Source organism: Schistocerca cancellata, chromosome 2 (assembly GCF_023864275.1).
Source record: "Schistocerca cancellata isolate TAMUIC-IGC-003103 chromosome 2, iqSchCanc2.1, whole genome shotgun sequence".
In the NCBI taxonomy this organism is placed as follows: Eukaryota; Metazoa; Arthropoda; class Insecta; order Orthoptera; family Acrididae; genus Schistocerca; species Schistocerca cancellata.
Genome location: NC_064627.1, coordinates 726,639,349 through 726,693,673, shown reverse-complemented (window position 1 = coordinate 726,693,673; position 54,325 = coordinate 726,639,349). Strand labels below are relative to the sequence as shown.

At 42.8% G+C, this 54,325-nt stretch overlaps 1 protein-coding gene across 1 annotated transcript; it reads left to right on the top strand.

Annotated features, from left to right (window-relative positions):
* The first annotated feature begins 13,074 nt into the window (after window positions 1–13,074).
* On the top strand, window positions 13,075–52,095 carry LOC126158106 (uncharacterized). Its single transcript, XM_049916421.1, has 5 exons — window positions 13,075–13,203; window positions 27,142–27,214; window positions 31,539–31,790; window positions 40,330–40,734; window positions 51,938–52,095. The coding sequence occupies exons 1-5, from the start codon at window positions 13,075–13,077 to the stop codon at window positions 52,093–52,095; spliced, it is 1,017 nt and encodes a 338-aa protein (XP_049772378.1).
* Window positions 52,096–54,325: the final 2,230 nt, after the last annotated feature.

Sequence of the window (54,325 nt, the reverse complement as noted above, 5' to 3'; positions counted from 1 at the left end):
TGGCACGTAAGATCCGAATGAAGCAAGATTTTTGAAATCTAGTTTTTAATTTTATCGTAATAATAATGCATTATTTATTTGTTTGACTCACCGTTACCGCGCATTCAATTCACGGAAGAACTAATCTTTCGTGCTACATTTAGCTAGACTTTAAACCGTCGTATCTCAACAACGGGTAAAGATTATTCGATGACAGACAGGTCACTATGACTTTACACATTTATCTACCTCCGTGCAAAGTTTGAGTCAATTTGTACAAATTTAAAGAATAGAAACTGTGCGCTTCAGAAAACTCCCATAAAAAAGTGTTTTGCAGGGAAAAAGTGAAATATAGCTCTAATTTCAGGCCTATGGCTGCAGTACATTAGGACTTTGGTTTTATGAAACAGATCTGATGATGGTCATTAAAGACCAAAACCGAAACCGGTAATCTGTTAACAAAAAGTTTGTGATCATAGACGTAAATTAAAGGAAACTTATTATATGTACGGTTCACAGCTTTTTCGCGACTATATCGCAGCTTGTGATATTAAATCTTTTGTAGAAGGAATTAATCGATTTGCACAATTTGCCTGGTCGTCAGCTCCGGTTCGTCGTACAAACATTGCTTTATATACTGTAACATAGCTACAGTAAGACGAATTGTCGAGTGGCTATACAAATGGCCGCTGGTCCGGGGTAAACAAGAAACATAGCATCCCACACTCGTAGGTCAAATAGGAACCGAGTACCAATAACCTCCTACACGTGTCCTTTTCAGACATATTTGATGCAGCACTTCCGCGCTGTAACCATAAATCTGTAAAACCTTCGTGTCTGTCTGTCTGTTTGATAACGCCAATCTCTTAAACTACCAGACGAATTTTCAAGAGGCTTTCACTGGTAAACTAAGCGTAGCTTGGGACAGCATATAGGCTTTATTTCGTCGAAATTGTTTTATCTGACAAAGTTATGGAGCAAGATGGGTGTACAACTATCCAGGCGAATGTTTAAACTCTTTTAGTGCACCTGGTCTTTCATCACACAAAATTAATTTGAGAAATGGTGTCCTCATTATTCTGTTGTGAAATCTGTATGATCGAACGAGGCTTTAATTTATTTCTCTTCCACGTAACATCACAGAAGCGAAAATTTTGACAGGAAGTGGTGCAGGCGAGCGAGGTTTAGAGTTATACCCCGTATCACTTTTATTCCTGACAGTTTACCATGTCGTTTTAATTGTATACAGTTACCGGTGAAGGAGACTTATGTCATGACTCTAAAGAAAGCACAAGAGCTGACGCTGGTTGTTGGGAGTTGGTTTTTCACGGCTAGATCAACATGACTCTCTCCCATGTTAGTGAAGCAAAAAAGATCTTTGTTCATGCTGCCAGTTGTACTAGATCAAACGTTGTATATAATGAGGCTTTAAAAGTCAAAAATTCAAGGCGAGCACAGCTATAAATAAATAACCGGCCGCGCTGGGTTTCTCAGATAGTTAAAAAATAAACCGATGTCTGGTTGCCCTGCAATCCTAATGCAATTACGTCCACGTATAAAGTTTCTTGATACAAAGCAGTCAGTCCGCTTTCGTAGATGAGCTGTTAGTGCGTCTGCCATGTAGAAAAAAAAATGGCTCTGAGCACTATGGGACTTAACATCTATGGTCATCAGTCCCCTAGAACTTAGAACTACCTAAACCTAACTAACCTAAGGACAGCACACAACACCCAGCCATCACGAGGCAGAGAAAATCCCTGACCCCGCCGGGAATCGAACCCGGGAACCCGGGCGTGGGAAGCGAGAACGCTACCGCACGACCACGAGATGTGGGCCTGCCATGTAGAGGCCGAAGTTTCAGATCATCGTAGTTCCAGACATTTTCCCTCAGTAAGATAACTGGCATAGTGTGAACTCAGTATCGTGATGCCACCTGAGGACCTACTTGAACGAGAAGCAGTGGCTCCAAACCAATAACGGCTGAGACAGTGGTATCCTGAGTCCACGCCTGCCCATGCCACGTGTTAACGAATCCGTATGCTAGAGGACAGCACGGCGGTCGGTTGGCAACACGTGGTCATGTGGGCCTCATCGCAGAGTTTAGCTTGTAATATTAAAGTCATGTTATTATCACTAACGATGCAGCCTTTCATCTATAAAGCGTTTTGCCGCGGTTCGTGTACCATTTTTGCTTTTCAATTTGACAGACTCTGCAATAAATGGTTTTAGAAATATATTTTGCGCCGCCTCTCCCCACCTCCCCCCCCCCACCCCCTCGGCATGAAGCATGACGATGAAGGGGCTTAACCTACCACAGTCCGATCCGGAGACTGTCAGTTTTTTCTTTCTCTTGATTACGACATACTCCTGAGTAGCCTCGTCCTGAGATCCGAATGGGAGATTATTTCATCTCCGGAACGTTTTACCAAAGAGGATGCCATCATCATTTAACTGCACAGCAGAGCAGCACGCCCTCGGTAAAAATTACGGCTGTAGTTTCCCCTTGCTTTCAGTCGTTCGCAGTAGCAGCACAGCAAGACTGTTTTAGTGCGGTGGCTTGATGGCTTGCGTGCCTCAGTGATACAGATAGCCGAAATGTAGGTTCAACCACATCGGGGAGGTGTATGCCGAGATGATAGACAAACGTCCGTTTGTTGAAGAACTAGTCTTTTCAGTAGTTGCAGGGGCGCAGGGACAACCGTAAAGGTGTACTGTTTGAAAGGCAGAGTCAGGTACTGGAATTCGGTCTGAGTCACACTCTGAAAATGGCCCGCAGCGTCCCTGCGTGAGGGGTTGTACAGTTAGCACCTAGCGGCAGTAGCGCAGTCAGTTCTGGGCAAGGCGACATACGCAACGGGAAGCAGAGCAGCGGACAAAGATCTTTACGCTCGCTGTCCCTATCGTCCGCTCTCACCTCCTATACGTAAGTGCCTGCATCTTTTGTACTTGTATGTAACGGTCATTATTACGTCAGTTGAATTATTTTTCTTCACTACTGTAATAGACAACCGAATTGGATCTGAGCACTATGGGACTCAATTTCTGAGGTCATCAGTCCCCTAGAACTTAGAACTACTTAAGCATAACTAACCTAAGGACATCACACACATCCACGCCCGAGGCAGGATTCGAACCTGCGAACGTAGCGGTCTCGCGGGTCCAGACTGTACCGCCTAGAACCTCACGGCCACTCCGGCCGGCTCAACCGAACTGAATTTGGACTATCATCCTTTGAATTTTCATAGGGACTGGGACCATCTCTTCGTTATACACTGCAGACAGTTCTCCAGAGGCAGGTTTTTTTTAATCACTATGTTACCCGACGCCGGGTATAGTGACATCGAAGGGCGCAGTAACAGTCGCAAATAGTTTATTAAAAATATTGACCTAATATCGCTTCAACACTTCAAGCTGTTCACGTGATTAAATATATAATTCATATTGGTTCAAAATAACCTTACGTAAATAAGAAATGATTATAACTGCAGTTGTGCAGTTGGTGGTTATTGCCAAATTAGTAGATTCTTTTTCACAGAAAAACTAAACATCGAAAGACGTTCGCTTGCAATAGGATGAAAAGATTACTAGTAGTACCTGTAGAAAGACAGCTAATGAATGTGTGGAGTTCTAGAGTTAGGTATGAAGATTAAACAAGAAGGTGCAATTCGTTAGTTATTTCTTTTTTTTAGTGACTTGGTGAATATACAGTGATCTGTCCGTATTGATATTGGCAGGAATGTATAGACGATAGATTAACCGGCAAGACAGAATGTAGAATTATACACGGGTTATACTGTTGTCACTTTTCGATCTCTGGATTTTCTTTTTTTTTAGCTTAAGGTTGTGAAAAATAAGAGTGGAAGAGTTAAAATCACCATAAATTAAAGCTTTGTTGGTTTTCAGTTAAGAGACTGTAGAACAAATTTCAACAACTGCAGGCAGAGTATTACAAAAAGGAACACATTTCAGGTGGCGAATCAGCACATAGGACCCCTTGCAGACAGAAGACGTAGCAGAAACTGAACATGGGTTTGTGACAATATCGGATGATTCAGAACTAACAGAAGTGAAAAATCATTTATTCTGAAAGTATTGGTAGTACCACGACACAGTTTCCTAGGAACGATACAAAACCAAGAGCAATTTATTTTAGAAATGAAATAACCTGTGGTGTAACGGTTATAGTGACGTGGAGCGCTATAGTACTCTTAATTATTGTATACACAGATCACGTAGTTGCCGTTATCCATACCGTGTGTGACAGCGACTATCGGTTACGTTCTAGTAACAGGGATTTAAGCTTCGGTTATGGTGTACAGTGATGCTAAAGTTTGCCTCTCAACATTTTTCACGCAAGTTATATGCTTGTATGCTATTTTTGCCGAATAAAATTCTTTTAATGAAAGTCTAATCAACTGCAATCAATTAGTCCGCAATCATATCAAATAACATACCTCTCTCGAACACTTTTTTAAGTTTTTATGTATCGATTAATCAGCAAATCTGTAGAAAAATGGTTTCTTATACTGGAAACTTTTTCCTTGTTCACAGTATCTCTTCTTATAAATTTGGTGGAATGATGAGCTAAACTGACCCTTGTTGCGGAAAGTGACACAACAATTGCACTGGAAAAGTAAACGAGTTTACAGTCTATCGGAAACAACAATAATTATACTGGAACTTAGGATCATTATTGTATTTTCTGGATATAAGTATTGTAAAAGTCCCATGTTTTAATGAACTGTGAATTTTCGAAACTGACTTACGGCAAGTGGCATACAAAATTATCAGAAGAGAGAGATGCAGTTTATGCCACTAATAACTAACTATATAGTAATGTAGGATATCGTGTACATCCCTTCCGCAACCTATAAGGAGCATAAACAAACACAGAAGTTAGCATATACGTTGAGTCAAATTCCAGATACCCCTGATGTGTTCCTATAGAAATAACTCTCAGGCTTCTCCGATTCATCTCTTATTCCATTTAGTAAGTGACACTAAACAATCAAATCACATGTATATCTAGATATTCAGTCAATGTACGAAACATAGTGATGAACCTGTGCCTCTCACTGTGTGCTCTAAATACAGCTCCAGATACGCTCCTGTAGAGAACTTTAAAACAACGGCGCTCGGCAAAACTAATGGTGTTAACTGTCCTGTATGACACAAGATACAGGCTGCAATATTACCATGACCAGTCAACGATTCACAATAAAATGGGAACTCTAATTCAGTCTTACGCGAAAGGAGTCATCAGATGATTCATATCCAGATAATTCATACTCTTACTGCGACTTTTAAGTGGTTCAATGTGCCATATACATTTACAATGCATACTTGTTTCTTTGCCTGAATACAAACTGACGTTTTCTTTTTTTAAGTTATGTGGTGAATGCGAATGGTGAAAATTTGTTTCTGACGCTATCGCTTGTTTGTGTTTCCAGTCATTTAGTGTCAATAATTTTATGAAACAGGACTGGATCTTTTCACCTATTTTCGCACAATAAGTCACATTTGTTTACGTTCAGGGTCAACCTCCAATTCCTGCACCAGTCATCGATCCCTACAGGTCTTTTTTTTTCCTCTGCAGTCTTCTGTCGTTGAATCTTCCCTACAGAAAACAGTACTGTCCGCAACAGATTCACGGAGCTGTCAATGTGATATCCCAGATCATTTATGTACATCGTTTGTCCAGAAAATCTGAATTAGTAATTAAAGTATAAAGGCCTATACTATCTTTATACGTAAATCCTACTATTTTATAAACTTTTGTAATAGCGCCACATATAATTACAAACTATGTAGGAAAACTAATCCAACGGCAATAGAGAGTTTCTTAAACCTCGTTAAGGAACAAGAGTGGTAGGATGTTTATAGTGCCGATAACGTAGATGACAATTATAATGCTTTCCTTAGCACATTTTTTTTTTTTTGCTCTTTGAGAGTTGATTTCCATTAGAACGTTCTAAACGTGGTACTAGCAGTAAAAGGCAGCCTGGGTGGCTTACTAATGGGATTAGTAAGCGGGAATCATATCAACATGTTAGAAGAAGTCATAATAAAACTACAGTACCCCATTACAAAGAGTATTGTAAGCTACTTAAAAATGTTATTTGGAAGGCAAAGAGTATGTGGTACACAAACAGAATAGGTAATTCACAGGACAGAATTAAAACCTTATGGTCAGTTGTGAATGAAGTGTCTGGTCAGCAGCACAATATATATTTCTGTTACTGATAAGTCAGATATAGTCAGAAATATGTACAGTGTTTAGCAATCATTATCACAGCATTACTGGTGAATTAAATAAAAATTTAGTTTCTTCAGGGAATCATACAACTCTCTTGGCAAATCGAAATCGATGTCTGAAATACTCCACTATGATACTGACAAGAGGGAGATTGAGACAGTAATTAAATCACTGAAGGCTAAGGACTCTCATTGATATGGTGGAGTGCCTAGCAGAATATTGTAGTACTGTACTGCACATTTTAGCCCTGTACTTAGCCATATTTGTAATTTTTCCATTAAGAATGGTAAGTTCCCTGAACGGTTAAAATAGCAGTAAAGCCGCTTTATAAAAAGCGAGAAAATGTAGACAATTTTAGACCTATTTCTATGCCATCAATGTTTGCTAAAGTTATTGAAAAAGCTGTGTATACAAGGACAAGTGATCATTTTAAAACACATAACTTGCTATTAAATATATAGTTTGGATATAGAAATCGTTTAACAATTGAAAATGCTATATTCTCTTTTCTCTGTGCGGTACTGGATGGGTTAAACAAAAAGTTTCGAAAGATAGGCATAGTTTTCGATTTAACTAAGGCTTTGATTGTGTTGATCACAAAATATTGCTCCAGAAGGACCACTACGGAATACGAGGAGTAGCTCACAACTGGTTCATCTGTTTCTTTTGCAACAGATAGCATAAGGCCGTTATTCACAGTGTTGAGAATGGCTGTGATGTGGGCTCTGAGTGTGGTATGATCAAATTAGGGGTGCCCAAGGGATCAGTGTTGGAGCCACCCTGTTCCTTATTTATATAAATGATACGCCCTCTAGTATTAAGGGTAATTATAAAATATTTTTGTTTGCTGATGACACTAGCTTGGTAGTAAAGGATGTTGTGTGCAGCATTGGCTAGGTGTCAAATAGTGCAGTTCATGAGATAAGTTCATAGCTTGTAGAAAATAAACTAACGCTAAATCACAGTAAGACCCAGTTTTTCCATTTTGTAACACACAATTCAACAAAACCCGACGTTTTAATTTCACAGAATGGGTATATGATTAGTGAAACTGAACAGTTAAAATTTCTAACTGTCCAGGTAGTAAATGTGTGCAGTATACTGCTGCAACCATTTTCGATTAGCTACCACAAGATTTCAAAATCTTAGCAATAGTGCACGTGCTTTCAAATCGGTCACTCCTATTCTGTTGAGTTCCTTGAAAAATTAAGCGGATTCTTCTGTTATATTGTTCATTGCATTTATTTAAACTTATGGCTTGGTTTTTTGGGTTCATAAACATTTTAATTTTATCTCTGATTACTTTTTATGTTGTAATTTCATTTACTGACACGTTCCATAACCTTGGAGATTTGCTCCTCAATTTGGACCCATGGAACTAGACGTGTAAATAAATAAAAGTAAAACAATTAAAACGTTTTTGTACGCTTTACTCACAAAACGCCACCGCCTGCGTTGTAAATCATGTGGTAACATGTTCTTCGAGTTCGTCATCGATTTATGTTGAAGGCAGGTTTTCAGGTGCAAAAAGAAAAGATGTCGCTATAGGTGAGGTCAGGGTTGTATTGAATGTCGTCATGTTGGCTCCAGCCAAAGTCATGTAAAAATTATCATATCGTGTTCACAGTGGGTGGTCGGGTATTGACCTGTATCAACGCTGTACCCTATGTAGGTTTGTCGGCAATGCTTATTCTGTATTGTGCGACGCAGTTCCATAAGCCTATCAAATGTTTGAGTTGACTGTTTCACACCACGGTAGAAATTGCACCAGAAGAATGAGATGTATGTGCTAAACTATTGCGCACATGGCTCTTTGCGGTGCCAAGAGATGCTTGTCGATAGTCTGAAGGTGACGTAGTGTGTCTTTACTCCACTGATTGTCTTTTCGAGTGAGGCGTTTCATTATCATATCAAATTTCACCCCCAGATCAGTATCTTGCACCTTTGTTGTAATATGTCAAAAAGTCCAGTGCACTGCCAGGCGCTGTTTTTGCGTTGCTCTATAAGCCTTTCTTCCACACAATAGGCACACATTTCTTGACAATTCAGCAGATGTCAACATGAAAATCTCAGAAATTTCTTAGAAAGATCGGATACTATAAGTTTAAAGTTTATCTCTGCGAGTTGTTTGACTGCATGAACCTATTCTCATTAAAGAACCATGAACACCAACTTCGGTCACAATTGCGCGCTTGATCACGGACCTCATTAAATTGCTGGACACATCTCCTTAACACAGAATCACTCACTGAACTTTCTCCGTACATCTTGCAAAATTGTCGATTAATGCAGATTACATTAGTGTTCTTCACATTCAGAAAACGAATTACAGGTCAAATGTCACAAGCAGTGGCATTTTCAGTCATCTTCGCCATTCTAAACAAGCGCTATACAGAATAAACAGGACACAGAGTACTCAAAATGTTAGCTACTCCTTCTCTTTGACTAAAAGAGACAAACTGCAATTTTGGCGCATCTGTGGGAACAAATACGTATGAAATTTACATTAAGAACGTACCTAGTATATTGTAAACACAAAGGATCCAATAACGCTCTCCTTGGGTGCCACTGAAATTACTGAAACAAGTTCGGATTGAGTCCTATTAAGGGCGAGATTTTGAGTTTTATTTGCTAGCAGGTACTGAATCCAATCACAAACAGTATTCAATTGTTTCTTTTATTATATTCACTACCAGCCCCTAGGAAACATACCCTAATAGTTTTGTTGAAATCACGAATCTGTATCAAATATTTGTGATAGTTCCCTTGAAACCCATGGTTTCCAATTAACATCTTCCACTTGGGAATTTTTCTTTTGGCCTCTACGTACCAATAACATCTTTTCTTGTTTGACAAATACTTTCCTTAAATAAAACGTATACCTGATTTTCTTATTTGCGCTACAGCTCCCAATTTACTTTCGTCATTGGTTTCCCTGCTCTTTTCACAGAAATCCATTATATTCTATCTGATGTCCTTAATTCCTTTTCCATGTACTCTTATCTATCTTCAGAACCGATACTCTTCAATGTATTGTCCTCGAATAAAATATGTGGCATGCACTTAGGTTCCTGAGGCCCATATTATTATTTTTGCACAGTTTGTACAGCAAGGTGTTTGTGCAGAAGTAGGTAGTCTTTCTTCGCAGCTTTAAGACACTGACTGAGTTTTAGGGCACTCAAGCAACTCCATTTCTCTCACAGTTTTTCTCTCGATCCGGAATAATTACGCTCCAGACATTTTCAGGTGCTAGTCCCTACCTATGGTAAACTAGACTGTCAAGACCTCATGACTGTCAACGGTACGTGAACAGCGCTGAATCCTAACTGAACAAGCCTTACAGAACTCGCTGCTCGCATCTGGGTGCTTCAGAAACACGACCAGCGACCTGCATCCTGATCACGTGACTGCTCAGCCCTCCAGTCACCAGTGAGAATCGTCATTTAACAGTTGCTCAGTATTTCTGTCCCAAGTAACGCGTTTCGTGAAGATTGTATTGAACTTAGTTAACACCTCGCTTCTTCGATACAGGTGGAAGTGCAACTAATTCATATCTCCTCCACGTAAACTGATCCAGTAGCATTGTTACTTAATGGATTCTAAGAACTGCATGGAGTGGAAGTCTAACCTGAGTGGCTCCATTAATCATCATCAAGAGTAATTAAGGAATTATTACCCCCTCCCCAACCACCAACCCCCACTCCTGAACACATCTCCCCAAGCTTTTAGTGGAATAAGCGAAAATCTCACTTTGTTTAGCACCATTTAACTTCTGTGTTCTTGATTTCACTTTTGAGCGTGCTGTCATATAAATGACAATTGTGATATGCTGTCCATTTAAAGTCGTAGTTAGTATAGAGTGAAATTAATTGTGGGTATTCTACAATGCAATGATCTGCCTTAGACTTCATACAAAAAATGAGAAACTTTCGGTTCAGTATTCTTCTTCAAATACTGGTTCGTAACTAATAAAACCACTATCAAACGGATTGGGTCAGGTTCATTAATACATATTTTTACTGTCTTTGGTAGCTGTAGTCTAATGGTGAGACGACTGCTGAAGCAGAAGACAGATTCTGAGACTGAAAATCAGATGGGAAGATTATATGGAGGTCACATATTCATGATCAGTTTCGAAAGTAAGATGTCGGCCCCTACACGAGTTGAATATTGTCCTCATTGAATCACTGATGCTACATTTGACATGGTTTACTTCAAATACTTTTACACACGATGGTCGCTTGTGTTCACTACTGTTTTGACGAGCCATCTGGGCCGCAGATGGCTTTAGTTCCCTAACCTGATATAGTTTCTTACCCGAACGCTGGCGTTTCTTATAGTAACGGTGTAACACAACTGCTCGTTCGTGGGGGACAAGAAATACTTGTTTAATAGTAACTGTAACTTCTATTCAGCGTGCAATAGGTGAAGCACTAGTTGATAAAATGTTCAATGAAATATGTTGCACTTAGCGACATACATTTTCGATGTGTTCCCCATAAAGTTAATCGCCGTCAGTGTCAAACACGACTACTTCAAACACATTTAAAAGGCATCTAACCGGGAAATTTATTGTGTTCCCTGCAAGAATATTTAGTTATTTTACGGTAATGTGGTAAATAGAAGAGTAGACTATACTGTTGATGTATTAGTATTTTGAGTTCGTTTAGTGCTTCCATAGTCATTTTGCTCATTAAGATTAATCAAAAAGTAAATGTAAAAAGGGTTATTGTTTTCCGTCCCATTCAGCTAGATGTGGGATTTTCGTGGTTTTCCCAGATACTTCATAAGTAGTACTGTAATGGTTCTTTGTACGAGTCCCTGACGATCACCTTTCACCTTAGCTTCCAATTATTTAGATTTATAAAATAACTAACTATTTGGACGCTCATTAGTATTACTGTAGTGATCGTTGTTGTTCTGTTGTTATTCTTATTTCTTTACCTGTTCTGAAGTTCATAGTTAAACGACTTAGCCCTTTTTTATCGAATATTTTATCACTCGTTCTTGTTACATGTAAGTACAATCCAGTAAAGATAAAATGCACGATTCAAAGCTATTATTTGTACCCAATAACGCTGAAGGTCTCTGTTCTATCCTAGGTGTCTGACATACCATAACCAATGCGTCAAAATGTTGATGAGCTAAATAAAATTATCCAGAAAATTCTAGTAACAGTGGGTGGCGTACCCGAATTTAAAGACTGTGACAGGCAGTAACTCAGAAAAATGTCACGTTTCTCTATGGTACCATGACAGAAAACAAATAGTACAGAAGCTCCAATAGACAGGAATGTAACTACACTCCTGGAAATTGAAATAAGAACACCGTGAATTCATTGTCCCAGGAAGGGGAAACTTTATTGACACATTCCTGGGGTCAGATACATCACATGATCACACTGACAGAACCACAGGCACATAGACACAGGCAACAGAGCATGCACAATGTCGGCACTAGTACAGTGTATATCCACCTTTCGCAGCAATGCAGGCTGCTGTTCTCCCATGGAGACGATCGTAGAGATGCTGGATGTAGTCCTGTGGAACGGCTTGCCATGCCATTTCCACCTGGCGCCTCAGTTGGACCAGCGTTCGTGCTGGACGTGCAGACCGCGTGAGACGACGCTTCATCCAGTCCCAAACATGCTCAATGGGGGACAGATCCGGAGATCTTGCTGGCCAGGGTAGTTGACTTACACCTTCTACAGCACGTTGGGTGGCACGGGATACATGCGGACGTACATTGTCCTGTTGGAACAGCAAGTTCCCTTGCCGGTCTAGGAATGGTAGAACGATGGGTTCGATGACGGTTTGGATGTACCGTGAACTATTCGGTGTCCCCTCGACGATCACCAGTGGTGTACGGCCAGTGTAGGAGATCGCTCCCTACACCATGATGCCGGGTGTTGGCCCTGTGTGCCTCGGTCGTATGCAGTTCTGATTGTAGCGCTCACCTGCACGGCGCCAAACACGCATACGACCATCATTGGCACCAAGGCAGAAGCGACTCTCATCGCTGAAGACGACACGTCTCCATTCGTCCCTCCATTCGCGACACCACTGGAGGCGGGCTGCACGATGTTGGGGCGTGAGCGGAAGACGGCCTAACGGTGTGCGGGACCGTAGCCCAGCTTCATGGAGACGGTTGCGAATGGTCCTCGCCGATACCCCAGGAGCAACAGTGTCCCTAATTTGCTGGGAAGTGGCGGTGCGGTCCCCTACGGCACTGCGTAGGATCCTACGGTCTTGGCGTGCATCCGTGCGTCGCTGCGGTCCGGTCCCAGGTCGACGGGCACGTGCACCTTCCGCCGACCACTGGCGACAACATCGATGTACTGTGGAGACCTCACGCCCCACGTGTTGAGCAATTCGGCGGTACGTCCACCCGGCCTCCCGCATGCCCACTATACGCCCTCGCTCAAAGTCCGTCAACTGCACATACGGTTCACGTCCACGCTGTCGCGGCATGCTACCAGTGTTAAAGACTGCGATGGAGCTCCGTATGCCACGGCAAACTGGCTGACACTGACGGCGGCGGTGCACAAATGCTGCGCAGCTAGCGCCATTCGACGGCCAACACCGCGGTTCCTGGTGTGTCCGCTGTGCCGTGCGTGTGATCATTGCTTGTACAGCCCTCTCGCAGTGTCCGGAGCAAGTATGGTGGGTCTGACACCCCGGTGTCAATGTGTTCTTTTTTCCATTTCCAGGAGTGTATATTAAAGTGAAACTGTAATCGTTCATTTGTGTCACGTTTAGAGCTGTGAAGCCTTAGCTTGCGCTTTCTGGCTGCTAAAGAGTGTAAATGTTATAAAGAGTTGCAGAAGCGGATAGGTGGAGATGTGGACGTGGTCGCTGCTGCTGTTGACGGTGGCTGTCTGGGGTGCGGCTGGGGAGGTGCTGCTACACTGCGACTGCGCGCTGCGCGGCACCAACAACCAGCACGTCAGCATACAGTGCCTCTCACAGGTATGCCACAGCACGCACTCCCTCTCACTGGTGCACTGCATCACACCACAGCAAACCACACAGCGCCTCTCACAGGTGAATCACGATAGAGCACAGCACACAGTGCCTCTCACAGATACACTGCATAGTGCCTCACTGGCACATCACATAATAGCACCAAGTTCCTCTCGTAAATACCCACATCACACCATAGCCCACGATGCCTCTCACAGGTACACCACGGCATACAGTGCCCTTCACAGGTACAACGCATGACACCATAGCAAAAATCACAGTACCATGTCACAGGGAAAATCACGAAACTGCACAGTACACAATTCCTCTCACAAATACACCACAGCACAGTGTCTCTGACAGGTAGACAGAATCATGGCACAGACAATCACATAGCGCCTCTCACAAGTGAACAACAGCACAGCACACAGTGCCTGTCACACAAAATGAATTGATCGTGTGGCACTGTTGGCCGGGAGGCCCGATCTGGGAAAGTTCGGCCGCCGAGTGCAGGTCTCATTTCAGTCGACTCCACATTGCCCGACTTGCTTTCTAGTGATGAGGATGAAATGATGATAAGGACAACACAACACCCAGTCCACGAGCGGGGAAAACCTGCAGCTCGGCCGGGAATCGGCCCTGGGGCGTTGCATGGTAGGCAAGCACGTTACCACTCAGCTAAGGTGGCGGACATATAGCACACAGCTAGGATGTATGTAGTGCCTGAGAAAACAAAAATAAGGGGGTGAAAAGCCACAGCCAGATTTAGAGTGCAGCACATAAATCACATTCAACACACAATTTCTTAGGATTACACTGGTAAGACATAGAAGAGGAATTATTACTCGAAGTATTATACAAAAACTGTCCTGCCTGTAATGTAGACCTATTCCAAGGAGAATTGTGAATTGTGAATTGTGGTTTATTAGTCTCATAACGTACATAATCTAGATCATTTCATTCAGGTTCAGGAGACAAGTCAAAATTTTGGTACAGTTTTACCATATACATACAACACCTGATTTTAAAAAATGGTAACATAACTATAATACAATATAAATATACACATACAATAAAAAACAAACAATTAATTACAACAACTGATTTTAACAAATGGTATCATAATAATAATACAATTTTGTTACACATACAATGAAAGACTAACAATTAATTACCCCTTGCTCAGATTATCATGTCATCCTCTATGAATTCTTCTACTGAATAGTACCATTTCTCCAACAGAATCTGCTATAGCCTTATTTTTAGACTCTCTGGCTTCATATTAAATATATTTTTGCCCATTAGCTTGTTATATATTGTCATCCCCATATATTCTGGAGTTCGTGTATATAATTTCAAATGGTGTGTGGATAACATAAAATTATTTTTATTTCGTGTGTTGTATGTGTGGTTAAAATGATTTTCCTCAAATAATTTTTTTATGCTGTGTACAAAGATTATGATTTCATAAATGTATATGGAGGGAACTGTTAGGATTTGCAGGTTCCGAAATAATGGGCGACAAGATTCTGTTAGTTGTGCACTACACATGTATCTCATAATTTTCGTTTGCAGTTGCAGTATTCGAGATACACTACTTGAATTTCCCCAGAAAATGATACCATACCTACTGACAGATTCAAAATAACTATGATATGATATTTTTCGTGTACTCATGTCAGTAGAGTTTGCTAGTATTTGCATTACAAATGCAAAGCTGCACGAGGCCTTTCATGCAAATAAAATACGCTGTTATTCATTATACATAGAAAGGATACACCCGTAACTGGAGAGATATTACTCTCACTTAGTTGAATGGTCAGTCAATACGCTTTCTATATAAGGGGTCAGATGTTCGATTTCGTGTTAAGTTGCAACAGTTTTTTTTCCCTTATTTTTTGTGTGCAAATCTTGAGGGTCAATTGAGGTGCAACTGGCGGTAATATTTGCTGTAAGCTGATCCATATGGGATGACTCTCACATCTGCGCAAAGTTATGATAAAATAAAGTAATAATAAAGTGTGTGTGTTGGGGTGTATGGGCGCTCAACATCGAGGTCATCAGCGCCCGTAATAATAAATTAATACTAGGACAGCTGAGCATAGGAACAGTCACAATGAGCAGTACTAATATATTATGTAGAACAGTCTTTTCAGAAATGGCGTGAGGTTTATATCCAATGTGGATTATCGTCAGTACCATACTCCACTGACGACGTGTGGAGACGATAGCATGGAGCATGAACTTTTGATACCGCTTGCTTATGTAACTTCACCGGAGTATGGTCCGAAGATGATCAACATCAGATCGAAACCAATCACCGCTCATGAATAAAAGTGTTTCCATGCAGTGCAGACAGTTTTGTATAATATTTACTAACACCATGACAGTACACCAGAAGGGTGTAGACTGTCTAAATGCGGTAGCGTGAGTACTGACATTACTTATGATTACGCGAGTATTACTGAATTCTAGCAAGATATGACTACAACGAACGATTCGCCTATTTCGCAGACCGGTGTGGCCGAGCGGTTCTAGGCGCGTCAGTCTGGAAGCGCGCGACTGCCTCGGGCAAGGATGTGTGTGATGTTCTTAGGTTAGTTAGGTTTCAGTAGTTTTAGGTTCTAGGGGACTGATGACCTCAGATGTTAAGTCCCATAGTGCTCAGAGCCATTTGAACCATTTGATTCGCCTATTTCGATATACTTTAATATGTAATTGCTCACTAACTACATTTTCTTTGGTTCAAAGGGCTCTGAGCATTATGGGACTAAACATCTGAGGTCATGAGTCCCATAGAACACAGAACTACTTAAACCTAACTAACCTATGGACATCACACACATCCATGCCCGAGTCAGGATTCGAACCTGCGACCGTAGCGGTCGCGTGTCTCCAGACTGAAGCGCCTAGAACCGCTTGGTCACAATGGCTGCCCACATTTTCTTTTTGGATTCTTTCCCACATGCAGATGATATGTTAAAGACTAGATTAAAAATTGTACACAGCTCGAATGTGTATAGTATTAATTTGTCAGTTTCGTGTTCACGTATGTGTAGTAGCAGTCACAAAACGCACTAAACACAACGAGAAACAGCCTCAGTCGCTGATTATTAATGGTACTGCATATATGACTCAATAACAGGACTACTCCAAACGAACACTGTACACAATCTTCCAGAACAACGCCTATCATCCTAAAAACTAACAGAATAATCGTTTCCATTTTGAATACCGCGCCTAGGTCATTACGATGCCATTTTTCAAATGCTATGCTTTCTTCTGAACGTGCAAGTCCATTGAGGTATGCAGTAGATAACACATCTCCATCTCTACTCACTTTAAATTAAATTACAACCACGTCATTCCCCCCCTTTTTTTCCAAGGATGAATGTTTATCCTGTGCGAGAACGTAAATAACCAGGCAAAAAAATGTTCAAATGTGTGTGAAATCTTATGGGACTTAACAGCTAAGGTCATCAGTCCCTAAGCTTACACACTAATTAACCTTAATTATCCTAAGGTCAAACACACACACACCCATGCCCGAGGGAGGACTCGAACCTCCGCCGGGACCAGCCGCACAGTCCATGACTTCAGCGCCTCAGACCGCTCGGCAAATTCCGCGCGACCGTCATTCCCTCTCTTTTTTTTAAGGTTCTTTCCATTATCAAGTACAAAGAGACTTTTCTGTAGGCACGTTTACCTTTTAAGAAATGAAGCTCATCTTCCTCCATTATCTCTCCACTTATTCTTTCTGACGTTATATATAGCGTTTAGACTTTAGAGGCATCATGTGAATCTTGTACTTTTCATATTAATCCACTTGTGCTCTCTTCAGTAGCGAGATACTGAAACCTTCCTTTCACTGGTTTTTTGCTCTAGTAGAGTCACTTTATAATTCCTCTGTCTCCCACAAGTTCCGCTGCCTCTTGGGTGTATCATCGACTTCTGCTGGTTTGTATGAACACATATCACTCAGCACTCTACCAAATTGTGTTCATGTCAGTGTTTCACTTACGTTATCACATCCTGTATTTCTCTCGCATCACCCTCATTCTTGTCTTTCGTTACAGTTCCGAATGTACTGATGTACTCAGACGATTTACATGTCCTAATTCGTACAGTTAACAGAGCTCTCTTATCCTTGCCTCGTGGATTGATACCTTAAGTTTATACTTGTTCGAGGTTATGTTTAACGTTCCTGTATGGCCCATCGAGTTTTGCTATTGTCATCTCTATACGATTCTTACTTGTTATGGCCTTGGCTCGATGCTCAGCAGGATAATCTGGTCACTAACCTCGTAACGTTCTCCTCATGGCAAGCCCAACATCTGTAATACCATTCGCTGATGCTGGTACTGCCCAGTTACCAGCTTACCGGAAATCTCTCGCTCTCTTGTTTGCATTTCACTTAACTAATTTAACCACAGCCTGCCCACCTCTTTTTTTTTCCTGTTTGCACACAACAATCAGATTTATAACACTCCACACTCTGATCATAGAACGTTAGTGATATCTTTTCTTGAAGAAGTAATGTACATTAAAATAACAGAAAAGCCTCTTCTCTGGTGGATAAACTTTTGTGTCTTTAATTCCCTAGTGTCAATTGCTTTCTGTTTCTTACCATATATTACTGATGACTCATTTGCCTTCAGAGGCAGGTTATGTAGCACTGCATTTGTCGATTATGACAACGATACAGAGTAAGTATACATCGAGTGAATGAATCACCAACGATAGAGTTACGACTTCTTACTCCCTGACAGTTAACTTCATCACTTCCTACCATTACCAATCATTTGAAAATATTGTCTAATCTAGTCTGTCATTACTATTATTATTAAATTAATTTAACGGGATATTCCAAGACCCAGTCACAATATCACTTGGAATTAAGTGTATTTAACAAGGGATGTAAAAAGGAAGTAGGTAGCAGTTTCTCCCTGAACATGAGAAACCTATCTCACTGCAAGGCTATGTACGAGTGTGTGGGCGCCTACAAAACAAAGGAAAAATTAATTCATGAGCTGCAAGTTGCAGTTGAGCAAAACTTTCATTTTTGAAATCCGGAATTCACATCCCTAACTGAGAAGTTACATATGTATTATTTATGTGAATAACAAGAAATTCTCGTCAGGAATTATTTACTGTATGACTGGCATTAAGTTTCGAAGAAAATATGGAACTTGTCTTTAACTTAGTTGCCTTTCGTGAATTATATTTTAGCTCACAGACTACACAAAGTAAGTTTCTATTACGAATACCAAAGAATTCGACATTATCTGGATATATTTTTCCATTCACTTTATCACGGAATTTTGCATAGCTGTTTAAACACGAGTCACGCTACATGAAAGATGTAAAACAGGTTCCACTCCATGTTCCTACAATGAGGGTGCGAGGTCGCTAAATTATATTGTCTCGTTAAGACAGCGACATTTTGAGACGAATAAGGTTTATGACTGGATTACTAGACGGATAGTCGTGAAAATTCTTTACTTTATTGCCTTCAGTTCTCGTGACATATTCGAGAGAAGGAAACAGCACATGAGAACAGAATCCAGACGCGGCTATAAATTTTGTTATACCTTTATGGTGTCACAAAAGAGAAGGTAATTGACACAGGTAGTAAAAACTGGAATGTTGTATTTTCAGAAGTCGTGAAAAGTAATAGCTCAGTCTGATAACTCATCTCACCGAGTACACTGCTATGTCCTTGAGACCCAAGTTTCGCCCAGCAAATAGAGATCAGTTGGGCTATTGCTGAATATCTTGTCTGGATTAGGAACATCCAGTGATTAAGTCAAATATAAGTGATCTTTTAAGATTCCAAGTATGCTTTCTCTCTCTCTCTCTCTCTCTCTCTCTCTCTCTCTCTCTCTTTCTGTCTCCCTCTCTCGCATTGTACATACGTGTATTTTTGCGTCTTACGATGCGTAATGAGATGAATCTCCCATTTGCTTTTAGACAGTAAGCCTTATACACTTTTCTTCAGCTCATTAGAAGCGACAAAATAATCAATTCATTTTATGTGCCATTATTTTATTTTGTAAATATTAGATAACGGTTTAGTTATTCGACTGAAGCACATAAGTAGCTTGCTTTATTGAAATCAACTACCTATCGTCACAACTATAACAACCAGTTACTTCATAATGTTATTAAAAAAAGTCAGAGCTCTACTTTGCTACTAGTAGGATATGTGTAATTAGCTAAAAAATTTTCTTTAGTGATAACATTTTTAAGGGCAGAGATATTGTCTAAGAGAATTAAAATTTCTGTTTACGAAGAAGAACTGATTATTTACTACAGCGACAACTGGCGCTTAATTAAGACGGACAGTATCACATCTGGGACCTGTATCCTGACGCGTACTTCATGGTTACAACTTATATAAAATCTAAAACTTCAATAATTACGATCCACAATACTGTAAACTCTCTTTCGCAAAAACAAAATACTTTAACGAACAGCGCTGTGGGTTTTCTTCCTTTTCCACCGTTCGGAAAATTTCACCTAGTTACTGATGCCCTGCTGTCATAAAACTCTTCTGTTGTCTATCGCTCTGGAACACCATTAAAAGTTTCCTTTGCGTCAGGCAGTATGCGTTCCAAGTAACTGTTTATGATAAAATAAATGAACCAATGGAACAACATTGTTTACAGAAGACGAACTCGTATTGTCTCTTGTGAGATAGTCACTTGAATAGTACAGCAACAGGTAACACAATTTTAATACTTTCTACATTAATTTTCCTTTTAGTGATCACGAACGGAGAAACAGGACTAATTCAAAAATAACTACGACGAGGAAGAAAACAGTAGCAGCTATCCGTGAATTTGAATAGACTTTCACGATTGCGAGCCAAGCGTGCATTCTTTCGGTATATTTCTGGTCTTGACTTATACAGTAAATCAAGTTCTCCGTAATTTCACTTTAGTGGTGTCTATAAACTACTCTTTGTTGTTCTACTTTTTTCCATCGTTATAGGAGTTCACCTTGGTTCACCCTCCCCAATTCTTATCTGATGGTCTGGTTATCAGCTAGACACTTACGTGACCTACTCTGTTTACAGCTGTGGGTATGTCATGCAAACTCTGTATTGTGTACTATAGCATGACCTTCTGCACTGTAATATACACACATCAAGCTGCAGCGGAGCAGTACAGCTATTTACTTGTGGGCACAGAAGAAAGAAGATCCCCACTGCTCCTACAACTTTATGATACAATATCTTCGCTTGACGTATATCGTTCAAAGTACATTTATGTTCAGTTAATTAGACGATCATATTGCCTACCTCATCTTTCTTTTACGGATGGTAACTGGAAAGAAATCTTACACTCACAAATATATGAGTATTCGTGACTTACATAAAGAAATGTTTAGTTTTTTTCACATTTGTAAGTCCTCTTGTTCACTTATTTTACAAAAAGATTACTTGTGATAGTTCTAGATTAAATAAGTGCTATGGTTGTCAGGAATAACTGGGACTAAATGAAAACGATTTGTGACGAAAGTATTGTGAATCACTTCGTTTAGTCAATATAATTTTTCTGAATTTCACCTGCCGTGAAGGCTCAATTATATTTCCTTACTAATTTGTTTATAGTTATTAGCTACTAGCTTTTATCGTGTACGTTTCTAAGTTTGGGAAGGAGAAACACCGCCTGTTTGATACATGTACAGCTCACTTTCTGGTGGACTCAGGTAAAGGATCAGCGGCAGATTGTCATCCAGGGTTACCTAGTAGCTCTTTCGGGTAGTTCTTTTGCTTCGTTAGTGCGCTGCGTACAGACCGTAGAAATTAGTGATATGTTTTGCAGTCAGCTTTTGTGTTCAGCTGACTCACATGCGAAGCAAGTGTACATCGCGTCACCTTTTACTTTTCATCCAATAAAAATGATCGCGGAGAGTTGACAACTTTCTCTTACGATTGCAGGTTACTTCTAGGAGATGAACAGGTGCATCTACAAGGAGAACAAAATTAAAACGCCAGTCCATCCACTTTTCCATTGAGCACAGTTAGAGCTTTTGGTCAATGTGGAACAATTGTATATGTACTTCTAATGTAGAAATAGTACTAAGTGTTCAACTTATCGTTAGTTTAAGAATAATAGTATATAATTTAATAGCAAACATACGTTGCAGCGTGTGTATATTTTCAATAGCATACAGATACAGTGGAGTAGATTACAAGGCAGCTTGTATTCTAAAATTCATTAAAACTGAAGCATGTCAACACATTCACTATACTTATGATTAAGATTACTGAACATCACGTTGTGTCAAGCGTCCAGCTGCCTCAACCAAAGCCTCCAGACACGTGGTCGTCAAACTATTTTGCTTAAGACCAAATACTGACATTTGAGGGGGGGGGGTCGTAATCTCAGGCCGAATGACTACTGTAGTAAGGTGTGTGGTATGTTGGTCGCCGACTCGCAAGTACTGATCGTTAAAAGTGGACACCGTTCAGAACGCTCCCTGTCGACACTTCTCTGTTTCGGATCGCCGCCACCCTCAGGAACCCAGAAGTGGCGACACTGTAATTGCATGATGAAGTGTTGTTGTGTCGTCTGTGCGAGCGGACAATTAACAGAGTGACAACATTAATTTTAGCTTCATTTAAATGCATTGTGCAGTATGAGACACGCACGAGGAGAGAATCCATGGTTGCAGGTAACTGGGCTCCAAACCAGAGCACTTGATTATCTCGCTACGCTGTTCAGCTACACTGAACGAATTGCGCTCATAATACATGCGGCCAACGCTGTAGGGCACGTCCGAAAAACCCAATAAATCAGAAATGGCTTCACAGGAAGATAACAGATTGTTGCGTTTCCAGATTCTTGAGAATGAAAACTCAGGCAATAGTATGTGATCCACCTGCCCTGCAACCAACTGACTGTGTCGAACCGTCGTAGGCCAACTGCACAGCCACTACTGAGATATTGTAGCTCGTCATTACAGTGGACGAAACTGAGAATTTATCAGGTTCTGCGGACAATATAACAGTCTTGGAACTTCCTGATGGTTTGAAACACTGCGCGGGACCGGACAACTTTACGGAATGTTGCACCTCAGGGGCAACGGTCTCAATGATTGAGCTATCCTGTCACAATTCAAAACCCATCCTTACAGCAATTACTTTCTCCTACTTTCGAAATTTCACACAAGGTCTACAGCATGTGTCCTCCGACTTACGCTCCCACAAGGAAGAATACCACAGAGGAAATGGTTTAGTAACAGCTCAAGTGTTGCTTTCAGAAGAGAAAAGATTTTTTCTGACAGGCACCTTTATTGAATATGTCCGTTATCTAGTGCAGTCTTCACGTCCAGTGGTTCCGTTGTCTGCTGCTATTACAGGGTCACGTAAATGATACCAAACATGTCTGAAATGTATTGCAAAAGCTAATGGTGATGCTATAATCGAATGTAACAAATTATCCATGCCCTTAGTTGTTACATTAACGTACCTGACTGGCTGAAAACCGTAACTGTTTATATTAACTTATTTTTTAATCTCAGTGATATTTCCACCATTTGACTGGACAACTTCTTCATTTCGTATTACTATTACGACTTCGGCGATAAGCCATTATCAAACACAAAAATGTTGAACACAATCAGACTTTATTAAGTGAAGTCAAGCCCTACTGAACTGGGTATCCCAGCATGTAGATAAGTACAAAATCACCAAAATCACTTAACAGAGCTTAATTCTACGCAACACTGTTGTACTTGATAATGGCTTAATATAAAATACACAGTTGTACAGTCAAATGGTGGAGATAGCATTCAAACATTACTACATAACAGTGGCCCAAAGGTATGAAGAGACTATTGTTTTTAAGTTCTGATATGGAATCGCAAGAAAAACATCGGGAAGCTGTGAAACTGCATTACATTCATTCAGTACTTCAGTTTTTGTGACCTTGTGTATTTCAGTTCGGTAGGCGACGTTATGTGCAAGACCTTGTGCTGCCCAGGGTCAAAACTCACATCACGCCTGGGAGCATGCCCCGAACGTTTCTGTCACGGGACGACATGGAGGATTTTCCCGATACTGATTTTTCTGCTCCATTGGACCACACTCACATACCGATTTCGCGAATGTTAACGGTGAAAGGCACAGTAATACCATCATTCATCTTTCCACTTAGTTTGATATTTGTTCGGTGAATGCATTTGTCGTAGCACTGACTTTCCCAGAAGTACAAGAGGGGAGCGGATAGCTTCACCTGTACCCATCTCCCTACACTGTAATTCATTCTATGTTGTTGTTAAGCACTGCTGCAACAGTAATGTTGTATGTACGTCCCATATGGGGAACTATCTGTGTGATAGTTTTTCCTTATTGGCACAAATAATTTTGGTTCCAGTCCGTAAAAATGAGTTGTGTGAACTTGGGTCAACCTCATTAAGAGAAAAAATGAGAAAAGTCTAATGTTTAATGAAAAACAATACTTAGAAAGAGGTGTTTAGCCAGTAGTTTTGAACATAATTAGTAATAATTATTAATACCGGTGTATTAAGTTTAATCATGAATTTTATAAAATTACTATGAAAGATATTTGTGAGGCAAGTACCATGAACAACAGCCACATTTTCTTCTAAAAATTCATATGTTTTGATAAAATATTCGTTCGTGCACTGAAAACGTATGCCGAACATGAGACAGAAGTTGAAATTCCTGGTACTTCCTCTTATCGTTTTCTGTAAATAACTTATTGCAGCATTCCATAAGCGGCACCTCTTTCGATTTGATCATTTATAGGGTGTACAGTGACAAAATTTCCTTTTTTATTTCTCTCCGAAGAATCTATCTTGAGGAACGCGACACACGATTCAGTTCCTGTGAAAAATACTCTCAATTTTTTTAGGAAGGAAATGTTGAATCACATTATCGGTAATGTCCGGGATTTTATCGATATTACTACGTGAGCCTTTTGATATATTTTTCTGGTGGTTCCGTTTTACGATTCAATCCAGAAGGGGTATTGAATCATACTTTGACATACACAATGTACGGAAGATACAAACATGACAAATTGCATACTTATCTTGAAACGATAATTCAAGTAAATCGCAAGAATAAACTGTTTCAAGCAGTAAATAGTCTTCGACATACACGTTGCATGATGGACAGCCTATGGAACATGGAATAGTGCTTCGCAAGATGGCGCTTCGGCAGGAGAATCGCATTTATTTCTAAAAAATCAATATAATGCTACCGCTGCTCCCTGGAAACAAAGTTGAGGATTCTATACACACCGACGTGATCCAAGTCCTCGTCACTTTTCATTGCTGAATTCCAGTTCTGAATTTATTGACTCCAGACGCAGCGTGTTGAAACTTCTACAGTGTTTCTGTAGTTGGATCTGTGTTTCTACAGCTTATTTTGTCCCAAAAGCCGCTTCTGAGAAATATTTAGTATATCTGAGGCCTGCTAGTCATAAGAATGTTCGGTTTGAAGGCATTTCTGCAGCGTACATGCAATGCAGCGCGACTCCGATGCGGGTATATAAGCATTCTCATGTACTCAAGAGACTAGTGCGACATTATTTCCTTTTCTACGCCAGGGCGGCAAATGCGAAAAAATGAACTATGGCGACTTTATTACCCAATTACGCTCAAAGAGCACCAACGGGCTTATATTCTTTCCTTGGATGCCGAAGGATGAAGAGCGGTAGATGTCCATCAGAGAATGAAGAATGTTTACGGGGCTTCATGATAACGCACGTCCCATTTCGCTAATGCCGTACGCAGAAGTTATGCCATTTCAAGTGGGAAACAATAGAGCACCCGCCCTGTAGTTCCAGTCTCTCCCCACACAACTACGACGCCTTTGGTCTCTTAAAAAAGGGCCTTGAAGGGTCGACCCTTCGAGGTCCTTTTTTAAGGTGCCAAAGGCGAGATAGTTGCGTGTGGAGGCAGCAGGCAGTTACGTACTTTCTCACGCCTGCGGACACGGTATGTTTTCGAACAGGTATCTTCAACCTGGCGCGTCGGTGGAACGGCTGTATGAAAGTTCTCGTCGATTTTGCACGATTTTCACACCGATTCTGGACTGTACGGCCTTCGAATACAAACTTTTTGATAGCCCCTTATAAATACATGACGTCTTTTACGAAGAAGCTTTCAGTCAAAAGATACGCTACTTGAAGGGTACTTAATTTGATGTTGGCCCGTCTGAAACTGAACTTGGACGTAGTTCTGAAAACCCCGTTTGGCGTGAGTTCCCTAGACAATTTTTGACATTTTTCTTTCCATGCGTTTTCAAATACGTTTAAGTGAAGATTTATATTGTAAGTACAAAATCTTACTCGAGAGTTGAATTTCATACTTGCTTCGCTCTTGCCTCTTCATGGCTGATACTGTTCGCCCAGCTCTCTTTGCCAAATCACTGGTCATTGACTGAATGCATCAACATTTACTCTTCTGTCTTCCACTGACTGACCAAATCTTCTTCAATAGTGATGACACTTCAAACAATGGTAGGAGCCCTCTGCTCGAGGTTCTGAGAAGAAATCTCTTTCTTCTCGCTTATGAACCTTCAACGATCTTCCAGTATACCTTAGCAGTTATCTCTGTTGTTGAAACAGAGCTTCTCATTTTGATATGTAGTTATTCAGTTCCGGAGTGGGAATTCGGGATTTTTCCCACTTCACGCAATTTATTATTCATAGTTAATTCACATTTTACTTAACTGTAAATAGAAACCATTTACTCTTGACAGGTGGAAGTTTTGTTAGAGTTAATCATGTGAATAATATGTGAGTAAATAAAATATATCCTATAAATGAAGTAAGGATGAAGGCATTGTACTTAATAAGACTGCTACCGTCTCTCCGAAATGACACGTAAGTAGCACGTTCCGGGTACCGTCGTGAAAAGTACCGCCTTTGTTTGCTGTGCCTACTCTCTGCCAGTCTTAACTTAGTTGCATCACTGACCCATCACTTCATCTGACCTTTGCGATGCGTCAGGTACTTAATGAATTTATCGTGAAGAAGAAACATTTTAGTGGTTAGGAGTCTTTTCCTGAAATTTACAGTTTTGAAGGCCCAGGCACAATTTTCCCACACCCAGTCTACCTCATATTTCACACGTTCATTTTTGCATGGAATGGAAGAAACTGGAGAAGAGCCCAAGAATTTTTTTAAAGTGCCATAGAGCAGCCACCGTAGCTGATGTGCTGCACCTACACACATTAACATACTCCAAACTGTCGAAAGTAAGGCACTGCTAATAACTTTATGGTTTGCTAGAAGCTCAATAATCCACAATGGCCTTAAACTTAAAATACGTTCAAAAGAGACTCAATCGACATCCGAAACATTTTACGGCAAACTAGTTTACTTGTATAACATAATATAAATATGTGACATCCACCAGTTACACAAGCATGAACGTCCAAAGATGGTACTGTTACTACATCAGTAATAAAAGGGTGAGGTTAAAGTACCGTAATATAATTATCTTTTAATTTTTAATCTGTGATTCATTCATAACATTTAAGAATGTTGTCTAGTAAGTGTAACAGTGCTTTTAAAATCACCATGTTTAAAATTAAATACGATCTCTTAAAACTGTAACACTATTGCTTGAGTCTGCGGTTGTATATTCATTATTATGCCTTTATTGTGTTGCATATAGGATGTAAGCATCCTTCGACTGAAATCCTAGAAGGAGAAATAAATTCTGCAATTACCCCATATTAGAACAATTTAGTCCTTTCCCCCTGATCAACGCAATTAACACAAACTTTACTATGACTTACTTTATGTTCGTAGAAAAGTATTTTCAGCAACCAATTACTTGTCCCAATAGTCAATTGCGAATTAGGAGAACACCAGAAAAATTATATTAACAACAGGATAAACATGCAGGTTTAGTTTGATGATAAGTCCACGCTAAGAAAATACTTCCATGTTTCAGGAGCCCGAACATCGCGCTCACTTACAACATCCGCTGTTTCCCGACGTGCAGAAGAAGACGACATGTGAACAAGGTTCGTTAGCTTTTAGTCCAAAGTCGCTACAGACTCAGATATTTCCTGGATGATTATATTTCGGTAACGGTGAAATGCGTTTGTTGTAAATGCCGGATAGCAGTAAAATATATTTTTATGTAAAATCAGAGTGGTGAAATTCGGAGGACTTAACTAGATAGTAACACAAACAATGCAAAGCCGTTCCACGCCTTACATTTGTCATACATTCTCCATGGGCAAAATGTTTCCATTAATAAATGTCACACAACGCCAAAGCAACTATTAAGGAATTTTCTCTATGGTGATGCAGATAACAACAAACAGCGTTTCTCAAAGTTCTAATAATACGGGGTGTATCTTATGCAAGAGCAGATATTTCAACTGATGATTGGGGACAGTATACTGAAAAACGTTACATCAATATTTACCTCAATTGTCGACCAATAATTATAACTATTACAAGTCATATATTTTTAGGTTTCTTAATACCTTCAAGTATGTGTACCAAGAGAAAGCTGATATTGCTTATTTTCCCCTGGACCCCATTTCAAGTTATGAAGTGTGGAGGCGTGGACGTGGAACAGTTAGTGTATACCTATAGGCATAGACCACTCACCGGTGCAGTTACAGCCATGCAGAAATCAACAGGTCATAAAGTTTGTGACGTATTTGCGCGAAGACTTTTCGATGGAGAGAACAAACAACTAATATACAGAATGAGATTTTCACTCTGCAGCGGAGTGTGCGCTGATATGAAACTTCCTGGCGGATTAAAACTGTGTGTCCGACCGAGACTCGAACTCGGCAAAGGTCCCGAGTTCGAGTCTCGGTCGGGCACACAGTTTTAATCTGACAGGAAGTTTCAACTAATATACAGTTTTTTGTGCATATCATGGTACCACAGATAAAACTAACTACATTTACGCACGTACACCCTGCATAGTACAAATTGGTTTATGTAGAATGTCGACCAATCCCGGTATCGAAACTGAATATAACAGTTCTAGAAGGGAACCGTGTTTTTAAAGTTTATTCACAACGAAATTACTATTTACCAATATCTGAACTGTGCATTGACTCGTAAAATGAAATCTATTGCATTGTACACTCCCAGCATTAAAAATGATTTAACAGTAACCAAAACGAAGAAGGCGACTGCCCTGATAAAATTAGTTTTGCACTCAATGCACTGCGGTAACAGACCGTCCCCTAGCTCACATTTACCGAGCATATGTTGCACATCGAATACTGTTGCGTGGCTTGAAATTACTGTCCTCTCATTTTTATAAAAGATATTTACGGTCGAATATCGCTGTTGTCAGTCTGTTTCGCATTATATTTCATGCCCGAACATTATGACGTTCCAAAAGGAAAACAATATTCTGTCAACGAATCTACTGGGGATCTACAAAAACTACTTGTGTGAAACCAAGCTTTTTTAATTCACAAAGGATATCTTGCATATAGCGACATAAGAGATGACGTAGATTTTCGAAAAGTGTTTGACAATGTACCTCATTGTCAACAAGTACCCCCCCCCTCCCCAAAACGAAAAGATGACACCTAGATTCATCACAACATCTATGAGAACAGCATCGTTAACGAACAGTGAAACAGTTCTGTTTACTTTATATGACAATGACCGTAAATCAACGGAGCGAGAAAAAGGCAATCTCTGGACACGGGATATTTGCAGGTTGTGAAGCAAATGAAGGTTGCCACAGCGAAGGACTGCTTTCAGAAGCAAACTTTCTTCGTGAATGTGTGTCCCTTTTTTGCTGTGGGAAAAGTAGGTGCAACACAAGAGCTGGGAAAGATGCCGCCACGGAAGACGAAGAGACGACGCCCGAGAATGCTGCGGAAACGCGTCTGTCACCGCAAGCCTCGTGGCAGCCACCTGCCACTCACCACTTGTTGAATCACACTCACTTAACAACTACCGTCGACAGAGCACCTGACCAGATTCTCGTTCTCTCAGAATAACAGTAACTAAAGACTGAATCTGACTCTGATGGATTTTCATAAAAATAATGAATGTCAGGAAGTCGTTTCTGAAAGTATTTGTATGGAGTGTAGCCATGTATGGAAGTGAGACATGGACGATAACTAGTTTGGACAAGAAGAGAATAGAAGCTTTCGAAATGTGGTGCTACAGAAGAATGCTGAAAATAAGGTGGGTAGATCACGTAACTAATGAGGAGGTATTGAATAGGATTGGGGAGATGAGAAGTTTGTGGCACAACTTGACTAGAAGAAGGGATCGGTTGGTAGGACATGTTCTGAGGCATCGAGGGATCACAAATTTAGCATTGGAGGGCAGCGTGGAGGGTAAAAATCGTAGAGGGAGACCAAGAGATGAATACACTAAGCAGATTCAGAAGGATGTAGGTTGCAGTAGGTACTGGGAGATGAAGAAGCTTGCACAGGATAGAGTAGCATGGAGAGCTGCATCAAACCAGTCTCAGGACTGAAGACCACAACAACAACAAAGTGTTTCCTTTATATTTTTGATTAATTACTAGATTTTGTGAGTATATGCGTCATTTTGACCAATGGTGTTATTTCTACAGCGGTTTGAAAGTTTACCTTTAATTACAATCACCCTCTATTTAAAACCCCTGTCATATTATAATGCTAAATTGGGTCAAAATTTCAAAGCAATCCGTGGCGTTACAATGCTCTCCAGGTACGACTGGTGATTAATAAATCAAAGGTCCACCACGAACTGCTGCCCAACACCCCCCCACCCCCTCCTCCAGTACACCTCTTGCAATATGCCGATGACACCGCATTCCTCGCCCACGCTCCTACCCTCCAACGGTCCCAACGCCTTCTCCAGAACCACCTTGACCTTTTTGCCGCATGGTTTAACCAGTGTCTCCTGAAAATCAATCCTCCAAGACCCAGGCAATCATCGTCGCTCGTACCACTCGCTGCATCCGGCTCCTGGATTTCTCCCTTACCGTCTGCACCCGTCCTGTCTGCCTCACCCCCACCCTCACCTACTTTGGCCTCACCATTGACCGTCACCTCACCTGGGTCCCTCATCTCCACTCCATCCAATCCAAATCCCACAACCGCCTCCGACTCCTCAACCCTCCTCCACACCTACAAATCCTTAATCCGTCCCATCCTCTGTTATGCCAGTCCCGCCTGAATATCTGCCCCCCCCACCCCCCCGAAATTCTGTAAGTCCTTCCAGATCCTTGAGCGTCATGCACTCCACCTCGCCTTCCGTGTACACCTCCCGTCCCCCACGTGGATCCTCTATGACCACATTCCTTTCCCCCATCTGCTCCTATTCCTTGAACATATCCACATACTCTACACCTCCCGCCGCCTTGATCCCCCTCACCCCCTGGTTGCTCCTCTCCTCTCCCATCCCCGCCCCCTGCCACGTCTTCACTGTTGTGTCCGCCCTACCCTTCATCTGTACACTCTTCATCTCCTTTCCCAAGGAGGCTTCCATCAATTCCCCCTCCCGGATGATGCCCTCTCTCCCTCCATTTATCCCTCCTATCAACTCTGATCCTCACCCTCACCCCCCTCCTTTCGTCTATCCTTTTCTTGGGCTCCCTCTCCCCCCGTTCCATCCTCTTTTTTCCCCACCTACCCTTTCTCTGCCCCCCTTCTCTCCCCCTCTGCCTTTTCCTATTCTCTCTCGCGTCTGCCCTGCCCCTCCCCCCCCTTATGGGTCCTCTCCCTCCTTTGGTCCCCCCCCCCCACTTTCGTTTTTCCTCTCCTCCCTCCTTGTTTTCCCACTCATCTGTTCAGGTCCACCTCTCCATCTGCCCTAGGCTATGGTGTGTCCTCTTTGTGCCGACATTTTAGTGCAATGTTTACAGTGAGTGTTCAGTGTTGTGTGTCTTTCCCGAAGAGTTGGGAACAGCCATCATACTGTCGCTGGGTATGATTTTATATCTCTTACAAACAGAAACCAGACTATCGCCATGTTTTTAATTGTCTGTCTACTATGTTACCTGTCTGCATCCTGTGTATATTTATTAGCTTTGCTTTATGTTTTAACTTTCCCCAATTTTCCGTCGTTTTACAATTTAAGTCCCCGTTTTATCGCCTGCTTTTATTGTTTCTTAACTTCTCCTTACATTTTAAAAAGTCTGTAGGCTGCAGAGCAGCGTAATAAGCTACTGCCAGCCTGCCCCCTTCGGGGGGGGGGGGGGGGGGGGGGCGGATCGAAATACAATAAAGGAAAAAAAAACCACAAAATGCTGCTGAAGAGGCAAAAGTGTGAGCGGTGTCCTCGTCCACTTCGCCCACCCCCCCACCCCCCCCCCCGCCCCCAGTTCCCACCTGTGCTGCATGCAGCGTGACGTGTGTGCAGTGGCGGCCCGCCGCCTTCTGCCGGGCTACCAGCTGGTGGCGGGCGTGGGCTTGTACCGCGTCTACCGCACACAGCGCGGCTTCATCGACGCGGAGAACCGCTGCCTGCGCGACGGCGCGCACCTCGCCGTGCCGGAGACGCCGGCCGAGGCAAGGGCCATCGCAGACCTGCTGGCCGCGCACCGCCTGCACCACGCCTGGGTCGGCATCCGGCGGCACGCGCCCTTCATGTCCAAGTTCACCACCCTGCTGGGTAAGTCGCACCGCCTAACATAGCGCGCGCGCGCTGCTGTCTTAAGGTTGGCTGATATATAAGTTACACACGGTCAGTTTCAAACTAAAATTTGTAGTACCACTTCACTGTTACATTTTTAATATTCTCGAATACTCCGACAGATTTGCTAGAAATACACTACTGGCCATTAAAATTACTACACCACGAAGATAACGTTCTACAGACGCGAAATTTAACCGACGGGAAGAAGATCCTGTGATATGCAAATGACTAGCTTTTCAGAGCATTCACACAAGGCTGGCGCCGGTGGCGACACCTACAACATGCTGATATGAGGAATGTAACCAACCGATTTCTCATACACAAACAGCAGTTGACCGGCGTTGACTGGTGAAACGTTGTTGTGATGCCTCGTGTAAGGAGGAGAAATTCCTACCATCAGGTTTACGACTTTGATAAAGGTCGGATTGTAGCCTATCGCGATTGCGGTTTATCGTATCGCGACATTGCTGCTCGCGTTAGTCGAGATCCAATGACTGTTAGGAGAATATGGAATCGTTGGGTTCAGGAGGGTAATACGGAACGCCGTGCTGGATGCCAACGGCCTCATATCACTAGCAGTCGATATGACAGGCATCTTATCCGCATGGCTGTAACGGATCGTGCAGCCACATCTCGATCTCTGAGTGATCAGATGGGGACGTTTGCAAGACAACAACCATCTGCACGAACAGTTCGACGACGTTTGCAGCAGCATGGACTATCAGCTCGGAGACCATGGCTGCGGTTACCCTTGACGCTGCATCATAGACAGGAGCGCCTGCGATGGTGTACTCAGCGACGAACCTGGGTGCACGAATGGAAAAACCTCATTTTTTCGAATGAATCCAGGTTCTGTTTACAGCACCATGATGGTCGCATCCGTGTTTGGCGACATCGTGGTGAACGCACATTGCAAGCACGTATTCGTCAACGCCATACTGGCGTATCACCCGGCGTGATGGTATGGGGTGCCATTGGTTACACGTCAGGTCACGTGTTGTTCGCATTGACGGCACTTAGAACAGTGCACGTTACATTTCAGACGTGTTACGACCCGTGGCTCTACCCTTCATTCGATCCCTGCAAAATCCTATATTTAAGCAGGATATTGCAAGACCGCATGTTGCAGGTCCTTTCTAGATACAGAAAATGTTTAGCTGCTGCCCTGGCTAGCACATTCTCCAAATCTCTCACCAATTGAAAACGTCTGGTCAATGGTAGCCGATCAACTGGCTCGTCACAATAAGCCAGTCACTACTCTTGATGAACTGTGGTATCGTGTTGAAGCTGCATGTGCAGGTGTACCTGTACACGCCATCCAAGCTCTGTTTGACTCAATACCCAGACGTATCAAGGCCGTTATTACGGCCAGAGGTCGCTGTTCTGGGTACTCATTTCTCAGGATCTATGCCCCCAAATTGCGTGACAGTTCTAGTATAATACATTTTTACAATGAATACCCGTGTATCATCCGCATTTCTTCTTCGTGTAGCAATTTTAATGGCCAGTAGTGTATTTCATTTTCAACAACACGCTGACCATATACGCATAGTAAATTCCGAGTAGGTGGATTACCAAAGATCATTCACACTGGACTCGAATTCTTTGTTGAGAGCACGATTTCGTCCTGTTAGTCATGTTTTTTCCAAAACTACGTTTGTGTAGTTAACTAGCATTTCTATACTGTCAATGAAATACTTTTTTGTTGTGATATTTCATTGTTTTGAACACTTGACTAAATACTTTTTTGATGTGATATTTCATTATTTTGAACACTTGAGTAGCTATATGTCCCAACTTCCCTCCACAACTGCGAAGCATTTGAGACAGGCATTTTCCTTAATTGGGGTTTGGTACTATGTATTCCTAATACACCACACACTTGAGTCTGCAGTGTTTGGCCTATGCATTTACTTGCGGGAGAGATTAACGGCATCCTCAATGGTTTGGGAAGACTGTGCTTATTTCCATAAATATCACTGAAGGAAAAAAAACTAAAATAAGCCACACTTTCTGAAAAATGATATATTTTCCTTAACTAGTTTCGTTTCCTCGTAGCAAAAAATAGTGAGGAATTTGTACAACATATCCTCGTTACAGTCTGACGATTGGCTCAGGCCAGAAACTCGTTGAAGTGAAACAAAAAAAATTATCGAGAACTGTGACTTAATGCAGTTTCTTTCATTCAGTGGTATTTATAATTAATGTCATGGATCGCAATTCTCATATGCTTAGACGTACTCTTTCGGATCTGTTTGGTTTGGAACGCCCGCATGAAACTGTTCCTGGCCTCCAGGTAGGGAGAGAATGAAGATTATAGCTTCATGTCCAATCGATAAGGAGATCATTAGACCTGAAGGCAAGAATAAAACACTCTAAACAGAAAATCCCTGGCATTTGTATTGATAGTAATAGGGGTGGGAATAGTCTAAACTGAGGGGAGAAGCTGGAATTTAGGTAATATTCTGGATCTGACACTGAAGATTTCTTCAATTATTGTACTAACTCACTTAGTTGTGAAATCTCATATCACTAATCATGATTTGTGTTAATACTGCAATTAATTTGTAAAAGGATTTGCTTTGTAGAAGAATCGCAATTAGGATTCGATACCAAAAAGAGTATTTTCCCAAACTCTAATAGAAAAAATCCCGAAGACCTGGGCTGCCCAAATGGAGAAGGAGATCTGCAAGCCGTACTAAGAGCATATAGATGCCGAATGAAAGGAAATTATGGGGGGGGGGGGGGACTGAATGAACAAATATAGTGGTGGTGGGAAATATACGAACTGGCGGTAAATTAGAATAAAAATGCGTTATGGCAGAACTATACCAATTGTGTTGGTCGGTAATGTAAGACACCTTACTGCCTCCAGCCAATCACAGCGAAACAGAAGGCAGCCAATCCGGATGTAGATTGGAGAAATAAATAAAGTACATAAATTAAATAAACCCAAAATATCCGAGCATTGTATTTTTCTGAAAACCCCGAATTTTCATAGAGGTCATTAATTACACTTGCATACTTTTAAGTGAAGTAATGCAACTCGGCGCAGTTTTAACGCATCGTTATAATATTGCCCTGTAGGTATGCGTGTGTACGCAGTTTTACATAAATATTGCGGAAATAAACCATATCTTTGACCTTGGTGTCATTCTTACATAACACTTTAGTATTAGGCTGATATATTACGAATACCAACATCTCTGAGCTTCGTCGAACTAATGCATATCTTTGCCTTTCAAGCGGAGGTTACATAACTTTTTACCGCAAATCTGGCCATTTTCAAGCCTCATTTTAACACTTCACTGTACCGGGTGATCAAAAAGTCAGTATAAATTTGAAAACTTAATAAATCACGGAATAATGTAGATAGAGAGGTAAAAATTGACACACATGCTTGGAATGACATGGGGATTTATTAAAACCAAAAAGAAAAAAAAATATTGCTAGACGCATGAAAGATCTCTTGCGCGCGTCGTTTGGTGATGATCGTGTGCTCAGCCCCCACATTCGTCATGCTTGGCCTCCCAGGTCCCCAGACCACAGTCCGTGCGATTATTGGCTTTGGGGTTACCTGAAGTCGCAAGTGTATCGTGATCGACCGACATTTCTACGGATGCTGAAAGACAACAGCCAACGCCAATGCCTCACCATAACTCCGGACATGCTTTACAGTGCTGTTCTCAACATTATTCCTCGACTACAGCTATTGTTGAGGAATGATGGTGGACATATTGAGCATTTGTTGTAAATAACATCATCTTTGCTTTGTCTTACTTTGTTATGTTAATTATTGCTATTCTGATCAGATGAAGCGCCATCTACATCTACATCTACATTTATACTCCGCAAGCCACCCAACGGTGTGTGGCGGAGGGCACTTTACGTGCCACTGTCATTATCTCCCTTTCCTGTTCCAGTCGCGTATGGTTCGCGGGAAGAACGACTGTCTGAAAGCCTCTGTGTGCGCTCTAATCTCTCTAATTTTACATTCGTGATCTCCTCGGGAGGTATAAGTAGGGGGAAGCAATATATTCGATACCTCATCCAGAAACGCACCCTCTCGAAACCTGGCGAGCAAGCTACACCGCGATGCAGAGCGCCTCTCTTGCAGAGTCTGCCACTTGAGTTTGTTAAACATCTCCGTAACGCTATCACGGTTACCAAATAACCCTGTGACGAAACGCGCCGCTCTTCTTTGGATCTTCTCTATCTCCTCCGTCAACCCGATCTGGTACGGATCCCACACTGATGAGCAATACTCAAGTATAGGTCGAACGAGTGTTTTGTAAGCCACCTCCTTTGTTGATGGACTACATTTTCTAAGGACTCTCCCAATGAATCTCAACCTGGTACCCGCCTTACCAACAATTAATTTTATATGATCATTCCACTTCAAATCGTTCCGCACGCATACTCCCAGATATTTTACAGAAGTAACTGCTACCAGTGTTTGTTCCGCTATCATATAATGATACAATAAAGGATCCTTCTTTCTATGTATTCGCAATACATTACATTTGTCTATGTTAAGGGTCAGTTGCCACTCCCTGCACCAAGTGCCTATCCGCTGCAGATCTTCCTGCATTTCGCTACAATTTTCTAATGCTGCAACTTCTCTGTATACTACAGCATCATCCGCGAAAAGCCGCATGGAACTTCCGACACTATCTACTAGGTCATTTATATATATTGTGAAAAGCAATGGTCCCATAACACTCCCCTGTGGCACGCCAGAGGTTACTTTAACGTCTGTAGACGTCTCTCCGTTGATAACAACATGCTGTGTTCTGTTTGCTAAAAACTCTTCAATCCAGCCACACAGTTGGTCTGATATTCCGTAGGCTCTTACTTTGTTTATCAGGCGACAGTGCGGAACTGTATCGAACGCCTTCCGGAAGTCAAGGAAAATGGCATCTACCTGGGAGCCTGTATCTAATATTTTCTGGGTCTCATGAACAAATAAAGCGAGTTGGGTTTCACACGATCGCTGTTTCCGGAATCCATGTTGATTCCTACATAGTAGATTCTGAGTTTCCAAAAACGACATGATACTCGAGCAAAAGACATGTTCTAAAATTCTACAACAGATCGACGTCAGAGAGATAGGTCTATAGTTTTGCGCATCTGCTCGACGACCCTTCTTGAAGACTGGGACTACCTGTGCTCTTTTCCAATCATTTGGAACCTTCTGTTCCTCTAGAGACTTGCGGTACACGGCTGTTGGAAGGGGGGCAAGTTCTGTCCGACATTTTTTTAACGTTTGTATTTTTTTGGTTCTAATAAAACCCCATGTCATTCCAAGCATGTGTGTTAATTTGTACCTCTCTATCTACATTAATCCATGATTTATTCAGTTTTCAAATTTATACTGACTTTTTGTTCACCCGGTAATTGGTATTTTTTAATTTTCTTTGCAGTACAATTGGGCTAGTCCCACAATCTCGGATTCTTTTTAAATTTCCTGTCCTTTTTTGTATTTCCCATCACCGCTATCTTTGACTTTGAATTTTCCGCCTTTTTTTAAATTTCCCACCATCTGCCATTCTGATGTCCCAATTGCGCGTAGGATTTACTGATACTGACGCTGTAAATTGCTTTGCAAGTTCTAACTTTTGATTTGATGGTGGCAGTAGCTGAAAGAACGTTATAAATAAAGATATTTATTAAGCGATCTTGTCAGTTTTATTCGCAGAATATTTTCAGATCTAACAGTTCAGTAATCCGGTTCCTAACACCTACTAGTAACTACCGCGGATAGTCCACACAGTGGCACAGGAATACCGTTCTAGGTCAGTAGGGAAAGAGTCACACAAAACATCTCTCTCAAATTATCACGGAAACAGACATAATTTATTGGCTTCTACCAAACCTCGTCAATTTCACCTCGTTTCCAAAAACACTGCCCCCGTATGGCTTCCTGCAATGCGATCTGATCCTAGCGTTTGCGTGCCGACTACCTGCATACTCTACTAAAAGTCACACCCACCAAGAACACCGGAAAAACCTACCCGAAATCCTCATCTGCGCACGGGAACGCACTTTTAGAATCTCAGTTTCCATAGTGTAGGAAGAGGCTGATCAGGATCCTCCTTCTCCCGACTTCTGAGATACGCTACGAGAACACCAATACCGCTCGAGAGGTCCCACGACTTCTACAGCCCACTAGAGCTACCGACCGACCTCTCGAATTTGAGACCTCCCGAAACTCTTTACGAATTAATTTAACGTTTATGCCTTCCAGCCAGTCAGTATCACGAGCAGAAAGAAGGCATTTCGATTGGCCATTTCTTGTTCCCGCTTATCGTGCTTCTGTACGGGGCTTCCGTTAGAACTTGTTCACCAATGAGTTTCTGAAAACCTGCCGTCGTGGAGAAATTACTCGCCCTTAAAAGAGTACTGGTCTGACCAATCATTCAGAAGGATTAGGGAATGACCAGCCAACTACTTCATGGATGGAGAAAACCTCTTGCCCTGGCATACACAGTACTCACGGAAACCACCAAACACGCGCGAGAAAGATATAGGATTTTATCCACCATCAGCAACAGCATTTCTGATTGTTGAAATAATCAGCTACCAGCTGCAAAAAGGAAATTTTATTTCTTTACCCTTCTTCAGAGGGTTATAAAAAACATTTTATTTGTGAGTGTCAAAAGTACGGTGTGTCCAACGTATTACTGTGGTCATGTGGCACATGCAGTGGCACTATGAAGAACATACTGCACACGTCTCACTTTTTGACGCTCCAAAAAATTCGATATTTATAAACTTCGGAAGAGGTGCACTAGGTGCCTAAAACAGGTAAAGGAATAAAATATGTTTGGTGCAACTGTTTGCCGTTTATTTCAAGGAGCGAAAAATGTGTGTTACACTACTGGCCATTAAAATTGCTACACCACGAAGATGACGTGCTACAGACGCGAAATTTAACCGACAGGAAGAAGATGCTGTGATATGCAAATGATTAGTTATTCAAAGCATTGACACTAGGTTGGCACCGGTGGCGAGACCTACAACGTGCTGACATGAGGAAAGTTTAAAAACCAATTTCTCATACACAAACAGCAGCTGACCGGCGTTGCTTGGTGAAACGTTGTTGTGATGCCTCGTGTAAGGAGGAGAAATGCGTACCATCACGTTTCCGACTTTGATAAAGGTCGGATTGTAGCCTGTCGCGATTGCGGTTTATCGTATCGCGACGTTGTTGCTCGGGTTGGTCGAGATCCAATGACTGTTAGCAGAATATGGAATCGGTGGGTTCAGGAGGGTAATACGGAATGCCGTGCTGGATCCCAACGGCCTCGTATCACTATCAGTCGAGATAACAGGCATCTTATCCGCATGGCTGTAACGGATCGTGCAGCCACGTCTCGATCCCTGAGTCAACAGATGGGGACGTTTGGAAGACAACAACCATCTGCACGAACAGTTCGACGACGTATGCAGCAGCGTGGACTATCAGCTCGGAGACCATGGCTGCGGTTACCCCTGACCCTGCATCACAGACAGGAGCGCCTGCGATGGTGTACTCAACGACGAACCTGGGTGCACGAATGGCAAAACGTCATTTTTTCGGATTAATCCATGTTCTGTTTACAGCATCATGATGGTCGCATCCGTCTATGGCGACATCGCACATTGGAAGCGTGTATTCGTCATCGCCATACTGGCGTACCACCCAGCGTGATGGTATGGGGTGCCATTGGTTACACCTCTTGTTCGCATTGACGGTGGTTTGAATAGTGGACGTTACATTTCAGATGTGTTACGACCCGTGGCTCTACCCTTCATTCGATCCCGGCAAAACCCTACAATTCAGCCGGATAATGCACTACTGCATGTTGCAGGTCCTGTACGGGCCTTTCTGGATACAGAAAATGTTCGACTGCCGACCTGGCCAGCACATTCTCAAGATCTCTCACCAATTAAAAACATCTGGCCAATGGTGGCCGTGCAACTGGCTCGTCACAATAGGCCAGTCACTACCCTTGATGAACTGTGGTATCGTGTTGAAGCTGCATGGGCAGTTGTACCTGTACACGCCATCCAAGCTCTGTTTGACTCAATGCCCATGCGTATCAAGTCCGTTATTACGGCCAGACGTTTTTGTTCTGGTTACTGTTTTTTCAAGATCTATGCAGCCAAACTGCGTGAAAATGTAATCACATGTCAGTTCTAGTATAATATATTTGTCCAATGAACACCTGTTTATCATCTGCATTTCTTCTTGGTGTAGCAATTTTAATGGCCAGTAGTGTACATGTCGTTCGTATAAGAGCGAACAGGTTGCCACATTTACTTTTTGGTCGCCATTGAAAATGATATTGTCTTTGTTAGGTAGTACTTCCTCGTAGCTAGCCGTGCCTTCTGCTGCACAGATACTGTAAATGAAATACGACTCCAAGTGCACACAGTGTCTTACATATTTAGCTGTAAGGGCTCAGCATGTCGTGGTAAGAGTAAAGTGCCGCGGTCGCGGTGTGGTCTGGTGACGAGTGCGTGTCGGCAGGCGACGACGTGAAGAAGCTGGCGTTCCACGAGTGGGAGGAGGAGGGCGTGGTGCCGCTGGAGGACTGCTGCACGCTGAGCGGCCCGCGCGGCGGCCGCGGCGTCGGGCTGTCGGTGTGGCCGTGCTCGCGGCCGCTCACCTTCGTCTGCGAGCAGCCGGCGGGCGCCGCGCTGCCCCGCGGCTACTGGCTGGCCGGCGACGGCAGCGCGCTGCGCCTGCACCCGCTGTCCGAGGGCCGCGACGCCGCCGCCGCCGCCTGCCGCGGGGAGGCCGCCCTGCTGGCCGTGCCGCGCACAGACTCCCACGCCGAGGAGCTGCTGGCCGCCTTGCACCAACACAACGTCACCGGCGACGTCTTCGTCGGCATACAAGCCGACGCCGCAAGCGGCTTCCACACTGATGCCGGTGAGTTTCCATTTGTTCTGTGCCATCGTTAAAACCGTCGGTGTTTGTAAAATGATGCATGGTGTCCAAAGGGACCGTGTTCCTACAACAATCCTCTGCACTGAAGAACTTGAAACGATACAGTAGTTCCCGCTCAATAAACAGCAGGTTTCGCTGCTCGCTCGCACCGGGAATTACAAACGGAAGCGGCTCCGCCGCTAATTTTTATTGCACGACGTGGCCGGCCGCGGGTGCAACAGAACCCATGTGGACGGGTGGAAAGAAATGCGTCAGTCTTCATGTTGTTGTTCTTGTGGTCTTCAGTCCTGAGACTGGTTTGATGCAGCTCTCCATTCTACTCTGTCCTGTGCTAGCTTCTTCATCTCCCAGTACCTACTGCAACCTACATCCTTTTGAATCTGTTTAGTGTATTCATTTCTTGGTCTCCCTCTACGATTTTTACCCTCCACGCTGCCCTCCAATACTAAATTGGTGATCCCTTGATGCCTCAGAACATGTCCTACCAACCGATCCCTTCTTCTAGTCAAGTTGTGCCTCAAACTTCTCTTCTCCCCAATCCTATTCAATACCTCCTCATTAGTTATATGATCGACCTATCTAATCTTCAGCATTCTTCTGTAGCACGACATTTCGAAAGCTTCTATTCTCTTCTTGTTCAAACTAGTTATCGTCCATGTTTCACTTCCGTACATGGCTACGCTCCTTTCAGAAACGATTTCCTGACACTTAAATCTATACTCAACAAATTTCTCTTCTTCAGAAACGTTTTCCTTGCCATTGCCAGTCTACGTTTTACACTCCTGGAAATTGAAATAAGAACACCGTGAATTCATTGTCCCAGGAAGGGGAAACTTTATTGACACATTCCTGGGGTCAGATACATCACATGATCACACTGACAGAACCACAGGCACATAGACACAGGCAACAGAGCATGCACAATATCGGCACTAGTACAGTGTATATCCACCTTTCGCAGCAATGCAGGCTGCTATTCTCCCATGGAGACGATCGTAGAGAACGGCTTGCCATGCCATTTCCACCTGGCGCCTCATTTGGACCATCGTTCGTGCCGGACGTGCAGACCGCGTGAGACGACGCTTCATCCAGTCCCAAACATGCTCAATGGGGGACAGATCCGGAGATCTTGCTGGCCAGGGTAGTTGACTTACACCTTCTAGAGCACGTTGGGTGGCACGGGATACATGCGGACGTGCATTGTCCTGTTGGAACAGCAAGTTCCCTTGCCGGTCTAGGAATGGTAGAACGATGGGTTCGATGACGGTTTGGATGTACCGTGCACTATTCAGTGTCCCCTCGACGATCACCAGTGGTGTACGGCCAGTGTAGGAGATCGCTCCCCACACCATGATGCCGGGTGTTGGCCCTGTGTGCCTCGGTCGTATGCAGTCCTGATTGTGGCGCTCACCTGCACGGCGCCAAACACGCATACGACCATCATTGGCACCAAGGCAGAAGCGACTCTCATCGCTGAAGACGACACGTCTCCATTCGTCCCTCCATTCACGCCTGTCGCGACACCACTGGAGGCGGGCTGCACGATGTTGGGGCGTGAGCGGAAGACGGCCTAACGGTGTGCGGGACCGTAGCCCAGCTTCATGGAGACGGTTGCGAATGGTCCTCGCCGATACCCCAGGAGCAACAGTGTCCCTAATTTGCTGGGAAGTGGCGGTGCGGTCCCCTACGGCACAGCGTAGGATCCTACGGTCTTGGCGTGCATCCGTGCGTCGCTGCGGTCCGGTCCCAGGTCGACGGGCACGTGCACCTTCCGCCGACCACTGGCGACAACATCGATGTACTGTGGAGACCTCACGCCCCACGTGTTGAGCAATTCGGCGGTACGTCCACCCGGCCTCCCGCATGCCCACTATACGCCCTCGCTCAAAGTCCGTCAACTGCACATACGGTTCACGTCCACGCTGTCGCGGCATGCTACCAGTGTTAAAGACTGCGATGGAGCTCCGTATGGCACGGCAAACTGGCTGACACTGACGGCGGCGGTGCACAAATGCTGCGCAGCTAGCGCCATTCGACGGCCAACACCGCGGTTCCTGGTGTGTCCGCTGTGCCGTGCGTGTGATCATTGCTTGTACAGCCCTCTTGCAGTGTCCGGAGCAAGTATGGTTGGTCTGACACACCGGTGTCAATGTGTTCTTTATTCCATTTCCAGGAGTGTATATCCTCTCTACTTCGACCATCATCAGTTATTTTGCTCCCCAAGTAGCAAAACTCCTTTACTACTTTAAGTGTCTCATTTCCTAACCCAATTCCTTCAGCATCACCCAACTTAATTCGACCACATTCCATTATCCTCCTTTCAAGACACTGTCCATTCCGTTCAACTGCTCTTCCAAGTCCTTTGCTGTCTCTGACAGAATTACAGTGTCATCGGCGAATGCATATTTATATGTGTCGTGTATTATGCATTTCTTGTACGAGAATGTGAATCTGCACATGAACTTTCCTAAACCTCCTCACACTTTTCAATAAAGCGTGGCCAAATCTTGGAAAGTAGTTCTGTAGTATAGTAGTGCCAACCTTACTCCTCGGTAGGGGATCAGAGAGACAGCACAGGCAGCTAAAAGTCAAAGACGTTCGAGTGTCACAAAATTTGGGGTGGAGAGGTTGGTCACGGCCAAGTGGTTCGACCATCCCTTCCACCGGGGCCCAGGAAGACCTCTGGGTGCTCGCGATATTCTGGGAGTGATAGAGAAGACGGGTAAGTGAGCAGACATGCCCTTAGTGCGTCTGTCTCGATGTTCACGCGTGGTAGAGAGGTATTTGAATGTTTGCAATAATTCTTTTATTCCCAGCTTCGTATTGTGTAAGGAAATGAATGTTCTCGTTTAATTACGGAAATTTGATCCCCTGTGTTAATGTATCTGGTCCCAGTTTTCCCGTTATCCTCCTCACATAGTGGATGTCCCATGTAAAATATAGGGAGAATTTGGTGGCATACATTTGGCCAACGCAAATCCTTCTTGCCCGTATAATTGTGCGTGCAGATTAGTATACAATATACCCGCTGTAAAGTTCAGTGATAATGTTTAAAATAAACAAATAATCAGTTGTCATCAATGTTTAACATTCTCTAAAAATCACAAAGGAGTCAAGTTAAAGGAATTCATTTAAAATAAAAGATATAGAATGCAGGGACCCTCACATCAGTGTGTGAGCCCTCCAGCCCCTTGCCTAGTATCGTACAGAATAGGGCACGCTCTCTAGGTAGTGCTCTCAAACTTTCCTCCCCAGTTATCGGTTGCGCAATTTTCATTCAGGGCTTGACGACATCAGCTTTCATCTGGCGTCCCTAGGCAAGGAGGGTTGACCGTAACCTTTAAAACTGAAGCGTTAAGGAAACTGTTATAGGCATGCGTATTCAAATACAGAGATATGTAGACAGACAGAATGCGCTCCTGCAGTAGGCAACTCCTACATAAGACAACAAGTGTCTGGTGCAGTTGTTAGATCGGTTACTGCTGCTACAATGGCAGGTTATCAAGATTTAACTGACTTTTGACATGGTGTTATAGTCGACGAACGAGTGGTGGAACACAGCATCTGCATGGTAGCGATGAAGTGGGAATTTTCCCGGAAGACCATTTCATAAGCGCACCGTGAATATCACAAATCAGGTAACACATCAAATCCCCGACGTCGCTGCGGCCGAAAAGAGATCCTGCAAGAACGGGACTAACGACGACTGAAGAGAATTGTTCAACGTGACAGAAGTGCAACCCCGCAAATTCCTGCTCATTTCAATGCTGGGCCGTCAAAAAATGTCAGCGTGCGAACCATTCAACAAAAGATCAACGACATGGGCTTTCGGAGCCAAAGACCCACTCGTGTGCCCTTGATGACTGCTCGACACAAAGCTTTACGCCTCGCCTGCGCACGTCAACACCGACACTAAAAATGGCTCTGAGCACTATGGGACTCAACTGCTGAGGTCATTAGTCCCCTAGAACTTAGAACTAGTTAAACCTAACTAACCTAAGGACATCACAAACATCCATGCCCGAGGCAGGATTCGAACCTGCGACCGGAGCGGTCTTGCGGTTCCAGACTGCAGCGCCTTTAACTGCACGGCCACTTCGGCCGGCCCCTAACACCGACACTGGACGTTGATGACTCGAAATATGTTACCTGGTCGGACGAGTCTCCTTTCAAACTGTGTCGTGTACGGGTATCGAGACGGCCCGATGGATCCATGGACCCTGCTTGTCAGCAGGGCACTGTTCAATCTGGTAGGGTCTCTGTAATGGTGTGGGGTGTGTGCAGTTGGAGTGATATGGAACCCCTGATAAGCATCTTGTCTGATCACTTGCATCCATTTATGTCCATTGTAACTTACAACGTATATGGGCAATTCCAGCAGGACAATGGGACACCCCACACCTCCAGAATTGCTACAGAGTGGCTCCAGGAACACCCTTCTGAGTTCAGACACTCCCGCTGGCCACCAAACTCCCCAAACATGAACATTATCTAACATATCTGAGGTGCCTTGCAACGCGCTCTTCACAAGAGATCTTCACACCCTCGTTCTCTTACGATTTACGGACAGCCCTGCAGGATTCATGTTGTCAGTTCCCCCTAGCACTACTTCAGACTTTAATCGAGTGCATACCACGGTGTTGTGCGACACTTCTGTGTCCTCGCGTGGGACCTGCACTATATTAGGCAGGTGTACCAGTTTCTTTGACTCTTCAGTGTCTTCTTTTCTTTTTGGTCATCAGTCTACTGACTAGTTTGATGCGGCCCGCCACGAATTCCTTTCCTGTGCTAACCTCTTCATCTCAGAGTAGCACTTGCAACCTACGTCCTCAATTATTTGCTTGACGTATTCCAATCTCTGTCTTCCTCCACAGTTTTTGCCCTCTACAGTTCCCTCTAATACCATGGAAGTCATTCCCTCATGTTTAGCAGATGTCCTATCATCCTGTCCCTTCTCCTTATCAGTGTTTCCACATACTCCTTTCCTCTCCGATTCTGCGTAGAACCTCCTCATTCCTTACCTTATCAGTCCACCTAATTTTCAACATTCGTCTATAGCACCACATCTCAAATGCTTTGATTCTCTTCTGTTCCGGTTTTCCCACAGTCCATGTTTCACTACCATACAATGCTGTACTCCAGACGTACATCCTCAAAAATTTCTTCCTAATATTAAGGCGGGTATTTGATATTAGTAGACTTCTCTTGGCCAGAAATGCCTTTTTTGCCATAGCGAGTCTGCTATGGCAGTGTCTATCTGCAGAGAACTTCGAGGTCGTGGTGAAAAGTAATGCCTCCAGTTTTATATGTGAAAACTCTTACAGCTTTTTATATAAAACGGACTTTATTAAGAAATTTCTTCTCTGTTTCACTCGCAGCTTCCGTAAGATCAAGGTATGGCATCTTATGTAAGCTTTTGACAAAATTGTTTATTTCTGGTTGATCACTTAAGCTCAGGACAAACAAGTTTTGCCATATGTTCCATTATCAACTGTTCCTACTGACATTACGTCTATACATCACTTTGTTCTGCGTCTATGTAATAGTTCTCTGAGATTTTATCTTATACTTACGTCGAGATCGGATGACCTCCCTTAATCATCTTCGATCTGTCTTAACAACTATGTTGTTAAGACAGATCACGTATTTAGTTTCTGTAGAATTTTCCTGTTACTTCTGGATAGTTGTAATGTGACAGAGCGTTCCAATGATGCTTCATGTTTGTAAGTAAGTTATATCGTATATAGTAAGATAATTTTTGCCACAAGTATTGTGCATTATGTAAAAGTCTGATCTTATTATCGTCTATTGTTTATTTTTTTGGTGTTGTGTTCCTCCCATTTGTCTTTCTATTGGGTCGGTAAAGTTTCACAGATAATTTTTAAGTCCGAGGTTGGTCTGTTCGTTTGGGATATTATTCGGATATGTATTTGCGTGCGCATAAGTTTCCGGTTTTTCCAAAATGTTCATGGTCTCATCTTTTAGTATATTATGTAGAGTTTTCAAAGCGTTTTCGATTGTGTTCGGTCTCTGATATTTGTTTTTTAAGTGTAGATAAAAACTGGACTGTTCTTTAAATCTGAGACTAAAACTTCGTGCTCTTTGTCCGATCTAAAAACTGTTCCAGTCATCCCAGTAAATTTTATATACACCTATATTAGTGATGACAGGGACGTCACTTTTTCCTGCTACCGTCTTTGTAAGATATTGGTAGTGCGAAATGTTAGTCGTATTTTCGTATTTCTTAAAAACAAAGCCGAGACCAGGGAAAGCGACGTACAGATCTTTTCTAATCCAGGTTTACACAAAATTTTCTGTGACGACTGCAACAGTTTTACATCGGACAAACAGGACAGAGTTTTAGTATCGAGTTTAAAGAACACACAAGAGTGCGCCAAAGCAACCAATCAAGTTTCTATCTACACTTAAAAAATAAAAACCTTAGAACGAACACAGCTGATAACATTTCGAAAATTCCGCATAGGATACCAAAAGGCCAAACCATAAACATTTCGGAATAACTGGAAATTTGTTAATCGGAACGACAACCTAAACAAACAGACGGACTCCACACATACATGTAATCTGGAACGCTTTACTGACGCAATAGAAAAAGAAAAGGGATGAAGACTATAAAACAAATAAAAAACGATAGACAACACTTAGATGGCATATCTACATAAAGCACAATATCTCCGGCAAAAAATCTCTAAGTACTTTACTTGTAAACAAAAATGCTTCAAATGGCTCTGAGCTCTATGGGACTTAACTTCTGTTGTCATCAGTCCCCTAGAACTTAGAACTACTTAAAGCTAACTAACCTAAGGACATCACAGACATCCATGCCCGAGGCATGATTCGAACCTGCGACCGTAGCGGTCGCGCGATTCCGGACTGAAGCGCCTAGAACCGCTCGGCCACATTGGCTCAGTTCTGCAATTTCGGTTACAGGAGTAACCCGTCCATACACAGCAACCTTCACATGCTACGTAAACAAAAAGCATCGCTATAACGATCCATTATTTTACAACTATCAAAAAATAAAACGAAATTTCTACAGAAAGTGACCCATAATAACAATAAGGTACATAAAATAACTTCCATTCTAAGATGATTTATGGATGGCACTAGATTTAGACGTAATTGCCGTATAAGATATAATCTCATGGTTATACTGCGTTGACGTTGGAACGAATGAGCAATTTCACTATCATTCTTCTATACAGAGTAAATACGTTACCAATATGGTGACTGAAAGAAATTATGTTCCCAAACGATTCTTTCACGTGACTCCATGTAGACGTAAGTATGACATAAAATGTCATTGTATTATAGCATAGATGTAGAATAAAATGATATATAAATGTAATATCGACAGGAACATTTGATAATGGCACTTATGCGCAAACGAGCTTGTCGCGAAGTTACGTAATGAACAAGCAACAGATAATTTACAGTTAATTTTGCCAAAAGTATTAGCATTCCACATCATCATTAATTATGCCTGCATTTTTATTTCTCGCCATAATCACCCTGGTCCCAAATATATTTCTCCAAACGGGCGACCAGTTTGTTGACACCGTCATTGTAGAATGTTTATCCTTGTTGACGGAGCCACAGCCCAACCCCGCATCTCGTTGCACCACTTCGTCACTATCAAGGTGAAGTCCGCGCTGGTCTACTGTTAGTTATGCAACCAGATGAAGACTGGATGGGGCCAAGTTAGGACTGTATGTAGGATTATCGATGACAGTGAACCTAAGGCGTCAGATTGCTGTAGATATCGCAGCGCTCCGGTCAGGTCTAGCGTTGTCATCCTGAACGAGAGGTAGCTTCGTGTCTAGACGAACTCTTCGATTTCATGCTTCAGGTTTCTGTGGATCTCGCACTACCCTCTAGATTATGGTGGTGTCTGTGAGCATGAATTCCAAGTGCACCACATCTTGAACATCCGAGGAGACTGCGACCATGACTTTGCCTGCTGATGAGATGGTCTTGACTTTATTTGGCGTCTGTGATCCTTTGTGGCGGATCTGCACTATTACTCTCTTGTTTCCGTGGTCAAAATGGTGTACGTAGCTTTCATCACCTGTCACAGGGTTCTTAAGGGAGACATCATCCTCAGGCTTAAAATTCAAATAAAATAGTTGACAGACGTCCGGTATCCCCTCTCTCATGTCAAGACAGAGAATTCTGTACACCCACTGTGCACACGGTTGTCTGTACCGACGTTCTGCGATGAGGACCTGCAAACCCTCTCCCCACATTAACTGAAAGCTGTGTCTCTGTTAACCTAAGATTTTTCCCGACAAGTTCATCATGATGTCGATACAATTATCACCGTATACAGCTTCCATTCTCCCATGTTTATCAAATGGAGGCACCTTTTTTGCGGTTAGGAACTCGATTAAACTGCCCCTTGTCACGGTTCGCGCGGCTCCCGCCGTAGAAGCTTCGAGTCCTCCCTCGGGCATGGGTGTGTGTGTTGTCCTTAGCGTAAGTTACTATAAGTTAGATTGTGTGTAAACTTAGGGACCGATGAACTCAGCAGTTTGGCCCCATAAGACCTTACCAAAAATTTCCAAATTTCAGCTTGTTTTAAGAACAGAATAAAAACATAGTGACGACGTCATGGTAATATTTTTCAGCCGGCCGCTGTGACCGAGCGGTTCCAAGCGCTTCCGTCCGGAGCCGCGCTTCTGCTACGGTCGCAGGTTCGAATCCTGCCTCGGGCAAAGATGTGTGTGATGTCCTTAGGTTAGTTAGGTTTAAGTAGTTCTAAATTCCAGGGGACTGATGACCTTAGAAGTTAAGTCCCATAGTGCTCAGAGCCATTTGAACCATTTTTTGTATGTTCATTTAAATATTTTATCTGTCTTCATTCAAGCTGTCCGAATCGCCTAACTGTATTTTTGTTACATATCTCTTCGAAGGCCTGTAGTGCATTGTGTCACATCTGAAGACTTTCCAAAAACAGACATAATGTCTGATGGGATAACTGCAATCACTGGTTTTTCCAGAGGTATTTGTAATCCGTCTTGATTGCAAAAAACGTTTATTCACATGACCGGTTTCGGTTTCTCTAGATCCATCTTCAGTTCTGCAAAATGGTGCAAATGGCTCTGAGCACTGTGGGACTAAACTTCTGAGGTCAGCAGTCCTCTAGAACTTAGAACTACTCAAACCTAACTAACCTAAGGACACCGCACACATTCATGCCCGAGGCAGGATTCGAACCTGCGGCCGTAGCGGTCACGCGGTTCCAGACCGAAGCGCCTAGAACCGCTCGGCCACATTGGCTCAGTTCTGCAATTTCGGTTACAGGAGTAACCCGTCCATACACAGCAACCTTCACATGCTACGTCACGTGACATGCTGCGTGATGTGACGCAGCATGTGAAGGTTGCTGTGAATGGACGGGTTGCTACTGTAACAAATTGCAGATCTGAAGATGGTTCTAGAGGAACCGAAACCGGCCATGTGAATAAACATTTTTTTGCAGTCAAGACGGATTATGAATAACATTGGGACATCTCAAAACGGCAGCTGCTAGCCGAAACCGGTAATGTGATTATTTTGTACATTTTGAAGCTATCGCTAACGTGACACATTATTATGCAAGCATTTACAAAGGTCGTACACTTCCAGGTGACATTATGGCAATTTTAAAAATTTCGTGTGGTCAACGAACGTCGCTCATCATACAATAGACCATTTTCTTTCCAGTAGGTGTGTTTTGTTGAACGTATGTTTTGTTGAACGTATGTGGCAGCAGCGTTCCTTCCTGAGGAACTGCGTCTGTTAATGTTAAGGAGCTCTAGTCAGAAATTTTAGTTTATTGGTATGTTTCCTCGAACAAAATTGTATCTGATATATATCTTTCGCTATTGGCGATATAGCGTCCACAGTGTTTGTCTCCACACCAGCGTGGAAGGTGCGTTAGAAAAAAGCGAGCCACGGGTTGTAAAATTAAAATCGCTGAGGTGATCGCCTAAGGAAGAAGCTGGAGTCCCTACATGAGCGCTGAGAACTCATATTTGCTGTTAGAGGTACATGGGCGCACATCCATGTTACGACAGAGCGGGCATGTGCAAGCGTCGACAATGCGCCATACTCTGTAGCGCTGAAAAACGAGAAATGGAGACTTCGAAAGAAGCGCAAAGGGATTTATGCGTTACCTTATAGCGGAAGGAGTGTGGAGAAAGGAAATCAATCGAAGAATGGCACTGTCTGTCTGTTGCAATTCCGATGCTCAACCCGACTTCTGAGCCAACGCCTCCGGCCGGAGTGGCCGAGCGGTTCTAGGCACTACAGTCTGGAACCGCGCAACCGTTACGGTCGCAGGTTCGAATCCTGCCTCGGGCATGGATGTGTGTGATGACCTTAGGTTACTTAGGTTTAAGTAGTTCTAAGTTCTAGGGGACTGATGACCTCAGAAGTTACGTCCCATAGTGCTCAGAGCCTCTTTTTTTTTTTTTTTTTTTTGGGCCAACGCCCGCTGCCGTAACTCGCCCCGCGCCAATCTTTAATAATGAAGGCATCCACTGGCTGGAAAATGGCACCAGTAATGTTACGTATCAATCCAGATCATGCGTCGTCGGTCGTCGGCTAAAGGCATCCGTCCTTCCTTGAATCGGTTGTGCCACGCCTTGGCCCTTACAGCGGATGTGCGGTGCTCTTCATTTACTTGTGCCATTCTTCGAGGAATTTCTGTTTCCTGCACCCCTTCGGATGTCAGAAAACGCGCTGCACCCCCTTGATCTTCTTTTGAAGCCACCATTCCACCGTTTACAGCGCAACAGTGCGCAGTGGACGTTCTGCGTGAGCGCGTGCTCGCTTTGTAGTCTCGAGGGTGTGCGGCTATGTCCATCTAGGGGCGAGTTTTGGGCCTCGGCGCTCTTGTAGGGACCACACCTTGTTCTTGTTCCGTAGACAGTGGCGTTACGAGCCCTTCCTCCGTTTCCAGTCTACAACCTCTGGTTGGTTTCTTTGTTCCTGAACGCTCCTTACAAATAACAGACTCATCTAACGCTGACTTCTTTACCTCCATTATGCTGTAGCCCAACTTTCGCAGTTTTTTATGGTCCACTGATTCCCTTAACGCGATCAGGACGGTCTCATAGCGGACACGTTTGAGCTTTCTTCGCTTTACTGTCAGTATTTTGTCCTGTCGTGTGTCCTACAGGTGAGCCCTTGGAACTGCTGGACTTCAAGAACTGGCTGCCAGGCCACCCGCAGCGGTCACGGGAGACTCGGCGGTGTGTCTGCATGGAGACCAGGGGCGTCCTCAAGGTCTGCGACTGCGAGCTGCCGCTGCCCTTCTTCTGCGAGATACACTTCTGACCCACAGCTCTGCCGCTGTTGCTTCTGCTATGGTCTCCTGTAGATGCGTCGTGCTACGGTCTACTGTACTTTAAAATACTATTAAACACTAGTTGCACTTCGAGACTCCTTTTTGTACTCCATGACCGAGGAGCGAGATATTAAGCGTCCATTCACAGAGAAAGTTTATTCCAGACTTTCAATTACAAGTAATGTTTCTGTACGAAGTTGTAATAAACAGATGATCACAATACGAACATGTATTTTTCTGATAATTTTATTAATATGAAGCGGTTATCACACAATAGACATCTCTGTCAAAAACTTCTCCTTACCTTTTAATGACTTTAAATGTTCTAGTTTGCTTTTCAGAACCCACACAAAGCAGAAAAGGATTGTCTACCTTGATTCGAAAATCTATTAGTAAGCAATAGAAGAATTTTGATTATATTTGCTGTCATTAAACGAAATAAATTTCCATTCTATAGTCTAGTATTACTAACAATTGTACATTGGACAGTTAATCGTTATTTGCTCCAAAGACCAGGAATAATCAATATTTTGTCTCATTCTCTTTGGAAAATTACAAGACTATTTAAGAAGAAGAACCGATTTTAATGTTCATAATTAAAGTTAGAAGCCGCGACTGTAACGTCACTGTATAGAGACACGTTCAACGTTTCCACCAAACGTCACGCGAAACGTGAATGGCTCGACAAATATCAAAACCTTAGCAACATTTCGCATCTCATACAAGTCTGCTGGTCAATAGTTATTGAATTCTAAGGTTCAACAAGTAATTTTGGGCTGATCTTAATGAGTGAATGGCTGAGATGGGAAAGCAGCATTGTCTTTTATGTATGCATAATATTCATGTGCCTGTGGTCCGTCGTTCCCACATCTTCGAATACAAGGCCCTGTAATGCGAACTCCGTGCGAAATGGAGATAAGAAGCCGTCTTGCGTGTAGATGAAGTCGTTCGAACTGTTGAATATTAGAGAAAAGGAACGCAGATGTTCAATTAACAGAATTATTTCTGATAAGCAAAGGTCGATAAACTCCGTGTGTTCTGAGTGTTAATAAGCATAGAGAAGATAGTAACCTTTGTCGAATCTCTCATGTTCAAAAGCCTACTCCCCCGCCCTCCCTCCTAGCTAGTAATATTATATTGAACATCTTTATGTTAAAGTAGTGATTTATGCTAAAATAGTAATCGTACATAAAACTACCCTCTTCGATGTTTTCTTAACATGTCATACAGAATTCTAATCATATGTTGAGTTCATCCCATTTGTGTTTAACAGAACATCGTGTACGTATGGACGTCTATTTGGAATAGTCTCGCTGGAAAAATGTTATAAGGCTGCACCTCTTGCAGGCATCTGGGAGTAATGTCAAGAACCGTTATTTCCCGCAATCTTTCAAGTGACTAACAGGGGGCTGTGCTGTCACAGTCACACCTGAAATAGAGCCGAGACACCTGAACAGCTTCGCAAATTCCGAAGAGAAGTAGCGCTGTTGAGTCTCTAAAATTAAGCACTCATAGTACACTGATAAGTCTCTGGAAAACTCATGAACGAAGGTCTGCAGTTAGGAATATCTTGCAACTTCTTACTTGTATGTGCCTCAGTGGTTAACAAGAGAACAGATTTACTTTTATTTTGCTATTGAAAAACAAAGAAATACGAGCAGCTAATTTCTTGTTGGTTGAAGGAAGCCTTATTCGAATATAATTATTTCTACTGCTTAATATTCTAAGAACAACATGAAGAAGATCGCAAAGTTTAGCTCTTCATCGGACGGATTGATTATACCTAACAAACATTATCACACATCCTCATATTGAAGTATAGATATGAAACTATGTTTAACGTCTTGCTTTAATTAGTTAAATGAGAAAATGCTGCCGCCTTCCTTCGCGAGGTGGTTGTGACATAATCCGCATGTGTTCATTATCGAACATCAATAGTTCCTGAGACAGCAAGAGAATTTACGTGCTAGCCCGATATGAATGCGTAATATTCGTCTTATTCGGATAGAAGAGCGGAGTGAGAAGGAATATTGCTCCAGATCTACATCTACATCTACGTGGATACTCTGCAGATCACATTTAAGTGCGTAACAGAGCTTTCATCGAACCACTTTCACAATTCTCTATTATTCCAATCTCGTATAGCGAGCGGAAAGAATGAACACCTGTATCTTTCCATACGAGCTCTGATTTTTCTTATTTTATGGTGGTGATCGCTCC

Bases quoted from the DNA above. Each gene is read 5' to 3' on its own strand.
- LOC126158106 (XM_049916421.1), top strand. From the start codon at position 13,075: ATGTGGACGTGGTCGCTGCTGCTGTTGACGGTGGCTGTCTGGGGTGCG. The intron at 13,204-27,141 runs GTATGCCACAGC...TCCATGTTTCAG, and splicing joins GCATACAGTGCCTCTCACAG to GAGCCCGAACATCGCGCTCA. The intron at 31,791-40,329 runs GTAAGTCGCACC...GCGTGTCGGCAG, and splicing joins CAAGTTCACCACCCTGCTGG to GCGACGACGTGAAGAAGCTG.